This window comes from Macrotis lagotis, chromosome 3, assembly GCF_037893015.1.
Source record: "Macrotis lagotis isolate mMagLag1 chromosome 3, bilby.v1.9.chrom.fasta, whole genome shotgun sequence".
In the NCBI taxonomy this organism is placed as follows: Eukaryota; Metazoa; Chordata; class Mammalia; order Peramelemorphia; family Peramelidae; genus Macrotis; species Macrotis lagotis.
Genome location: NC_133660.1, coordinates 294644800 through 294705747, shown reverse-complemented (window position 1 = coordinate 294705747; position 60948 = coordinate 294644800). Strand labels below are relative to the sequence as shown.

At 39.1% G+C, this 60948-nt stretch overlaps 3 protein-coding genes across 3 annotated transcripts; all 3 read right to left on the bottom strand.

The window, feature by feature from the left end:
- Positions 1-288: 288 nt before the first annotated feature.
- LOC141516750 (proteoglycan 3-like) lies at positions 289-3798 on the bottom strand. Its single transcript, XM_074227737.1, has 6 exons — positions 3766-3798; positions 3244-3366; positions 1910-2163; positions 1518-1649; positions 840-951; positions 289-378 (listed from the first exon to the last, which is right to left on the bottom strand). Exons 2-6 carry the CDS (start codon positions 3302-3304, stop codon positions 320-322), a joined length of 618 nt encoding a protein of 205 aa, XP_074083838.1. The 5' UTR covers positions 3305-3366; positions 3766-3798; the 3' UTR covers positions 289-319.
- A 4114-nt stretch (positions 3799-7912) lies between these two features.
- On the bottom strand, positions 7913-11940 carry LOC141516749 (bone marrow proteoglycan-like). Its single transcript, XM_074227736.1, has 6 exons — positions 11893-11940; positions 11352-11473; positions 10379-10653; positions 9145-9276; positions 8616-8727; positions 7913-8094 (listed from the first exon to the last, which is right to left on the bottom strand). Exons 2-6 carry the CDS (start codon positions 11410-11412, stop codon positions 8036-8038), a joined length of 639 nt encoding a protein of 212 aa, XP_074083837.1. The 5' UTR covers positions 11413-11473; positions 11893-11940; the 3' UTR covers positions 7913-8035.
- Positions 11941-37918: 25978 nt separating this feature from the next.
- On the bottom strand, positions 37919-42925 carry LOC141519038 (proteoglycan 3-like). The gene is made up of 6 exons (XM_074231506.1): positions 42847-42925; positions 41811-41985; positions 40599-40852; positions 38931-39056; positions 38451-38562; positions 37919-38076 (listed from the first exon to the last, which is right to left on the bottom strand). Exons 2-6 carry the CDS (start codon positions 41869-41871, stop codon positions 38018-38020), a joined length of 612 nt encoding a protein of 203 aa, XP_074087607.1. The 5' UTR covers positions 41872-41985; positions 42847-42925; the 3' UTR covers positions 37919-38017.
- Between the last annotated feature and the right edge of the window lie 18023 nt (positions 42926-60948).

Here is a 60948-nt window from a genome sequence, read left to right as displayed (position 1 = left end):
TTCAAAGGAGAAGATATCATTATAGGATAAAAACTGGATCCTAGAGTAAAAGATCCTAGATTTGGCTACAAATTCCATTCTATATTAACAAGTCTTCTCTAGGCCTCAGTTTCTCTTTCTGAAAAAAATCTGCATAGGTTGAACTAAGTGATTTCCAATATCCCTCTCAATTCTGAATTATACGACCCAATCCTAAGTGTTGCATTTCAGGTTGTTCTAAACAGCGGTGGGGGTAGAAAGTCACAAAATCTGAATGATGACAAGACAAGAATCAAAAGGAATGGCAGGAAATCTGAGTTTATTGCAAGGGAGGCATGACTCAGTATGAACAGATAAAGGGCAATGGCCGATGGCATGAAGTCCTACGCCAGCCACTACCTGTATGGAGAGAGCAGAATGAAGATGATCGTCTTACAACTCTACCCCTGAAAGTCACAAGATGTTAATATATCAGAGCTGAAAAGACTCTCTGAAGATTGAATTTTAGATTGAAATGGACCTCAGAAACCATCTAGCCCAATTATTTCATTTTAAAGATGAGAAAACTGAGAGCCAAGGTGACAATATTCATAAGCAGAAGAACTCAGATCAAACAGAAACTTGGACAATAGTTCAGTTGTGTTCCTGCTGATCATATTCTTCTCTCCATCTTAGCCATTTTGGAACTCCACTATCTCAAATCCATTACTTTGAAAGTGAGATGATCAAAGAAGCTCAGAATATCTTCTTCCACAATTGAAAAAGGGGGATGAAGAGTATTCCAGAAGTTCAGGTAGAGCTAAAGACTTTATGATAGAACTCCTTTGCTGTCACTCCACCTTCCATGTTACCCAACTTACCATTAGTACTCAAAGCTACACAGCGGCCCCAACCAAATAGTGGTTGGCATATTGCCCAGTATGAAAAATCCCAGGCACTTCCATCAATCCAGCGAAATTTCTTGAAAAAACCCTGTAGATAGGATGGAAAGAGAGAGGTCAAAAAAGGGTGAGCTCAAAACCTCTGAGCTAAGGAAAACAAAACATGAAATCTTAGATCAGAGAACGGCATTAAAGCTCATCTTGCTCTGCTATCTACATACTACATACTGCAACCAGAAATAAAGGCATAAAAAAATAATTGCCACAAAACTAGGAAAGAATGAGACTTGAAATCAGCTGACACGGTATAATATATATTATATACTACTGGTATGCTTTCCTAAGCAAAGGCTGATAATACCCTGTAATTCTCACCTACTGCCTTATGATCTATGCATTGAGGATGTTAAGTGAATGTCAAGTTCATAAGGAGCATTTCTCTGGGAGCTTAGAGATATGATATTCTCAGATTCACCAGGATCTTTTACTAAACCCTGCTTCTCAGGAAAATTGTGAAAGGGTGTTAGAATGGATATCATCAGGGATTCTCCACAGTTAGAAAGTCAAGGATTTGGGATAAATTGGGGGGTTCGTCAGGACTCCTTTAAGAAGGGTCAAGGAAGAAACAGTCATGCACACATTTGACCTACTTCTTACCCAATTAGTGGTGTAAGCTCCAATCCAAACCCTATTTTGATTGATTCTTTTAGCTAAGTTATGAAGTTTGCAGTTGAAGGCAGAATTGTGGACGGAGACTAGATTGCCCTTGTAGAACTGCTGACAGAATCTCTGAAAAGTGGAGAAAAAAAGGGCAGAAATAGTTACAAGATGATGGCAGAATGGGGATCTCATTCAAATTGAACCTCAGAAGTTCAGATTTCAGTCCAACTTCCAAGAATTGGCACTAAAGGAATTCTCAACACAGATAAAACACATTTATTCCTCTAGTCCTACTTCAATATCCAAAGAAAAAGGTTCATACCTTTTAAGCTCTTCTCATTCTCCCAAACCCCATTTTTCTGTTTCACCTTAGTCCAGTTCCCACTCACCTGAGCTTCTGAAAATGACTTCAGTTGATTGACTAGCAGATATCTGACAGTCTTCCCCGGCACATAAGCTTCATCCTCTTTCTTGGGTTCCAGAATGTCATCTTTGGCAGATAAGACTAACTCTGTGACTTCTTCCTTCTCTTTCTCATAGGAGTTAACATCAGAGGTAAAAGCCTCTCCTCTCTCTGGCACCTTTGATCCCTCAGTCTCACCGGCCACTTCCTCTAGTGTCTCCAGATTAATAGTCTCATTTCCTGAGATAAAGACAATGGGCATAATCAATATTGGCCATAGGCTTTCATCTCCTTGCAGATACCAAGGACAGTTCCTTGACCTTTCAGGTCTTTAGAGAGGTTAGTGATCTAAAATTGTATCTCTGAGGTGATTTCTTTTTGTTTGAAGATACAAACAAATTTCATACAAGGATATAGGAACATTACTTCTGATGGACACTGCTGTACCATAACATAGAGGAGTAGAGAGGAAGGAAAGTTGCCCAAAGACATAAGAAAAGTTTCAGACCCTTTACCCCAATATGTAAGGAGCCTATCCATTTAAGATTATGGAATCTTCAATAGCAATTTGAAGAAACATACTGAGATGAATAAATCTCATATTTCTCTAAGTTTTTTTTTTTTGGTTTTCACAAGGCAATGGGGTTAAGTGACTTGCCCAAGGTCACATAGCTAGGTATTAAGTGTCTGAGGCTGGATTTGAACTCAGGTCCTCCTGACTCCAGGGCCAGTACTCCACCCACTGTGCCACCAAGCTACCCCTATTTCTCTCATCTTTATAGAAGCTTCCTCAAAATGAATCCCAAAATACTAGAGCTAATTGGTGGTACTAATATGATTAAGCCCATTTTTGAAGTAGAAAACCAAAGTTTAGCAAGGGAAAGTGACTTAGGATCCTAGGGTCATAGATTTAGAATTGGAAGAGACTTTTGAAATCATCTAGTCCAACTTTTCCATTTTATAGTTAAGGAAAATAGAAGTTAAGTGACTTGCTCAAGGTCACACAGATAATAATTGGCAATTTTAGGATTTGAACCTAGGACTTCTGATTTCAAATCCAGTGCTTATTCCATTGTACCACCCGGACTTCCTAGATGAGGAATCAGAAAAAAACTCAAATAATGTCTTGGTCAGTGATTTCATTGACCTAATTAAATGACAGTCTTTGAGATATATCCCAGGTCTGATATGAAATCTATAACATCTTACTTGCATTCTATAATTTCACCCCATAACCAAAGTTAATTAAATCATTCAGCAAGACAAATCAAGAGGAAACTAGGTTTGGTGGAGAAAAGGGGTGGGGGATGAAAAACGTACTCAAATGAAGAGAGGAACCTGTCCCCAACAGGACAAGTGACAGAACGAAGGCAAGTTTCATCACTGCTCAGTCCCTGGGATGTGGACCACGTTCTTCTCAATCTGAGACTTCTCCCAGGAATTCTAGATGGAAAAAAAAAGAATTATCTTTGTTGATGAAAATAGTGGCCTGGGAAACATGATTTGAAAAGAAAAAAAGGGAAGAAAAGATGTGTAGGGTTTCAGTGGAAAGGAAACACAATCATAATTTATATATTCACTTTTTCAGAAAAGTGAATCCCTCTTTGTTTCCCCAAGACCCTGAACTCCTCCCTAAACTGAATGAAGAGTACTGCCTCACTCTAAATATTTTTCTTGATAGAATAAGTAAGAAAATGAGGAAATGTTAGATTTACTCTGTGGGATAGGTTGGAGAGTCATGATAAATATAGAACTGAAGATATATTGAGCATTTATCTAGTCTTTTGTTTCAGGCAGGCATGGGTCTTGGATCTTTCTGCTGCTGCAAGGGGCAATACTCACCTCCCAGAAGATGTCACATCCAATTTCTTAGACACTCAGGTGACAGTGTTAGCTTGAAGCCCTTTTATCATTGATTTAGAGGAAGTGGTCAGTGGAGGGAGGGAAAAGATGTTATTGCCCCAAGTCTGAGGGATGATAAAATAATGACCAGAAGGGTTCCTCATTAACCTCTGAGGGGAGATCATCCTTTCTAGGAAGTTCAAGTAAACAGTTATGGGGGCTAGTCACAAATCTGTTATGGGAGTGTCTTAACATGAGACCCCTTATATTTTGAATAGAGCATTTCCTTTTGAGTTTTCTCCCAGGAAAAGATGGAAATAATTCATGTTTAAGAATGTTATGATTCAGGTGACTGGGGGGGAGGGGTGTTACCTGTGAAATCAGGAATATGACAGTATTACTGGTCTCTGAGGAAATGCTTAGGTCCTAAGGAACAAGAAAAGGATTTGGAAAAAGAAGGAAAATCTCTATCAGAGCCATGATAGGTTAAGAAAATGAGTTCATTGACCTGGGTCCAAGAAGTTTCTTCTTCATTGATTGGGATGCATGGTTGTCAATCATCCACGGTCTCTCAAAGGTTCTCTAGGGAATAAAAGCACAGAGCTATGCAATGGCTAACTGGCAATGACTATGAGACAGATATTTTTATGCTAAATGTGAAAATCTACATAGAATTGGAACCCCAGTCCTTGGTCTCACAAACAGGAGGCCTTAGAATTTTGGGGTGGCTTAAGATAGCACTGGTTTTTAATCTCTGCTTGGACTCAAAGAGGATGTAGGGACAGCTCTGTCCCATGCCCCTAAGGGAAAGACCTCCCTAGTCTGAGTCTCAAGGTCTTTCTTCCTAGCATGAAGTGGGGGAGGTGGTTGGCACTCAATCCTAGGTCTTGGGAGATTAGGCCGTTTGGCCACTAAGATTGGTCAATAGCCCCCACCTGTAAGATAAACCCTCAGTGGTGAGGGGGCAAAGTCTCTTATCAGGTTCTGGGGAAATAGTGGCAGTTTCCCAGTAGTATCAGAACTGGACTACTGTTTGTTCCATGTTTAGATACTTCTCTATTTGAATATGCAACCTGATTGTCTGCATTAATCACTCTGACAGTGGACCAGGTTAAGGTATGAGGAGAGCAAAAAAATACACTTAGAACTAGAAGAGTGGGGATTAGAAGAAAGTAGAAGGAAGATGGGGAGGGGAGATCTGAGTATCAGAGTTGAGGAAAGCTGATAATAGAGAAAAGAGACTAGAGAATAGGAAGTTGGAAAGGAGATGGGGAAAATTATGCTTGAGAGAGAAGAATGGATAGAAAGGAAAAAGAGGGGAAATAAATCATTCTCACAGCCCTTGGGGAGCCATCTACTATTCCCATGTGGACTTTGTCAGGTGCTCATGCCAAATTTCAGGGATAATTCTCCACCTCCTGCATTCACTAATCTCCTTGCATATCCTCAATCCACCATCCAAATAAGTCACTTCTTCAATGCCCGACCCTAGCAGTTTGCATAATCACTTCAATTCCCTCATCTCTCCTCCTCTAGCACAAAAATAGTAGACAGCAGTGTGATAGGTTGAATAACAAAGGATTAGATATCCTAGGAGATCCTCTTATCACCTTCTGGTCTTAAATCAAACCTTTCTTGGAAAACTTCTATGGTCATATCATCACCTCTGACCACAGGCTCTACTCAGATCAGTTTACTTCTCTCTGCATAGCCCCAAGCATCTGGCCCAGAACTAAATATTACTGGTTGATTGATCTGTGTAAGATCTTACAAAGATAATAGACCTACAGAGATGATTGTCATTTACAAGGAAAGTTCTTGGTTTCCAACCTGACTTTGCAAAAGAGCATGGCATCTTGGTGAAAAGAGTACTGGATTGTGAATAAGAAAATCTCCATAACCTCAGGCAAGGTACTTTCCTCTCCCTACCCCAGTTTTCTCTATTCTTAAATGGAATTAATAACACTTGCTGGACCTATTTCACAGTGCAACTGTGAAGGAAGTGCTTTCTAAACCATGCTTTAGAAATATAAGTTGTTAAAATTACATCAGCAACACCTTCTGCATTGAGATAAAGATAGAAGAAACCTCTAGAAAGTGGTCCCAGTGACTCCCCAAGTCCACTTGGCATCCAAAGTGTCCTCCATCTCTTAGAATTAGCTGAGCAAAAAAAAATATTCCCAAATCATCAGAGGAGGAACAGGAGAGGAGGAGAAAGAGGAGGATGAGGAAAAGGAATTGAGAGGAGGAGGAAAAGGAGTGAGAGGAGGAGAAGAAAAAAAGGAGGAGAGGGAGGAGAAGGAAGAGGAGAGGAGAGGAGGAGGAGGAGGAGGAGGAGGAGGAGGAGGAAAAGGAAGTGAAAGAAGGAGGAGAAAAAGAAGAAAGAGGAGGAGGAGAAGGAGAAGGAAGAGGAGGAGGAAGGAGAGGTAGATGGTTGTGGGCATGTGTGCAAGGCAGAATCAGACTTTTAAAAATACTCATTAAGCCCTAAGACAACTGGATTATTGAGGGAAGCAAAATGGTGTACACACACACACACACACACACACACACACACACACACACAATATAGGTATTATAGACTTCCATAAGTGTGAGTATCTTCAGACACTCAATATGTACGTGGCAGAGAATATGATTCTCTTCATTTGACAGTTAAGAAATCCCTAAAACCCCCTTATAGCGCTGTTAGATTTTATAAAGCAGTATCTCATGAGTTGTGCATCTGCTGTGTATTCCTTCTGCCCCATGATACTCAAAGCACTGCCGCAGTTAATCAAAGCTAAAATAACTTTTGAATAAGATGAGTTGGAACCATCATTAAAGATAATACAAACTGGATAGCATTTGTTATCTGAATGTGCTTTATCTACTTTTAAAAATCTCTAGAATTCTTGTCCTGTATATTTTCTTATTTGGTCATCATAAGCCTGTGTTATAGTCAGGCAAGTATGGCTATTTGTATTTAATGAATAAACAGTCTCAGGAAAGGGAAGGAACTGACCCAATATTATACAGCTGGTGAATGGAAGACCCACTACTCTAATCCACATGGCTGACTTGCAAATCCAAACTCCTCTTTCCATCAAGTCACTCTCATCTTTAAAAACCAATTGTTTTTAGTGACTCCTAAAATGGCTAAATCTTACCCCATTCTTGCCTTATTGGGTTGGGAAGATATGAGGAGGGGTAAATAAAGGATGTCCAGTCAGAGACTGAGTCAGAAAAATTTACAGGAATGTAATACCAAGATACCTGGGTCTGGAATCAGAGAACCAAGGTTCTAGACCTATCTATGCTCCTTACTCCATTCCTCAAATCAGCTTTCCTTTCTGGGTCCCAATGTCCTCATGTATAAAACACTAAAACTTTTTTTGTTTTTGGTGGGGAGGCAATTGGGATTAACCAATTTGCCCAAGGTCACAGAGCTAGTAAGTGTTTGGGGTTGGATTTGAATTCAGACCCTCCTGACTTCAGGACTGATTCTTAATGCACTGTGCCATCTAACTGCCCCTAAAACGTTTTAAGGTCCTTTTCAACTTTAAATTGATGACTTTATGATCCCATGCTTCTTTCTCTCTTTCCTTATCAATTTATAAATAAGAGAATTGAACTAGGTCAAAGTTTCTTAATCTAGACAGCTTCCATGATCTCAAAGGGTCTAGGAACTGTGGTGAAGAGGGAAAAATGTATCTTTTCTATAACCTCTAACTGTAACTTATCATTTCCTTCAATCATTTAAAATTATATTTTAAGCAAAGATCCCATAGGTTTCACCAGTTTGCCAAGGTGTTCCATGACCCGAAATAGAATAAGGAGCCCATCTAATTCAAGATGACCTGAAGGGTTCTTCATATGCAAATATTATAGGTGTTTGGGGCTAGTCCACAGGCCATGTTTCATGTTCTAAAGTTCTTTCCATCTCTGATCTTTAGGTCCCTTCTAGAAATTATGGAGCCAAATGAGTTGTTCATACTGGCCCTCAGTCTCTATTTGCCCCTGTCTACAGTCTTTTTTCCTTAAAAAGTGGTCCCCTACAGACCCATTTTCAATATGTGTGTGTGTAAGTATAGTGGTCCCCTACAAGTCTGTTCTGTGAATGGGTTCAAAAAAACAGCAAAAAGAGAAGTCCAGTTCTAATGTCAAGAACTCTGGTTTATTGCTGATAAAGGAGAATTGGAATTCCTGAAAGGAGAAGGAAGGGAGCTGACATCAGAGTCAGTAGAAGATTCTCTGTGGCAGCCAATGGAAAGTCTCTGGATTGGCCTGGTCAGTAAGAGCAGACATAGGGCAGCGGCCGTGTACATGGAGCTCTTCGCCAATGACCTCCTGTGAAAATAAGAGACCTTCAAAGTTCCATACTGCTCCCTTTTCCTAGTTTTCTTTCTTCCATCCCCACCTTGATGACGTTCCAAAGAGCTCCACTGCCCCATCAACCACATTCTCCATCACAGGGCACCCAAAGTAGCACAAAAACCTCTCCTCCAAAGGGAACCATTGACTTGACATTGTCTCTTGGGGCATCATTTTTTTTCAGGTTTTTGCAAGGCAAACGGGGTTAAGTGGCTTGCCCAAGGCCACACAGCTAGGTGATCATTAAGTGTCTGAGGCCGAATTTGAACTCAGGTACTCCTGACTCCATTGCGCCACCTAGTTGCCCCCTGGGGTATCTTTTATGTCCCAAGACTGCCCAGAACTTATGAGATTTCTGCTATTCTCTCCTTGACCCTAAATACTAAGATTGTGGTTTCAGGGTGCAGAGGCCAAAGGGGACCAAATGGAGAAGGCTTCTTCCTCCCTCATTACTTCTTACCGATGACATCCCTCCACTGCTTTTAGCCCCCACTCACCATTTGTGCACAAAGCCACACAGTTGCCCCCACCATTCCCAGGCTGGCCCGATGCCCAATAAGCAAAATTCCATCTGTGGCCATCAGTCCAGGTGAATTTTCTACAGGGACCCTACATGGGAAATGCAATGAACAGATAAGAGCTAGTCCACATAATGTCATGGTCCTGAGGTGGAAAAGATAGACCAGAAAATAGATTGACAATATATCCCTGCTTGTCAGGCTCACTGCTTGCCAGAGTGAGTGTAGTCCCATATACCCACTGGGTATACACAGCAAAATCAGACATTCTTCTGGATAGTTCTATAAACAGCACTTCTGCTGAACTTGTATAACCTAACACAAACCTTCAAAGCACTCCCAAGGCTCATAGCCCAATTCTGATTCTCTATGGCATAACAAGAAGACAAGATCACCAGTTATACCCCAAGACCATCCATCCTAGATTGAGACTAAAAGTTAACATGAACTCTAAATGGAGCTCCAAGGAAGAAACAGTCAGGGCAGATGCTAGGCCCTTGTCACTTACCCAGCCAGAGACATGGCCTCCGATCCAAACCTGGCCTTGGATGACACCCCGAGATGATCTATAGATTACATCATTGAAGCTGTAGCTGTGGATGGAGACCAACCTGCCCCTATAGCAGCGCTGACAGACACTCTGGAAAGATGGGATATAGAAGACTGAGAGGGAATAAGAATAAAGGGTACCATCCCTCCACATTAAAGTTATCATAACTCTTGTAAAGAGTATTGTAATGCTCTTTAGGATTTTTCATATGTCTTATAGAACATGCTCCCAACCTACCCATACAGGAGGACAACATCATCACTTATAAAATACTTTAAAATTTACAGAGTACTTTCCTTCTAATAGCCCTATGGAATCAGTTGTGCCAATACCATAGTTCTGATTGTATAAATGAGAAAAAAATGGAACTCCAAGGGGGAACTGACAGCTAGCAAGTAATAAGACCAGAACATTTTATTCAATGCAATCCATCCAATCCAATCCAATAAGTCTTCCTTAAACTACAGTATGCAAGGCAGACCTAGGCTTTCTGGGTTTCTATAGAATTTGCTTTCTCCTATGTTCTGTTAAATGCCATCTGATCAGTTAAGATAAGCTGACTGTTGTACTTTCTATAATGAACAATATGTGAGTTGTCCTGAAATGGGATTCAGGAAATCTTTATTCAACTCTTTGTACTGTCACTACACAGCTATCTGACATTGATCAAATCTAAAATTTTCTGGATTCTTAATTTTTCAATCTGCTAAATGAGGAGCTTATGGTAGATTATACCTATAATAACTCAATATGCCATCCATCTCTGACAGTGCTCAGAGGTTCTGTGGTCTCTTCTAGCTCTGATAAACTATGTTCTAAGATCCTTTACATGTCTAATGTCCTATTGTCCAAGATTCTATGCTTTTATTCAAAATATTATTGAAGTCTTTCAATCTGTGACATCTCCATTCCATATTTCCTTGACAAAGCTAACATTTTATGATTCCTTGCTTCTAATAATAGTCCCAGTCCTGTACCTCATTCCATATATTCCCACCAAAACCTTTTCTGCTGCCTCCCTTACCTTTAGTTCAATTATTTTTTACATCCTGGGGTCTTTTGGGGAGGGGGGGTCTTTTTTCCAATGAGAAATAAACTAATAAGGAAGGGGCAAGGCCCTTATTTTCCAAAACTTTCTTATAAAATTAACTTTTCCTTACACTCTTTCCCAATGATCAGTGTTTTCACTTACGTCAGCTGTAGAAAATGATTGTGGTTGTCTGACTAACAGAAAGCGGCAGGTCTTGCAACCTGGTGTGCCTGTCAAATGAATTACATCCTCTTCCTTGGGACACACAATATCATCTTCCTTGGTAGCTGGGACTGGGACTAACTCTGTGGCCTCTTCTTTCTCCCACAAAGAGCCATCTTCCCCAGAGGCCAGGATCTCCTCTTCATCTGATATCTCTTGTTCTTGAGTCAGTGTTTCTTCTTCCTTTGGTGTCTCTAACTTGAGAGCCTCATTCTCTGGAATGAAGAAAAAAGAACTAAGCAAAATTGTCCCTTCTATTCTTTTCATAGATTTCTCTCAGGAAACAATGGACAGCTACAAACCCTTCAATGCCTCTAGAAGGATTAATCATTTTGACCCTTATCTAATGAACAGAGATTGCTCTCTATTGTTGTAGGAGAAAAAACTATGCCAGTTTATAGCATGTGTGGGGAGTGAGGTGGATATTTCTCTCTATGGAAATAATAAGGTTACAAATAAAAGGGGGAAGAGAATTGAGCCTCATAAAAAAGGCTAAAAAATGTTCTGGGTCTTTCCCCCAAGATATGGAGAGCCTAGCCCTTAGAGAAGGGCCTAGAATCCTGACGGAAAGCTCAGGCACAAGATCTGAGTTGAATAATAGCTTCCCTTTCTGTAACTTTTCCTAATCATAACAATCCTGTGAGGAAGGTATTATCAGTACAATTCTTCCCCATTTATGGATGAGGAAACCAGGGTTGAGGATGAGACGGTGACTTGCCCATAGTCACAAAGATTAATGGCAGACCCAGGGCTCGGTTCCAAGTTATGGTTGTTGTGCTTTTTTTCTTTTTGCACCTACCTTGTTAGTTTTGTAATTCCAGTAAAAGAACAAGGTGAAAATCCTAAACCCACAAGAAACAAAAAAAGAATGGAAGAAGTAAATAAGAGGGAGAATGAGGTTTAAGAAACTTACTCAAATGAAAGGAGGAGACTGTACCCAGGAGGACAAATGAGAGGATCAGGCAGAATTTCATCTCTGCTCAATTTTGGTGGGACAATCTTTGTCCTCCTCTGTCCAAAGCTTCTTCAAAGAACCTTATAAAAAAAAAAAAAAGAAGAACCAAATACAATTAAAAAAATAAATTTTTGACTGTGAAACACATCCAGAAAAAGAGAGAAGGAAAAATAATGAGAAAGCCAAGGCAATTTTCAATGTCCTTGGATAGATCTGATCTTTTCCTAGAATTTCCTAGAATTCCTAGAATTCAGTCTGCCCTTCCCAGTCCCTGAAGGTTCTCCACCAATAGAATGAAGAATGAGCATAGCTCCAATCTAAATTCAGTTCCCAATAGAAAGAGCCTGATATTAGAGAAAGGATAACTTCCCCCCCAGGATGAGTTAGGTTATGGTGGTCATCTTAGTTCCAGAAATAACCTCATTGAACTTTTCCCAAGTCTCTTATTTCAGGTTAGCCACTGGGTCCCTCATCCTTCTACTTCAAGGAAAATACTTACCTTCTTAAGAAATTGGGATCAAAGTCAGCAGAGATTTTAACAGATGAGTTCCATGGGTAGTTCTTATATCAGTAATTAGTAGGAAGTGACCAAGGGGAAAGAGTTATTACCCCAGACATGTGGGAGGATAAGATAATAATCAGCAGAGTTCCTCATTACCTTTTTAAGGGAAGTATTTTCTCTTCAACTGCCTTTGAAGACTAAAAGAGTCAATCTTTGGGCTGTCCTAATGATGACTTGTCATTATTTCCCATATAATATGGTAATATCCCTTTGTTCCATGGAAGGATAGATAATCTTTTTTTTTAGATTTTTCAAGGCAATGGGTTTAAGTGGCTTGCCGAAGGCCACACGGCTAGGTAATTATTAAGTGTCTGAGGCCGGATTTGAACTCAGGTACTCCTGACTCCAGGGCCAGAGCGTTATCTGCTGCACCACCTAGCCTCCCCAATAATATGCTTTCTAGGTCTAACATCACAGACTTCTCTAACACCTGAATCTTTCCACATGGACTCTCAAGATTATCTATCCTTGGGGTGGCTAGGTTGCACAGTGAATAGAGCACCGGCCTTGGAGTCAGGAGTACCTGGGTTCAAATCCGGCCTCAGACACTTACCTAGCCGTGTGGCCTTGGGCAAGCCACTTAACCCCATTTGCCTTGCAAAATCCTTTTAAAAAAAAACAAAGAAAGTATATTATTTCTAACTCCTCAGAACAAATTTAACTCCTCAGGAATTAAAAGAAGGAATGAGGGCATGCACTTAACAAATGTGCCTTCAGTGATGAAGTATGATTCCTTTCATCAGATATCTCAGTGATAGACTAGAGTTGCAGTATTTTGAGACATGGGTAATGTCTGAATTTGTTTTGCTTAACTACTCTTATTTGTTAAGAAGGTTCTTTTTTAGGATGGAGTGGGAGAGTTGGACTAGGGAGTGGGTGGATGGTAACAGTTATGTGAAAGAAAGAAAATAGAAAAGAAGGAATATCAATGAATATTTTAAAAAATACTCAGAAGAGTATTCTAGTGTTTAGCACAGTTTCTAGAATAAATTAAGTGCTTCATTAATGTTGATTGATTGATTGAAGAGAATAGAAGGAAGTTCAGAAGCCATGCAGAAGAACAGTGTTGCCATGTTCAATTAATACATATATTTAAAACTCCTTAAAAGAATTCCATTTTATATTCAAGATTCTTTTTCTTATCTTTGCATATTAAAATTTTCATGTTTGTTGATTTTCCTAAATTCATAATGAATTATTAATAATAATAATAAATTAATAAATAAAAGAATTGGTGAGGAGTCTGCTAAAAAAAGGAATGAATCAAAGAGTGACAATTTGTATCAATCATTTTCAGATAAAGAAGATGACGCAGCTGAGTCACCTTCAGAAGGATTCTGCTTCGAATTGATCCCCATTAGCTGAACTGTCTCTCAGTCATTCATACCCTTTCCAGTCTCCCTATTGAGAAAGAGAACAGCTCTGCTGGCCATAGGATTTATGGCCATAGAAAATATGCAGAAATATTTCATCTGCAAAGCATCCAAATTCACATGAGTTCAGAGCCTCAAACCTTTGATTCAGTGGCAAGAGAGTGTCTCCTTCCAATTTTACAAATCTAAGAATGCTGTTGTGTCTTGAATTAGAAGGATTGTTTTGTATCTATGACTGATTTCCAAGAGTCACCAAGGATACTTCTATCTAAAAACTCAAAGAAAAGTTATCCTTGGCTTCACAGCTTCCCCAGCTCACCTTTCAAGGCCTCAAACCCTAAACATGGAATGTCATGTACTTTGATCAACAGTCTTAGTCAACAGATCAAGTTAAGAAAAAGAAGTTCTCTGTGATGAGAGTCACACTTCATTTTTTGTGATCCTTTGGAGATGATGGCTGGGATACTTGCCTATGAAATCATAGCTGAAATGCTCTCTACTATCTGGACAGGCACTTCCCCATCTGTAACACCATGAATCTGGTTGGGAAGGTCAGAAGACCTGTCTTCCCCCATCCCTGCCAAATATTATCTATATACTCTTAAGCAAGTCACTTAAACATACTGAGTCCCAGTTCACTGTAACATGGAGGTGCAGTTTGAATTATCTGGCCTTGAAGGTTCTTTCAAGCTCTAAATCAATCAATTCATAAAGTTCCACCAACTCTATTTCCCAAGGCAGTTTAGCACATTGTTTATATCATCCCATGTTCTTGAGTGTGTGGTGCAAGCTGAATGAGAAGCTTCCCGCAAGTGGTGCTCAGGGTCTTCATCCAAAGTCGCTGATCAAAAAATGATGTCTTCATCCCATCTTTCTTGAGTTTGGGCTGTAAGATAAATGAATGAGAAAATTCCTCCAAATAATGCCTGGCAAGAATCTCTCATCCAAAAGTGATATCTTGGGTGACTATCTGAGACACTACAGATTTTTTTACATAGGCAGTAGCTGAAGCTAGATGATATTCCTTACATTAAGGAATTTGGGGCAATGAATGAACCATTTGGCATTGTTTAGTGAAACTGAACTGTTGGAATGACCTCTTATTTCTTAGAAAGAAATTTTTTGGAAAGAAAGTAGGCCATCACTGACTTGGGGAATACCACCGATCTGCCATGAAAGCAACACTGAGGTGAACCCACTTCTTTTTTTTATTAAAAAAAAAATAAAAGGATGATTTCTTCCGTAGAAGGAGTTCCTGTGGATGACCTTTCTCTCCCATTGTAGATTAGTATCTTTTCTGCAACTTACAGTGTTAAAGATTTTCTTGGGACTCTAAGAGGTTAAGTGACATCTATAGTATGTTATTAGGGGTCCTTTAATTCAGGTCTTCTTGATACCAATTTCTTCATTCCAATGACCTACAGCATTGACTCTCAGGACCCATTATAGGAGGGGATAGCCAAACTATCATCTGAAAATTAGCCTGATATAGTGCAAAGAACACTGAATTTGATATCAGAAAGTCCTGGGTTTAAGTCATGCTACTGATAATGATTTTTTGTTTTGTTTTGTTTTGTTTTTAGTTTTTGCAAGGCAATGGGGTTTAGTGGCTTGCCCAAGGCCACACAGCTAGGTAATTATTAAGTGTCTGAGACTAGATTTGAACCCAGGTATTCATGACTCCAGGGCCGGTGCTTCATCCACTGTGCCACCTAGCCACCCCTGGGAAGCTATTTCTAAGGTTAAAAAAAAAAATTAGATTTGGAGGCAGAAGGTTCCATGAAGTCATTATCTCTCACCAGCTATATGATGTTGGCCTAGTCCATTCACTGCAGTTAGACTTAGTTTCTTATTTTCTGAAATGAAAATTATCAGAGGCACCTTTTCACGAACATGTTTTTCCCATTCAATCTCAAAGCCTTTAGACTCAACTGGGTCTCAGGCTTCAGGCTTAGTTTTTAGTTTCCTGTATTAAACTAGTCTTATGACTGCCATCTTTCTAACATATACAAGCTTCATAGAAACATCACCAGTGGAGCAACAAATTCCTTAGAGAGGTGACCTGATGGAAAATATCTTTGGGGGCAGCTAGGTGGTGCAATGGGTAGAACATGGGCCCTGGAGTCAGGAGGATCTGAGTTCAAATTCAGTCTCAGACACTTTATAATTGCCTATCTATGTGACTTTGGGCAAGTCACTTAACTCCATTTCCTTAAATTAAAAAAAATACCCTCCATAGGTCTAATTGTTTGGCCATGTAGTCAATGACCTTTCAAAGTCCTTGCCTATCTTTTGTATATTTGAAATCATTTGATCCTCATTATGTCCCTGGGAAGAAGTAAGGAAAACAGATATATATTATTCACCCATTCATTCATGCTTTCATTGTGTAAAAGGCTCTTAGCTGTAGAATATCTTTGTTTCAGTTTCCTTGTCTATCAATACTGGGATGGTCAAGGTTGTGTCTCATGCCTTGAGTGTCATTGTGAGGAAAGAACATTGTAATATTTGAATTGCAGTAAAAATCAAAGATTACATTCACTGAGCCTCATTGGCCTAATGACTCCAAGCCCTTTTCTAACTCCCATTGTCTTTTAGTTTTTTCTAATGTATAATATTCTATTTTTCCCCAATTACATATTAAAACTTTTAAACAGTTTTTTCAAAGGCTGTCCTCAACTTTTGACCAAATTTGGAGGAGATGAATAAGAATGCTTGAAAAAAAAAGTCTTCATTAACTTGAACAAGATTATGCCAGAGTTATTTAGTGAATAGCCCATTGTGTAACCTTCTCCCAATCTTTGTACTGTTTCCTTATCTCTTTAATTATTTCAGCTAGCATGCTTATTAACTCAACTTAGTTGATTAAGGGAAGAAGTAGCTTAATTCTCCTCAGCAGAATAGATGAGTTAAAGAGATCCAAGGAAAGGGAACAGGTAGGAGCTACTGACCACTCCAGAGATATTCCTCACCTCCAGTTGCTTTGAAGAGAGGCCATCTACTATAAATTAGAGAAAAAGGAGTGGATTTGGAGTTTGGTTGTCTCTAAACTTGTGGAATTTCTTTACGAATCCAAGACTGGTAAAATCTTCATATTCTACCACTGGTGGAGATTCCAATAATAAACAAATTTAGCATTCAGATTAGGAGAGGAAAGGAACCACAGAACTTCAATTAGAAAGTAGGCTATGTTGGGGCGGCTAGGTGGTGCAGTGGATAAAGCACCAGCCCTGGAGTCAGGAGTACCTGAGTTTAAATCCGGCCTCAGACACTTAATAATGACCTAGCTGTGTGGCCTTGGGCAAGCCACCTAACCCCATTGTCTTGCAAAAAAAAAAAATAGGCTATGTGATGTAGCAGAAAAGATCACAATAAAAATGTGAATAGTGAATGAATCCAAATTATCAAACGTTTTGTTCAGTTATTTCTGATTCTTCATGACTCCATTTGGGGTTTGTTTGGCCAAGATACTGCAATCGTTTGTCATTTTCTTCTGAAGTTCATTTTACAGATGAAGAAACTAAAGCAAACAGGATTAAGGGATTTGCTCAAGTCACTTAGCTAGGATCTGAGGGTAGATTTGAACTCAGGTCTTCTTAATTCCAGTAACAGTAATCTGATGGGGCAGCTAGTTGAGCAGTGGATAGAGAACTGGCTTTGGAGTATGAGGATGGGAGTTCAAAACCCAACTCAGATACTTGACACTTAGTATTATGTGATCCTGGGCAAGTCACTCAGCCCTTATTGCCTCACATCCAGGGCCATCTCCAGTCATACTGATTCATATCTGATATCTGGCCATTGGAACTAGATAGTTCTGGAGGAGAAACTGAGGCTGGTAACTAGCACAGAGTCTAGTAACTAAAAGTCAATTGATAATGCTTTATGATTGAATGAGAAATGGATGACCTAAGGGGTCACCAGTCGTGTTTTCATCTATACTGTGGATCAAATGCAAGAATTTTAGAAGATAAAGGTAAAGTTGAAATGTAAACAGCTAGTTAAGAATACGGGGTTGGAAAATGGAATTTGAATTTCTGGACCATAATTTAAAATTTAGGAATGTGATGGGTTCTTATTCAGGAATGGAATGCATCTAACAGGAGCTGGGGTTTTAGAAAAGCATCTTCCTGGATAATTGCAATCTAATTATAAAGGTTCTCAATTCTATGGTCTAACATTATTGTTAATGATGTACAAAGGAATAAATAGCATACTCATGAAATCTGCAAAAAATACCAAGTTGAAAAGGATCTCTAATGCATCGGAAGAAGGAGTTAGGATTCAGGAAGCTCTTGACAAGCAAAAGCACTGACCTAGATCTAATAAGATGAAATTCAAAAGATCAATATAAATTCTTGCATTTGGGAGCCAAAAATCACCTTCGTGAGGATAGCATGGGAAAGACAATTTTTCAATAAATTGGTTGGAAAAAATGTGTGTTTCAATGGACAGCAAACTCAACTTGAGTTAGTAGTGTGATGCACATTCAAAATAATTTACCCTACAGTTGCTCTAGGGGAAGCAATTCTGGTAGTGAGGAATTGTTAGCCTCATAGTACTCTAACCTGGTCATCCCATATCTGGAGTTTTGTATTTAGTTCTAAATCCAACAGTTTAAAAAGATACTGATAGGCTGGAGAGGAGGATAGCAACACAATGGTGGAGGGACTTGAGTCTTTGGCATTTGGAAATCACTTGAAGGAACTAGTGATATTTAGCCTGAAGAAAAGAAAACTTAAGAGAGACATAACGACTATGCTCAAGTATTTGAAGGTCTATCAAGCCGAACCACTTAGTTTCATTCTGTTTGTCAAGAGACAGAACAAGGAACAATTAATTGATGGAAATCATAAAGAGGCAGATTTCCATTTAATGTCTGGAAAGATTTCCAAAAGTGACATAAGTCTTGAATCATTGTGGCTTACCCTTCCTAGGGATCTTCTAGAAGATGCTGATGTATCATGGTGGGGACTTCATTCAGGTATAGATTGAACTAGATAGTCACAGAGGTCTTTCCCGTTTCAATCTCTGTAATTCTTTGGAAAGGGGAAGAGGGAGAAGGGAAAAAGTGGAAGGAAAGGTTAGAAAGGAAGGGAAAACAACTGATTATGAATATCTATTAAGCTAGATGTCACTGAGAATAGCCAATATATACGAATAAAATAAAATAAAATAAAATAAAAGGAGAGTAGTCCAGAAATTCAGAGAAGACAAAAATCTAAGAGGTTTGTCAACTATTAAACTCATTGTCTCAGACATTTATTCATAAATTCACACATTATGAATAACAATCAAAATAAACTTGAATATTATTACACCTATGGCCACTAAAATCAGCACCACCACCATTACTACTACTTTTACCTATACTCTTCTTTTTCTTTTGGTTAGGCAATGGGGTTAAATGACTTGTCCAAGGTCACACATCTAAGTAAATATTAAGTGTGTGTCTGAAGCTGGATATGAGCTCAGATCCTCCTGACTCCAGGGACAATGCTCTATTCGCTGCTCCAACTAGCCCTATCCGGCTCCCTTTAAGCCTGATATTTTAACACAAAGAAGTTAATTTGAATCATAGAAACTACTGAGACATGATGGAATAGACTAATGGTGAAAATATGACTGTGAAAGACGAAACATTCAAAAGAAATAGGATGGATAAAAGGAGGAGGAGAAAGAAGAAGAAGAAGAAACAATTTTGACATAGAACTATATCTACAAATATGCATATATTGGCATATCACTTATTAATTTTATCATATGAAGAAATGCAGAAGCCAGAAAAGGGAAATATGATAGAGACCATGTGGGAAAACAACATTGCAGCAGACACAGAAGGCATGTTATTATCAAAATATACTACAGACCATCTGGACAGAAATAAGACATAGATGAGGTATTTACAAAACATTCTGTAGGTACATACATCATCCTCCATGATCCTCACAGTAATCCATTAAGCTACATTATAGAATTGATTACTATTTTACAAAAAGTAATTACTATAACATAATTATAACTATTACTTGAGAATCAGTTGGATGAGTAGTTAGAGAACTAGTCTCAGCCTGACAGATCTGGGTCCAAGTTCCACCTCTGATGTAATCTGGCTATATCAATGAATTCTCAGGATTTTCAATAACTCTTTTAAGATTATAAATTGCTGAGAAGGTTCTAAGTTGTATTGGTAAACTAGGAGTCCCTATATCAATAAAATCATAGATTGAAGCTTGATTCTCTAATTATTATTTACATTTTGTTAGGGAAGGAAATGACGAGCCCAAATTCATATTGAGTAGTAAGTAAACTTGCAGTCCACCAAGTTCTTGTCTAAACCTCCACCAAGGTTATTTCCATGTTGACTACATTAAAAATAATACTAGGGGGGAAATAGTAATATGGTATTTGCAGTTAATAAGTTTGAACAATATCCTGGACAGAGTTGACCTGGGAGTTGGAAAACTTGAGTTTGAAAGCCTTTTCCGGATTGGCTGTCTGACTTGGTCAAGTTAGACTTTGTCTAATCCCCTTTCCCAATCTCTAAAAAGAGGCCTGAAAGCAAAATCTCTCCAGCTTCTTAGAATCCAAATGTTCTACGTCCTATATTCTGAGATCCTTTCTTACTCTGAGGTTATATAACTGATATCTTAATGGCCTTCTAATTCTAACAATTTCTATGTCTGTGTCTCAACATTTACTTTAATGTCTCATTATTGCAAAAGTCCATTGACTTCTGAAAGGTCAGGGTAATGGAGCTCACACTTTGCAAGTCATACCAAGCTGGAAGGTCTTTGAGTTTGGGCAGGAAAGAACTGAGTGTTTGTCATCTGAGAACCATCCTAAATTGGTAGCTCACCACCAGGTTGGAAACAGGAAAATAAATTTGGAGGTCATCATATCTCTCAATGACTGCTTAAGTCTAAGAGTGGATGGAATGGCCATAGCAATAAGATGACTGAAGGACTGAAGTATGAGACTAAGAATATTCCTAATCCAATCCCCTCTCTTCTATCTTCCCTTCCTTAAAATCTTCCATTTGGTCTTTTTTATTAAAGATTTTATTTATTTTGAGTTTTACAATTTTTCCCCAATCTTACTTCCCTCCCCCCACCCCCATCCCCACAGAAGGCAGTTTGTCAGTCTTTACATTGTTTCCATGGTAAACTTGATCCAAATTGAGTGTGATGAGAGAAAAATTATATCCCCAAGGAAGAAACATAAAGTATTAGAGAGAGCACGATCAGATAATATGATATCAGGGTTTATTTTCCTAAATTTAAGGTAATAGTCCTTGGTCTTTGTTCAAACTCCGCAGTTCTTTCTCCGGATACAGATGGCACTCTCCATTGCAGACATCCCCAAATTGTCCCTGATTGTTGCACTGATGGAATGAGTGAGTTCATCAAGGTTGATCATCACCCCCATGTTGCTGTTAGGATGGACAGTGTTTTTCTGGTTCTGCTCATCTCACTCAGCATCAGTTCATGCAAATCCCTCCAGGCTTCCCTGAAATCCTGTACCTCCTGGTTTCTAATAGAGCAATAGTGTTCCATACATATACCACAGTTTGCTAAGCCATTCCCCAATTGAAAGACATTTACTTGATTTCCAATTCTTTGCCACCACAAACAGGGCTGCTATGAATATTTTTGTAGAAATGATGTTTTTACCCTTTTTCATCATCTCTTTAGGGTATAGACTGAGGAGTGGTATGCTGGATCAAAGGGTATGCACATTTTTTTTTACAAATGATGTTTTTTATACAGTAATAAAATATTCTTGTTTAAGAGTAAACAAAATACCCCCTCCCCCCAAAAAATATAGACTTGCTTGAGCAATAAAATAAAGGGGAGTGAAAAAAATTAAAATTTAAAAAATAATAGTAATAACTGTAGGTGTGGCCAGGTGGCGCAATGGATGGAGCACCAGCCCTGGAGCCAGGAGCACCTGAGCCCGTATCTGGTCCCATACACCCAACAATCACCCAGCCATGTGACATGCAAGCCACCCCAACCCCACTGCCCTGCAAAAAACAAACAAGAAAAAGAAATAAAAAGATCCCAAATAAAATAAAATAGTAATAATAGTAGGGGTGTCTGGGTGGTGGACAGAGCACTGGCCCTTGAGCCAGGAGCACCCGGGTCCAAATCTGGCCTCAGACACCCAACGATCACCTTCCTATGTGGCCCCAGGCAGGCCACCCAGCCCCACTTGCCCTGCACCCCTCCCCAAAATAATAATAATAATAAATGTGCTTCAGTCTTTGTTCCAACACCAACAACTCTGTCGGGGGTGGATCACATTCTTTATGATAAGTCCATCACAAAAGTTACTTCCATATTTTTCCACCATTGCCATTGCTGATCGCAACTCCCTCCTTTCTTATTTCTCCACTACCATGTACTATATTTTCTCTCTCCTTTCACTCTGACTCGGCTGTAGGGTAGCTGAGTGGCACAGCAGACAGATCCCTGGTCCTGGGGCCAAGAGGCCCTGAGCCTCCCTACCACCCCTTAGGCCCAGAATCCACCTGGCCCTATGGTCCCAGACAGGCCATCTAATCCCAGCCCCTTGCAAGAAGTAAAAAAGAAAATGTGTTATATCTGACCACTCTCCCACCATGGTCCATTCTCTCCTCCATCACTCACATCACCCCCCTTCCCCCTGCTCCCCCCCCTTCTTGCTCCAAATGTCTATACCCCATTGAATATATATGCTGTCTCCTCTCCTAGGTACCTCTGATGAGAGTAAAGATTCCCCCATTCCCCCTTGCCTTCCCCCCCTTCCATATCATTGCAATAGCTCATTGTAATAAAGAAAAATCTTATTATATGAAATTTCTTGGCCTATTTCCCCTCTCCTTTTACTTTCTCCCATTACATTCCCCTTTTTTCTATTGACTCCATTTTTACACCATATTTTATCTTCAAACTCAGCTTTCTCCTGTGCTTCAACTATAAAAGCTCCCTCTACCTGCTTTATTAACTGAGAAGGTTCATATGAGTATTATCAGTGTCATTTTTCTATGCAGGAATACATGCAGTTCATCATCATTAAGTCCCTCATATTTTCCCCGTCTCCTCCAATCTCCATGCTTCACCTGAGTCCTGTATCTGAAGATCAAACCTTCTCTTTAGCTCTGGCCATTCCAACAGGAGCATTTGAAATTCCCTTGGTTCATTGAAAGTCCATCTTTTTCCCTGGAAGAGGACATTTCATTTTTTGCTGGGTAGTTGATTCTTGGTTGCATTCCAGTATGCCTTCTGGTATATTATATTATGTAATATATATTATATTATATTCCAAGCCCTACGAGCTTTTAATGTAGTTGCTGCTAAGTCCTGTGTGATCCTGACTGCAGCTCCACGATATTTGAACTGTGTCCTTCTGGCTGCTTGTAATATTTTCTCTTTGACTTGGGAGTTCTGGAACTTGGCTATAATATTCCTAGGGGTTGGTTTTTTTGGATCTCTTTCTTGGAGGGATTGGTGGATTCTCTCCATTTCTATTTTGCCTTCTGCGTCTAGGATATCAGGGCAATTTTCCAGTAGTAATTCTTTGAAAATGATATCAAGGCTCTTTTCCTGATCATGACTTTCAGGTATTCCAATAATTTTTAAATTATCTTTTCTAAATCTGTTTTCCATATCAGTTGTTTTTTCAATGAGATGTTTCACATTTTGTTCTAATTTTTCATTTTTTTTGGTTTTGAAGTAATGAGTCTGATTTCTCGTAAATTCATCAGTCTCCCTGAGTTCTATTCTTTGTCTGAAGGATTTGTTTTCCTCAGAGAGTTTTCTTATCTCTTTCTCCATCTGGCCAATTCTGCTTTTTAAAGCGTTCTTCTCCTCAATAACTTTTTGAACTGTTTTATCCATTTGACCTAAGCTGGTTTTTAGCATGCTATTTTCTTCAGCATTTTTTTGGATTTCCTTGACTAGGCTGCTGACTGCATTTTCATGTTTTTCCTGCATCTCTCTCATTTCTTTTCCCAGTTTTTCTTCTAACTCTCTCATTTGATTTTCAAAGTCTTTTTTAAGCTCTGTCATAGCCTGATCCCAATTTCTGTTTTTCTTGGAGACTTTAGATGCAGGAGCTTGTGCTTCCTCATCTTCAGAGTGAGTATATTGATCTTTCTTGGGATCATAGATAATGTATTTCTCAATGGTGTTCCTCTTTTTTTCTCTCTGCTTGCTCATTTTCCCAGCCTAAGCCTGTTTTTGGGGTGCTTCCTGAGCTTTCGGGACACTCCCACAAGGGTCTTAATGTATGAGGCTCTGTCCTCCCTCCTGGTCTGTGAATGACCATATGCGCCCCCCTCTGCCACAGGGCTGAGGTGGAGGGGGGGCCCCCTATTGTTCTATTGGGGGGGGGCCTAGACTGCGATCAGGATCTGAATGTGGTCAGAACCCCAGGGTCCTGTTCCAGGGGCAGAGCTCCAGTATCTCTTGACTCCCCTCCCTAGGTTCAATGGGCTCATGCCCTGGGGACTCCACCTGCTTATGTTTCCTGGATCTGGAACGCAGTGGCCACACTGTTTGCTGTGTGCCCTGAGGGCTGGGCTTCACATGCTCGCTCTGGCAGAGGTCCCCCACTGTTCCCCCAATTTGTGCACGTTGCTCCACCAGGGCGTAGCCCAGGAAACTCCTCCGCTGCTGTGAGCCCGGCTCCCAGAACCCTGGGGCTGCCTCCAGGAGGCTGAAGTTCTTTAGCTGTGGTGGGACACCCCCTCTGGCAGGCCGCCCCTCCAAGCCTGGGGAGCAGAGCCTTTCTGCTCTTTTCCAGGTTACCTTGAGTAGGAGAACTGCCTCACTGGGTCCCTCTGTGGGTTCTCTCTCTTGAAAATTTAGTTAGAGTCCTTAGTTTCGAAGATTTATGAGAGAGCTCTTAAGACATGATCCACTCTTGTCGCCATCTTGGCTCCACCCCTCCCCATTTGGTTTTTAAAGCACTTTACCATCTGTCAGAATCCAGGCTTCTTATGTCTTACTATTCTCACTCATTTTTATGATCCAACCACACTAGCCTATTTGCAGTCCTTTGTGAGGTGCCTAATACCTCCTAACTACTTCTTCGATTCTCACTGACTGACCCACCAAATAGCCTTTCTCCTCCCCCAGTCTCTGTCACATTTTAGGTCATTTCCTATGGGAAATGGGTTTGCAACTCAATAAAGTTCATACAATTCCTTTGGATAAGGCCAAAGTCTTCTATCAGCTCACATCTTTCTGACCATTTCTCTAGATCTCAAGGCTTCTGCTCAAGCCTTCTGGGAAATCTATGATGAAAACAGTGAGGAGGCTTATATACTTCAATGCTGGGTAATGGAACACAAATCTGATCCAGTTCTGCCAAGCCAGAAGGTCTTTGAGTTTGGGGCCTTGGACGAGCATAGGATATGTTCCGGATCTGAAGACCATCCGATCTAAGCTAGGGGTTTACTGTCTGCATGGCCATAGGACAATAATAATAATAATAATAATAATAATAATAATAATAATAATAATAAATTTCTCATGAGAAATTCAGGCTCTGAGAAATGGGAGAGGGAATGGAAATAAGGGTAATGGGTTTTGTTTAAAAATGTATGAAGAATAGGGTGGCTAGGTGGTGCAGTGGATAGAGCACTGGTCCTAAAAGCAGGAGTACCTGAGTTCAAATCTGGCCTCAAACACTTAATAATTACCTAGCTGTGTGGCCTTAGGCAAGCCACTTAACCCCATTGCCTTGCAAAAACAAAAAAAAATTGTTTTTTAAATGTAATTTGGAATAAAAATGAAATATTATTCAAAATCAAATAAAATATATAGGGATCAATCCACAGAAAATTATTAAATTCCTACTATATACTGGTTACTGTTCTGGTTCTAGAGATAAAAAGATAACAATAAAATAGTTCCTGCCTTCAGTGAGCTTTCATTCTACTGGAAGAATACAATATATTCACAGATAAGTCAGATGGGATATATATATATATGTATATGCATATACATATATATATAAATAAAAGTAAAAGGATTTTAGCAGGGTCAGGAATTAATATCTGAAGAATTTAGTCAAGGTGTCTTGAAATCCGCAACACTTGAGCCAACCTTTGATTGGATGGTTCTTGTCCTTCCTTATCGAAGAAGACCAAAATGACATCACTATGTTTGAGACAAAATGTGTCTGACTGTGGCTGATGAGCCCAATAGGATCTTGGAATGCTCTACCACAGGTCAGGCACAAATAGTTCATATAAGCTTTGAAAGGAACCAATAATTCCAAGAGCTGGAGGTGAGGAGACAGAGCATTCCAGATACAGGAGACAGGCTAAAGAAATCTGGTGTGAATGAAGAATGAACTGAAAGAAGGGATGGAATGCTACATTCAGGGAGCAGCCAGCAGCCCAGTCTGGCAAAAGTATAGAGTATGTGAAAGAAAATAATGTGCAAGCAGCTTGGAATGACAGATGGAAGGAGACTTCTGTGAAGAATTATAAATGGCAACCAGCAGAGATTATGTTTCATCCTAAAGGCAATGGAGAGTCAGGGCAATTTATTGGACAAGGGATAGAAATGGCCAGAAATGTACTATAGAAATCTCTTTTTTATATAAGAGTTGGGGATAGATGGGAGTCAGAAGAGACTGGAGGTAGAGAGACCAATCAAGAGACTATTTCGATAATTCAGCAAGCAAGTGAGAAGAGTCTGGATTAGATTGACTGTGAAGAGAAGGGGAAGATGCAGAAGATCTTGAGAAGATAGAGTGGATAAAATTTGGCAACTGATTAGATATGTGAAGAGTTCAGGTGGCTAGGAATTAGGTAACTAGAAAAAGGCTAATGTCCTCAAAGGAGATGGGGAAATTAGGAGGCTGGGGTTGACTTTGGGGGGATGTGAGTTCTATTTGGACATGTTGAATTTGAAATGTATATGGCCAAGAGTAAAGAAAAACAGGTGGAAATAGGGAATAGAAATCAGCAGAGAGATAACAGCCAAAAATGCAGGTTTGGGGGGTCATCTGCACTGAAAGAATAGATTGAAAATAGGACGTTGAATTGAATAATAAAGTGAACATTAATGACCTTGTAGAGAGCAAATTCTGTTGCTGAAGAATTTAAAGAGAGAGTGGAAGGTGGAAAAATGGGGGTAATAAACATAAATAAACTTTTCTAGAGGATGGCTATGGAATGGAGGAGAGATATGGTATGATAGCTTGAGGGATTAGTAGAGTCAAGTAAAGGCATAAAATTAGTAAACTAACCCATCTTTAACATATTTTGAGTTGTTCTTCCACTAGTTGAGATAAGGGCCTCCCAATCATCCACACTCTCCTTCCTAAGCAACATAAATTGTTGCTTGGGCTCACGAAAAAGAAATAGTGACTGAGAAAAAGATATTTTCTGTGAAAAATGAGAAAATTTGTATGTGATACATACCCCAGACATTGACCCTATTAGCATAGGTCTCATCTTCAGCTGGAGCTCTGATGTAGCTTATGATATTGGGCATTGGCTAATTATAATAGCCAAAATGACCTAGTTGTTCAAAGTTCTTAAAACACTATTGGTGTTACTGTATACAATGTTCTCTTGATTCTCGTCATTTCATTCTTTGTTATTTCATGCAAGTCTATCCATGTTTTTCTAAGATCATTGAGCTCATCATTTTTATAGTATAGTAATATTCCATCATGATAACTGTGAAGGACCTATGAGGGCAGATGCTATCTGTATTCAGAAAAAGATTTGACAAATAGAATTATGTTTTATACATAAACAAATTTGTTTCTAATGGCAACCATCTCTAGGATAAGGAGATGGGGGGTGGAGAGAAGAAAGTTATGTGATGACTTTATTATATATTTAAAATGAATAGTAATTTGTACATAATAGATTTGTAGCTTCATGTGTAATCATCTTCCAGCAACCCCCTCCCCATTTTATTATGTCATAGAAATGCTTGTTTTATCTCTTTAATTTAGAATAAACAAATAAAAATTTGAAAAATAAAGTTTATTTTATCCCACCATCCCCCATTCCCATGGACATTGACTTCAAATCCCTGCCTGGGGCCCCTGAAGCACCAGGGACAGATCTGCTTCAAGGTACCAAAGGCAATGGTCTCCCAAGATTAAGGCTTAGACCCTATTTTTGAAGCTTAGAAAGTTTTAGATCTAAATAAAGGAGACCGAAATGTTGGAACACCAGGCTTGACCAATAGCTTCTTGGCTCAAAGATAAGCCTAGTCGGTTACTGGGGCCCAAGAGAGATAGTGGCTGAGGCAGTTGCCCTGTGAAATCAGTCCCCAGGGATGCCCTGGGCCAACTGTTAAATGACTTACTTCTCCATTTGCAAACAACCATGAGAGGGGGTCAACTTCTCACACCCCTACCCACAACTTTGAGGTCTCAGAGTTTCATGGGACTGGGCAGTGCAGTCCAACACAATGTGGTTCCTTTCTATTTTTCCAGTCTTCTTATTCTTTAATTCCCCTCCTCATACTCTATGATCCAGTGACAGTGGCTCCTTGACATTTATTCCTCAAACACATACTAGCAGTGTTCTTCTTCCTCCCCTCTGATACCTGGCTTCTCTGGCTTACTTCGATACTCAGCTCAAATCTGACTTTCCTCAAGAACCTCCTCCCCTACTTCCAGTACTTTCCTTCTGAGATGACTTACCATTTATCCTCCAGAAATCTTCAAGTACACAGTTGTTTGCATTTTATTTCCCCAATTAAACAGTGAATTCCTTGAGGGCAGAAACTATAGTTTTGCCTTTATTTATATCCTTAGTACTCAACATAGTTGCTGGTACATACTTAACTCTTTTTTTTCTTTATTTCTTTTTTTTATTAAAGATTTTATTTATTTTGAGTTTTACAATTTTTCCCCTAATCTTACTTTCCTCCCCCCACCCCCCACTGCCACAGAAGGCAGTTTGTCAGTCTTTGCATTGTTTCCATGGTATACATTGATCCAAATTTAGTGTGATGAGAGAGAAATCACATCCTTAAGGAAGAAAGATAAAGTATAAGAGATAGCAAGATCAGACAATAAGATATCAGGTTTTTTTTCCCTAAATTTAAGGTAATAGTCCTTGGTCCAACTCCACAGTTGTTTCTCTGGATACACATGGTATTCTCCATTGCAGAGAGCTCCAAATTGTGCCTGATTGTTGCACTGGTGGAATGAGAGAGTCCATCAAGGTTGATTGTTGCCCCCATGTTGCTGTTAGGGTGTAGAGTGTTTTTTCTGGTTCTGCTCTTCTCACTCAGCATCAGCTCATGCAAATCCCTCCAGGCTTCCCTGAATTCCCATCCCTTCTGGTTTCTAGTAGAACAATAGTGTTCCAGGACATACATATACCACAGTTTGCTAAGCTATACCCCAATTGAAGGACATTTAATTGCTTTCCAATTCTTTGCCTCCACAAACAGGGCTGCTATGAATATTTTTGTACAAGTACTGTTTTACCCTTTTTCATCATCTCTTCAGGGTAGAGACCCAGTAGTGATATTGCTGGATCAAAGGGGATGCACATTTTTGTTGCCTCTTAGTAAATACTTGTTGATTGTTGAGATGAAGAGTAAACTTTCCCACACCCACCTCCAGTCCCCAAACACCTCTCTGTCCTATGTGTAGGTTTTCTTCATAATCATGATCATATTGGTCAAAATTGAATGAAGTACAGATAGGAGACTGGTGAAAGAGAAGATGGAAGAAAAGAATATCACAAGGAAAATACTTTGTAAATTGGAAAATCGTACAAAAAATGGAAAGTGTTTCCAAGGTAATGGGCTTGCCTTCATTGGAAGCCTTCCAGCATAAACTGAATGACCAGTTATTGGCTAGGTTATTATGAGGATTTCCTTCTTGAAGTGTGGATTGAACTAAATGGTCTTGAAAGTCCCTTCCAACTCTGAATTTCCATAATTCTATGAGTACTTAAACATAGGGGAGGAAATTTAATTTGCCCACAAATTACACAGGTAGGGGAGTCAAGATAAGCATTGCCACTCTCAGATTTTAAAACTGGGGCTAATCTAGTGTGCAAGACTCTATATTGGAACTACCTCATATTATCCTTCTTATTTGACAGATGAGGAAACAATTCCAGAGCTCCCAGATTCCCCAATTAGGTAAAAGTCCTGCTCATTAAACTGGTTTTTAAGAAATCATGGAATGACAGAGCTGGAAGGGACCTGAGTGGCCATCTAATCAAAACCATACCCCCCAAAAGTTCCTACTAAAACAGCCAAAAAGTGGTCAGCTATATTCTGCCTGAAGGCATCCATTGGCCAGGGGTGGTGGAGGGAGAACCCACTATTTCCCAAGCAGTTCTTTGACATTAGTCTCTTGTTCAATTCCCTCAGTTCAACCAGATAGTCTGTTATTCTATATGTTTAATCCTGACTGATTCTAAAACATTGTGCCCACAAGTGAAAATAATATGTAAGATGTGGTCTGATGAAGACAGAAGGCAATGGTATTATCACAACCCTATCCCTGGAAATGACTCTGGATTTATGTACTTGATCATTATTCTGTCTGGCCCTGGTCTATCTGAAGAACTGCCATAGTATCTATAAATACTGTCTTTGAAAGTAGGTTTACAGCTGTTTCATTGTTCTCATTTAATATTACTTATTATTATTAACAATAATTACTAATTATATTTTTATAGCACTTTGCAGTTTATAATAGCATTTTGCTCACTTTGGGGGGGGGGGGAGTTGCAAGACAATGTGGTTATAAGTGACTTGCCCCAAGTCACACAGGTAGATAATCAATAAGTGTCTGAGGCCCTAACCAAACTCAGATTCTCTGACTCCAGGGCTGGTGCTCTATCCACTGCACCACCTAGCTGGCCCAATCCACTTTATCTCAATTAATCCTTAAAATCCTCCAGTATTAAGCAGATGGTAAAACTGAAGCACATAGAAATACATTGTCTAGAAGCTCACATCAAGGTCTGTTGGAAAGCCAGGACTCAAACACAAGTCTCCTGACTCCAAATCCATGTTCTTTCCTTAAGAAAAATTATTTTCGATTTATGAAATAAAACAAGCATTTCCATAACATAGTGTGTTTAGAAAGAAGACTGCATGAGATTGTAAATCTCCTTGCAATTCCTTTTAAATATCCAACAGTTTCATGTTTCTTTTTCCCTTTTTCCTTCCCTCCCTGCCCCCCCACCCAAAGTTTATGTCTAAATCCATGTTCTTCCCACTAAAACATCCAATGTCACCTCTAGCCTAAAAATACACTCATCTCTCATTAGCCTCATTAGGGATGGAGAGCAGACTCTTAAAGAAGACCATCTGATCTCAATATTGCAAATAAGATAAGAGCAGGAAAGACCAAACAACTTTATGTCCTTCACAACCATACCAACCTTAACTTCCTGCAGAATTTATCTTATCTTATTTCTCTTCTGTTTCACTCCATTTGTGTTCCTTAACACAATCAAGCTGAAGAGAAAAGCTGTTTCAATCCATATCAGACTAATAGTTGAGTACATCCCAGTACCCAGGGGTCCAAGGAGTAACTATCATATTCCTGATATTTCTATAGCCATTTAAGCTTTCAAAAGGATTTTCCTCCCAACAAACCTGTGAAGTAGGTAGTATAATATTATTAGCTCCATTTCAAAGAAGAAGAAACTGAGATCAAGAGAGATTAAGTAAATTTTCCACTTATATAGCTAATAAGTCAGCATCTTCCCTCCCCCACTTCCATCACCTCTTGCTGCTCAAAGGTGATGGGAGATGAGTCAAATAGAACACAAAGTCTTTTTTTTAAATTGATATTTAATTTGATTTTTCTGGTTACATATTATGAAAGTTTTTCAACATTTGTCCATATGCATATGCGTATTTTTAAGTTATATTATATCCTTCCACTCTGCCTTCCCACCTTCCTCCCCTTAGCGGTGAAAAATTAGGTGAATATTGTACAACACAATTGTGTTAAACATGTTTACAGATTGTTCATTTCTAGTATGAGGAATTAGGATTAAGGGGAAAGAAAGAAGCCATGAGATAGGAAAGAAAGACATAAGAGAAATTTTTAAAAAAGTGAATGTGTACACCCTAACAACAAGATGGGGGGTGATGATCAACCTTGATGAACTTGCTCATTCCATCAGTGCAACAATCAGAGTCAATTTGGGACTATCTGTGATGGAGAATACCATCGGTATCCAGAGAAAGAACTGCTATATTATTGTCTGATCTTGCTATCTTTTATACTTTATGTTTTTTCCTTAAGGATATGATTTCTCTCTCATCACATTCAATTTAGATCATTGTATACCATGGAAACAATGTAAAGACTGGCAAATTGCCTTCTGAGGGGGTGGGGGCAGGGAAGTAAGCTAAGGGGGAAAATTGTAAAACTCAAAATAAATAAAATTTTTAATAAAAAAAGTGAATGTAGTGTTCATTCATACTCTGAAGGCTTTTTAAAATTTTTTTTGTTTTGTAATGTTTTTCTTCCTCTGGATGGGGATATCATTGTCCATAACCAGTCTCAGGTTGTCCAAGGTCTCTGAACTGCTGAGAGGAGCTGCATCCATCAAGACTGATCAATTTACAATGTTGTTGTTAATGTGCACAATGTTCTCTTGAGTCTAATCCCTTCACTCAGCATCAGATCCTATAATTCATTCCAAGCTTCTCGAGAATCCAATCATTTATGGTTTCTTTAAGAAAATAGGGAGGAGGGGCAGCTAGGTGGTGCAGTGGATAGAGCACCAACCTTGGAGTCAGGAGTACCTGGGTTCAAATCCAGTCTTAGACACTTAATAATTACCTAGCTGTGTGGCCTTGGGCAAGCCACTTAACCCCATTTGCCTTGCAAAAAGAAAAAAGAATAATAGGGAGGGGTGGCTACATGGCTCAGTGGATAGAGCACCAGCTCTGGAGTCAGGAGTACCTGAGTTCAAATCCAGCCTCAGACACTTAATAATTATGGAGCTGTGTGGCCTTGGGCAAGCCACTTAACACCACTGACTTGCAAAAAAAAAAAAAAACCCTAAAAAAATAAAACTAAAATTAAAGAATAATGGGGAGAAGCTAAGTAGCAAAGTGGATAGAGTGCCAGTCTTGGAGTCAGGAGATCCTGAGTTCAAATCTGGTCTCAGATACCTATTAATTACCTAGCTGTGTGACCTTGGGCAAGTCATTTGACCCCATTGCCTTGCAAAAACAAAAACAAAAAAAGGAAGAAGAATAGGCAATAAAAGGCAATAAAAATGTGAGTATCCTTAGATCCAGCAATATCACTACTGAGTCTATACCCTGAAAAGATCATGAAAAAGGGTAAAAACATCACTTGTACAAAAATATTTATAGCAGCCCTGTTTGTGGTGGCAAAGAATTGGAAATTGAGTGAATGACCATCAATTTGGCAATGACTGAACAAATTGTGGTATATGTATGTTATGGAACACTTGTTCAATTAGAAACCAGGAGGGATGGGAATTCAGAGAAGACAAGCCTGGAGGGATTTGCATGAACTGATGCTGAGAGAGATGGACAGAACCAGGGAAACACTGTACACCCTAACAGCAACATGCGGGTGATGATCAACCTTAATTGACTTGCTCATTTCATTAGTGCAATAATCAGGGACAATTTTAGGGTATCTGTGACAGAGAATACCATCTGTATCCAGAGAAAAAACTGTGGAGTTTAAACAAAGACCAACAACTATTACTTTTAATTTTAAAAAATTATCTTCTGTATTATGTAATTTTGCTGTCTCTTATATTACATTTTTCCTTAGGGATATGATTTTTCTCTCATCACATTCAACTTAGATCAATGTATGGCATGGAAACAATGTAAAGACTTTCAAACTGTCTTCTGTGGGGGCTGGGGGAAGGGGAGCTAGATTGGGGGGGACTGTAAAATTCAAAAAAATAAAAGAAAGAATAATAGCATTCCATAACATTTCATATACCATAACTTGCTAAGATATTCACTAATTGATGGGCATCCCTCAATTTCCAATTCTTTTTTATTTTTAATTTAGAATTTCATTCAGTCAGTGAAGAAATTTAATTTTTAAAAATATTTTATTTGTTTTTATGAATTTTACAATTTTCCCGCATTCCCCCCCCAGCCACCACAGAAGGAAGTCTGTTAGTCTTTACATTGTTTCCATGCTATGCAATGAACAAAATTGAATGTGTTGAGAAAGAAATCATATCCTTAAGGAAAAAATAAAATATAAGATAAAGAAAAATTACATAACAAGATAATTTTTTTATTTAATTAAAGGTAATAGTCTTTGGTCTTTGTTTAAACTCTACAATTCTTTCTTTGGAGACAGAAGGTATTCTCCATGGCAACTACTCTAAAATTGTCCCTTATTATTGCATTGATGGAATGAGCAAGTCCATTAAGATTGATCATCAACCCCATGTTGCTGTTAGGGGTGCACAGTGTTCTTCTAGCTCTGCTCTTCTCACTCAACTTCAGTTCATGCAAATCTTTCCAGGCTTCTCTGAATTCCGATACCTTCTGGTTTCTAATAGAACAATAGTAGTCCATCAGATACATATACCACAATTTGTTCAGCCATTCACCAATTGATAGATATTTACTCAGTTTCCAATTCTTTACCACCACAAAAAGAGCTGCTATGAATATTTTGGAACATGTGAGATTTTCCCCACTTTTTATGATTTCATCTCAATTTAGGCCTAGTGTTGGAATCTCTGGGTCAAAGGGTATGGATCCATTTTATTGGGCATAGTTTCATATTGCTCTCCAGAATGGTTGGATCAGTTTCAAAACTCCACCAACAATGCATTAACGATCCAATCCTCCCACAACCTCTTCAACATGGATCATTTTCCCTTTTCTGGCAACTTAGTCAATCTGAGAAGTATGAGGTGATACTTCATAGTTGTTGTAATTTGCATTTCTCTAATCAGTAATGATTTGGAGCGGTTTTGCATAATATTATATATAGGTTTAATCTCTTCATTTGAAAATTGTCTATTCATACCTTTGACCATTTATCAATTGGGGAATGACTTGTAACCTTATAAATTTGATGCGATTCTCTATATATTTTAGAAATGAGACCTTTATCAGAAGTCTTAGCTGTGAAAATTGTTTACCAGCTTTCTGTTTTCCTTCTAATTTTGGCAGCTTTGGTTTTATTAGTGCAAAAAAAATTAATTTAATATAGTCAAAATCATCCATTTTGCAATCTATAATGTACTCTATTTCTTGTTTGTTCATAAATTTCTTCCCATTCCATAAATCTGAAAGATGGTTTGTTAATTGATCTATGGTGTCGTACTTTATGTCTAAATCCTGCAACCCTTTTGCATGTGGGTCTATGTCTAGTATTTGTCATACTATTTCTCTGTTTCCCCAACAATTTTTGTCATATAATGAGTTCTTATCCCAGAAGCTAATGTCTTTGGATTTGTCAAACAGTAGATTACTGTAGCCATTTACTACTGTTTCTTTTGAACCTATACTAATCCACTTATCCATTATTCTATTTCTTAACCAGTCTAGGCAGTTTTGATGTCTGCCACTTTATGGTATAGTTTTAGAACTGGTAGAGCTAGGCCACCTTCCTTTTCATTTTCTTCATCAGTTCCTTTTATATTCTTAACTTTTTGTTGTTTCAGATGAATTTTGTTACTATTTTTCTTGTTTGGTAAAATAATTATTTGGTAGTTTGATTAGTATGACCCTAAATAAGTCATTTAATTTGGGTAGAATTGTCATTTTTATTATATTAGATCAACCTAACCAAAAGTAATTAACATTTTTTTCCAATTGTTTAAATTTGACTTTATTTGTGTGAGAAGTGCTTTGTAATTGTAGAACATAAAGTCTTAAAGAAGGTAGTAGAGGATTCAGCTGTCTCCTTCCCTCATGAAAAGTCATAAGCTTTGGAAATCTATATGTCCACCCTTATGCTACAGATTGCAAATTTATCTGATATTCAGAAAAGATGAAACAAAATTCTGCTGTTACGAGTGAAATGGGAAAACAATTTATTATAGTATTATGAAGAACAGGTTCCAAAAGATCATGGAAAAAGATAAATAAATTCCAATGGCCCAACCTTCCACAAGAAAGATGGGAAATTCTCCAGAAGGAAATTCTAAAAACACAAATCAAAAATTTAGATCATGGAAAAATGTGGAGGTTACTGAGAGAAACCAATGTGACTGCACAGGATTCTTATCTCATAAATTTAGATTTTTTTTCTCTTTTTTTTTTTTAAGGTTTTTGCAAGGCAAATGGGGTTAGTGGCTTGCCCAAGGCCACACAGCTAGGTAATTATTAAGTGTCGGAGGCCAGATTGGAACTCAGGTACTCCTGACTGCAGGGCCAGGGGTCTATCCACCACACCACCTAGCCACCCCATAAATTTAGATTTTAAGAAGGGTGAAAGCAAGTTTGGTTGATACAAGATTAAAAGCTACATAGGCATGACATTATCCTTAAAGCTAGCGTCTGGAACCCTAAACCACTGAATATGAGCCTGATAAGGAAGACTGACAACAAAAAAAAATTTGGTTTGGTTTAGTTTGGTTTTTACCCATAATGAAAAGAAATTGATTTGATAAGGGTTAATGATGAAATAACTGAACATCTGCCTGGAGAAGCAGTACAATGCAAAGAACAGGCTCTGGAGATAGAAGGTTCGGGTTCAAATTCTTCAACTGCTGTTTATTACTTGAGTTCCTTGAGTTTCCTAGAACTTAGGTCCCTTCTTTTATAAGTCAAGGAAGATGAACTAGGTAATCTCCTGATGGCCCTTTTAGCTTCATCTTCAAGAACTACTCTCCTGTCCTCTTTTCTATGCCAAGGAGAATCCATGATTCCTTTGATTGACCTCAGAGGGAAGACTAAATAGGAAAAAGTGAAAATTGCAGAGAGAGTAATTTAATGTAACTATTTGGAGAACCGTTCCAACAATGTCTACAAATTAATGTGAAACCCTGGAAGAAGGTGGCTTCCCAATAAAAGTTTCCAGTTATAGACTCAGTGGTCACTTGTCAATGATTTCATAGAATTGATTATTCTTCAGATATGGGTTGAACTAGAACAAAGAAAGTTGCTTAATCTCTAAGCCTCAGTTTTCTCAGCTGTAAAATGGGGATAATAAAAGCACCTACCTCATAAAGCTGTTGGGAGAATCAAAACAAGGTGTATGTTCACCTCCCACTTTGGGAGATTTGGAGAGGGGGGGATATCTGTGAACTTAGAACAAATTACATCTTTATTTTCACTAACTTCTAACTAAAACATAGTCTTTCTTTCAATTGTGGTTTTAAAAATAATTATCACATATCCCCCTTTTATCATTTCCTTTTCATTCTTAAGAACGAAACTCTGTGGGACCTTTCAAAATGAGTTCCTAGGTTTGGCCAGACCGTCAAAGGAATTCATATCATGAAGAAAGGTTAAGAATGGTTGACTAGGTGGATTTAGTCAATTGAAAGACTTCTCCCTAGACCTGAAGTACAAAGATTCTGTGATTCTACGAGTTTTCAGCTTGGTAGCTTATGGGGCATTAGTCTGTTCTCTCAAGTCCGAGGACATTTGAGAAGTCTGTTATTCTCTAAGTATGACTTCTGACAATGATACTCAATATTCAAAGACCCTGGTGCTAGCCAGGTGATCCTCAGTTTTGACATAACAATAATGAAAATCCTTAACATTTATATAGTGCTTTAAGATTTGCAAATATCTCATATTATCTAGAACAAGCTGTGAAGTAGGCATATTAATTACAGACTTTTACATAGAGGAAACTGAGACAGAGAAAGGTTAAATGACTTGTCCAGGGTTATTCAAGTAGTAAATATCTGAGGCAGGATTTGAATTTTAAGTCTTTATGACCCCAAGTCCAGCACTCTAAACCACTAGGCAACCCAACTGCATGCCCCTTTCATCAGATATTTTATGTAATTTGGTCCCTATTGGTTCAATAAGATACGATCTAAAAATCTTTCCTAGCTTTGACATTCTGTTTTCTATTTTCCAAGGCTCCTTCCAACTTTAGGTCCTATGAAATAAGACCACATAGCCCCCTTTTATCATCTGCTTTTAATCCTTAAGAGTAAATCTCTTTAAAAAATACTGTACACTCTAACAACAAACTTGCTCATTCCATCAGTGCAACAATCAGAGACAATTTTGGGCAGTCTGTGATGGAGAATACCATCTGCATCCAGAGAAAGAACTGTGGAGTTTGAACAAAGACTAAAGGCTATTACCTTTAATTTAGGGGGGGAAAAACCTGATATCTATTACATAATCTTGCTATCTCTTATACTCTATTTTTTTCCTTAAGGATATGATTTCTCTCTCATCACAATCAATTTGGATCAATGTATACCATGGAAACAATGTAAAGACTGGCAAAGTGCCTTCTATGGGGGAGTGCGGGGAAGGAAGCAAGATTGGGGGAAAATTGTAAAGCTCAAAATAAATAAAATCTTTAAAATGAAAAAAAGGGAAAAAAGAGTAAATCTCTTTGTGACCTTTCAAAATGTAAGAGTAAAGACTATGGGAAGAAGGGCATATGCAGGACAAAGAAGAAAGAAAACTGAATTGAACTTTAAGAAATCTGATTTATTTCAGGGAAACAAAGGGAAAGGGAAGAGATGGGCTTCAGTGTGGGTCTTGATTATATTCTTCAGTGGAATCAGCTCAGTAAGAGCAGGCAAAAGGCAGGCGACGTCTGCACGGGGCTCGGCGCCAATGACCACCTGTTAAGAAAGTTACTCCTTCACATTCTACTTCCTATCTGTGACCTCTAAGGAACTCCATTGCTCATTCATGCCCATGCCCTCATTTCATTCTTTTCCACAGTGGCTCCAGAAAAGCCTGTAGACCTCTCCCTCGGAGAGACATTTAGGAATGGGCTTCCAATGAATAAACAAACAAACCCCTTATTAGAGTTACCTCCCATATTCCTTGGATGCCCAGCAGTGTAAGATCTCCTGCCTCCATCACCCAATTGCCTGGGGACTAGGCATGGGTTATGTCATGGGGTAGGAACAGTAACAGCATAGGAGAGGGTTCCATACTATTCATTTCCCCTAATCTGCTGTATCCCCCAGGTTTCCCTGTTCTTGCTTACCTCGAGTACATAAGGCTACACATCGGCCTCCACGACGCCCAGGTTGGCCTGCTGCCAAGTAAGAAAATGTCCAACGACTTCCATCAGTCCACCAAAATGAACATGACCAATGCTATAGAGCCAATGGGAAAGGACAGGTCAGTGCAGAGACCATGAAATTGAGTTTCACACAGATCATACAGGAAAGTTAATGAACAATATCCCTGGCAGTCTCAGTCTCTGAACAACAGAGCATAATGGGTACTAGGTCAAAACAAGCACTATTCTAAACAGGCAAATACGGATAGGAATTGCCCAAGCCAAATGCAGTGTCAAAAGACATCCTTCTCTCAGCCATGCCCACCACCCACATCATTGAGGAAGCATCTTTAAGGCTTCCTTACAGTCAGTTAGATAAAGGGCTTTTTGTGATTAGGTAGCCATTTGGGAGACTTTAAAGAGAGGTCCATGCTCAGCGTTATTCTCTGTTCTCTTCTTTACCTTGGATAAGGCTCCAATCCAGATCTGACCCTGGTTGATTCCCCTAGATGCACACTGGATGCGATAGTTGGTCTGGTAGCTATGGATAGAGACTAGACGTCCCTGATAACAACGTCTGCAGATCTTCTGCAGAGATAGAAAAGAAAAAAGGAGGAAAGAAGTATGAATGGGGAATCATTCATGTTCTAAACTCTGAGGCCTCCATGACTTTTTGTATAACAGGAGGCAGAGGAGAAGGAAGAAAAAAGAGAGGAAGAGGATGAGAAAAATAATTAATATATATAGTTTTATGGTTTATAAAATGTTTTAAATACACTATTATATGATACTCTCACATAATCTTGATGTAATAATGACTCATATTCCAATTTTTCTTTAAAAAGCTTTCTTAAAGCCTGTCCCAATTCATAACTTTATCAACCATTCATGAATATGCCTGTTTTCTCACAACCCTTCCAACAATTGTCATTTTCTAATTTCACCAATCTGGTAGGTGAGGTAAAAATGCCAGAGTTGCTTTAATTTGCATTTCTCTTCCAGACAGAGAGTTAAGAGACTAAATATACAGAACAAGACATACATTTTTGGACCTGGCCAGTGTGGGAATAAATTTTTGTTGTTTTTGGTTCGATGAGAAAGGATAGAGATAAAAAATAAATGCTTATCAATTGAAAATTTTAATTAAAAATCAAATAAAATAATTTTCTATGTGGTCATGAGTAAAGTAGCTAAAATCTCAATGTCTTGGTTTTCTCATGATTAAAATTAGCATTTTGTCTATTTATTTTTTGTTTTTTCAAGGAAATGGGATTAAGTGACTTGCTCAGTGTCACACAGCTGGATGATTATTAAGTGTCTGAGACCCAATTTGACTCCAGGGTCGGTGCTCCATCCACTGTGCCACCTAGCCACCCTGAAAACAAGCATTCTAATACACATAGTACCTGCCTCACCAAAGCATCTGAAATTAAAGTGAGAGAATTTATGAAAATCACTTTGAACTCTTTAAGGCACTGTATAAATACTTATCATCATTTTCATCTTCTCACAGCAACCCTGAGAGAGAAGGAGGGTGACTTAAGTGGCACTGTCCTCATTTTTGGAAAGAGGAAATTAACTCAAGGCAATAAAGTGATTTGTCCAAGTTCACACAACTAATAAATGGTAGCGAAGGATCTCCATCTTAGATTATACCTCAGTCCAGGACACTCTCCACTCTCTGCTAATGACCAGATCCATTAAGGTATAAACTTAATGCTATTATTTCAGTAATAAATCTTGGAGTGGTAATGTGAAAAGAGCCTGGGGTGAAAATCTGGAAACCTGGCTTTCAGCCACACATATGACACTATCTGTGCTATCTCAAGGAAATTAAAAATCTCTCTAGATCTTGTTTGTTTTCTCTACAAACTGAGAGGGTTCAACTGGGTGATTTTTAAGTCCCTCCCCCAGGTTTAGCATTCTCTATTTTTTTGTTATTAGGGTTCTAAGAACATTACTGGTCCAATATGTCCCTGCCCCTTTTCTACTGCTGCACCACTCCTTTGCCAGCCTCTATCTTTATTACAGTACTTCATCATGAGAAATGCATGCAAAAAAATGATTAGTGAATTTCTTTCTTCCTCCCCCATTCCCAAAGGCCTTTGTCCCCATCTTATTTGCACCTACCTGAGCCCTTCTGAATGTCCTTGGCTTATTAACAATCAGGAATCGGCAGGTCTCACATCCTGGGGTACCCAGCCCACGGATTACATCCTCTTCCTTCGGGCAAAAGTTGTCATCATCCTCAGCAATTTCAGTCTCCTCTTCATCATCCTCTTCCTCATCCCCTCTGGCCAAGTTTTCTTCTTCCTCTGGAGGTTCTAGCTCCTGAGTCAAAGTCGCTTCTCTCTCTGATGTCTTGAGCTCAAGAGCCTCATTTTCTGGGAATAAAAAAATAGAAGTACTGGATTGAAAAACAAAAGGTCAAAGTTCTAGATTCAGTCAACAATTCATTATGTAAATATATGCAAGTCACTTCCCCTCTGGGCTCAATTTCCTCAGCAGTAAAATAAGGGAATTGGACTCAATAATGTTAAAGATCCCATTCACATCCAATATTATTGTTTTATAAAAGGCCCTTGGCCTTCAGTACCATACTTCTTCAAGAACAGGTTCCCCTGAATACTAACAGCAGTTCCTATATCTCAATGACAGGGTGCATAGTCTCATCTAAGAGGGGAACTTTGGGTCTCAATGTATCAGTGACTTTTTCCCTGGAATTCTTTATTGCCCCATATGTGATGTCTCTGTCCTTTTAATAAGTGTTCAGAGTCTGACTTCTTTTTGATACATGAAAAGAATATTGGGGGTAGGTGGGTGGAGCAGTAGATAGAGCACTGGTCCTGGAGTCAGGAGGCCCCAAGTTCAAATCTGGTCTCAGACACATAATAATTACCTAGCTGTGTGGCCTTGGGCAAGTCACTTAACCCCATTGTCATAAATAAAAATTTTTTTTAAAAGAATATTGACCTAAGAGTTACAAAGACTTAAATCCAAGTCCCAGATTACTCACTGAAGAGTTCTTTGATCCTGGCAAGTCATTTTTCTTCCCTAGATCTCAGTTTTCTCATATATAAACTGAAAAAAGTCAAACTATATGAAATACTATTTTCTTCTGGCATCCCTTTGTTCTAAATTTCTTCGCAACAGTAATATTCTATCCTTTATGTTTTAAAGTTTCTCCTAGCTTTGACATTCTAAGTCTATGGGCATCTGACCAGATCAGATCTGACTGAAAATCTGATTCAGGCTAGCAATGGTTCCTAGTGAATAGAAAGTAGGGAGGGACAAAGAGAAAAGGATGCAGTCTGGGATTTTAGGGAGTGGGAAGACACTTACTGAGATGAAAAGAAGACACTGTGCCCAACAGGAGAAGTGATAAGATGAGCCGTAGATTCATCTCAAACAATAGTTGCTCCTTCCCCTAAGATTCCTCCCTCTTCCAGAACCAAAGGTTCACAGCAAACTTCTCACAGGCAGAAATAAACACTAAGTTCCTTCCTGAAGGGAAGACCTGTAAAAGGGAGGAAATTGGTTAGAGTATGTAGAAAAGTCATCAAAGGGAAGGAGAAGGATGAGAGAAAAGAAGTCTCAATCCAGGTCCCATTGTCTAAGAGTACAAGAAATACTTTCTGAGTGAGAGGTATACTGGACAATGCTCCAGTCATCCTTGTAGAATTGGAAGACTGATAATGTAAGCCATGGAAGAAGGGAAACAGGGAGAGAGGATGGTGGCAAGTCTAGTTCCTCAGTAAGTAGCTCAAACATGGGATTTCAAAGCTTGTAAATCCAATTCCTCCTCAAAACTCTGAAGGGCGGCATGTAGCAGACCACATGCTATTGATCTGCTCCACAATTCCATGACTGGCGGGGGCTCCAAGAGTCACCTATAGTTTATAACACAAGAAGAAGCCATAAGGGAAAAAAAAGAAAATCGATGAAATGGAACACACTAGAGTTCAAATTAGAAATGTCTTTTTTGATCTCGGATTTTGCCATTTATTAACTTTGAGCAATTCACTTGACCCCTCTAATCTTATTCTCCACTTCTGTGAGACTGGGATGGCCAAGTCTTTTACAAGGACCATAAGACAACACACATGACATGCCATCTCTGCTACTATTTCCATCTTGATTCTAGTCACTAAACTCATGGAAACTCTTATCTGTAAGGTCTTAAGGAATAATTACAAAGAATAGGAAGCTTTATAGTGTGTTCCTTCTCTAAGCCATAAAACAAGAATTAGGACTTCTTCCCCTTCCCCCCCCCCAGCCCCCAAGAGAACAGCTACTCAGCAGCTCCTGAAAAAAGATAAGCATTGGTTGTAGGAAAATCCCATGCTTGCCTTTGGACTCCAAGCAAGGAGACACTCACCTGTTCAGGAAAGCGGGGTTGAAGGTCAGAGCTTTGTCATTGTGGTGAGTTTGCATGTCCTTGATGGAGTCTTATAGAGGGACCTTAGAGGAAGTAGCAATAAAGAAGAGATTGCACCAAGGTAGGCGGATAAACTGATAATAACTGACTTTCCATATCCTTTCTCCAGGGCTGCCCATCACCCAGCTGATGCCATCAGTCTCCTGACATTGGCACACACCAAGAATGATAAAGATCTCTGGAAATTTCTCATTGTGTACATTGATATTCACAACAACCCTATGAAGGGTTGCAAATATGAGTGTCCCCATTTTGCCTATGAGGAAATTGAAGACCAGGGAGATTAACTGATAAGAAGTTTGATACTAGGAGTGTCAGATTTAAATTTTAAGAACCGGGGTTAGAATTACAATACTATCATTTACTATTGGTGTGACTTTGGCATTATCATTAAATCTTTCTGAGTCTCAATTTCCTTGTCTATAAAAGTGATAGAGTTGACTTAGATGACCTCAAAGTTCTTTTTAAAGCCCTACCTACATGATTGTGTGACTTCTCTAGGATTGTATAGCTAGGGAGTGGCAAATTTTGTTGTTCAGCTGTTTCAATTGTGCCTGCCTCTTCAAGATGCCCTTGGGGTCTTCTTGGCAAAGATACTGGAGTGGTTTACCCTTTCCTTCTCCAGCTCAATCTACAATGAGTTGCACATAGCTAGGAATTACACATAGCTAGGAAGTGTCTCCCACCATATTTGAACTCAGGAAGATGAGTCTTTCTGATGCCAGGCCCTCACCTTGATCCATCATGCCACTTTCTTGCCTCAGGAGAGACAAAGCTGGAATTCAAACAGATTTTTATCCTCACTCTCACTGTAAGGCATGGCTACACAATCTCTCACCTTAAGGAGCTGATTCCATAGTTAAGAGACTAAGAGACACAGGTCACTGAGAGGACCAGTGTGGTGATAAGACACATTGTAGTGTGACTCAAGTCAGGAAAGATAGCTCAGATATGGATGATAGAAGAGAGCAGTGGGAATACCAACCCACGGATTAAGGGATTACATGAAAAAGGTGGCTAAGTCATGACGTACCCGACTCATAGGGCCTCCGTAAGGAACGGATCTGACTGAAGAGGGTATTGCATCTAGGGAAGCAATGAGAAATAAAGGTTGGTAGAGTTGAGCAGAGTAGCATTGTCTAAAGTCTTGAAAGCAAGGGAGGGAATTTTGGATTTATCTTGGCTACAAGACTAGTGTGCAACCAAGGGCAAGTCATTTCACCTTTCTAAGCCTCAGTTTGTCCATCTGGAAAACAGGAATGATGATACTTGCCCTATCTACCTCATAGACTTGGGGTTAGGAAAGTACATTTTAGGAATCATAAAGGGCTAGTTGATGAAGAGTATGGTGATGAGAATGGTGACAAGGCAGGACAAGATAGTCGTACCAGAAGTGAACAAGAATCTCTGTCACTGATGGATAAACAAAACCCAAGAATCCTAGAGCTGTAGACAGATCATCAAATTTCAGAGCTAGAAGGGACCTAGAACATAGAATATCAGTCATATCAGAATGCTGAAGAGAGAATGACAGAGCTGAGAAGCACTTCAAAATCGAATATTAGAGCTGGGAGGGGCTTTAAATTGTAGAATGTTCCTGCTGATGGGTACTAGATCATTGAACATGGAAAAGAAGAGATCTTAGAATTTATCCTCTACAATCCAGAAAGGTTTCACAATGTGGTTGTGGCAAGAACCAGGAATAGAACCCAGGTTCCTGACTCCAGGAAAAGGATTCTCTAAATTATACTAAGTAAATCTCACTTAGTTATATTAAGTGATGAGGGAAACCAATATGACCTAAAGCCAGCCAAGGATTCACTCAAATCATAAACCAACCAAATTAAAAATACAGAAAGGCACCTCCATGAGATCAAGGTTAAGGCCTAGATGTAAATTTGGAGCCAAGGTGCCTGTGCTTCTAGCAAAAGAAAATCTGCTAGATTTGGGGGAAAAATACTAGATAGCAAAGGAAGACAGAGGGAAGATGACACAAATCTCTCCAAGTAATTGGAGGATTCCTCATACCCAACTTTCTGCCTCCATCATCCTTCCTCATCATAATAATGCTTTTCCTTCATTTTCTTTTTTTTCCCCTTTTTCTTTTTTTTTTTATATTTTTGCAGGGCAAATGTGGTTAAATGGCTTGCCCAAGGCCACACAGCTAGGTGATTATTAAGTGTCTGAAGCTGGATTTGAACTCAGGTCCTCCTGACTCCAGGTCCAGTGCTCTATCCATTGCACCACCTAGCAGCCCCTTGTCCTTCATTTTCAAAGGAAGCCACGACACCAGGGAGGTGAAACCATGACAAGCACATGAATTGGATTTGAGTGAGGGGAGGCTGTGCTAAGTCACCAGCCTCACTTTCTTCTTCAGAACCATCTGTATCCAGTGACCAGATATGAATCAGGATGACTTTCTCAATTGTCACAATCCTAGTAAGGGACATGTGTCTGAGGCTGGATTCGAATCCCTGTCCTCCTGAATCCAGGGCCAGTGCTCTATCCACTGCACCACCTAGCTACCTTCTTTCTGATAGATCTTAAAAGAAGAGATTTCTCCCTAATCAGAAAACTTAGGAAAATAAATCAGGACCCCATTCTCAAAATCCTGGCCTCTGTCTGTCTGTTGGACTTGGCCAATATTCTGTAGGTGGGAGATAAACTGTTGCTGAAAAAAGGACCTACAGCCTTCCTAGAGAGCTAGTTTCATAAGAGATAACAATCTTTTCTGTTGCTAAGTGAAAACATCCCCCTTTCCACTCTTGCTGAGCTCACAGACTTCCCTATGTGGGTGCTCAACTGCAGCTGAGTGAATGTTCCACAATAATAAGGAAGATGATAATGATAATAACTATTTTTAAGGTTTGCAAAGCATTCACCAATATCATCTTATTCCATCCTCACAAGAGCTTTGGGAGATAGGTGTTAATATTTTATAGATGAGGAAACCGAGACTGAGGAGAGGTTAAGTGACTTGTATCTGAGGCAGAAACTTCCTGAATCCTAATCTAGCATTATACCTATTCCACAAACTAGGAGCCTCCCCTCACTAATTCACTTTTCATCCAACTCTCAAAAAGTATCTTCCTAAAGCACAAGTTTGACACTGTTACTTCTCTGCTCAGGAACCCACTGTGGTTCCCTATTACTTCCACAATAAAACCAAACTCGTTATTGCGTTGAAGTTTAAAATCTCACACACATTTATTATTGAACATAGTGAGCAATGCATATAAATCAAAATACAAGATCACACTCTTCAACAATAAATTTCTTTGAGTCTATAAAGAAAAAGTTTCAAAATACTAGAGTAGTGACATTTACTTCTTCTTAAGGGTAGTATGGTAAGGTGCTTGTGTATGATGTAGGGAATATATATGTATATATATATATATATATATATATATATATATATATATATATATATATATATATATATATACCTATGTGGACATAATATGTGTGTGTCACATCATGCTGACCATTCTTTATAAGCCAATGTTAGTCCTACTCCAGAGTTTCTTCTGACTTGTACCAAATCTTATTTCCAATTTCCATGAAAGTTCACTGAAGAACAGGACAATTTTGCTTCTTCCTCTGTGCAAGGAGCTCTTGGAGCATGTCATAGCATGGGCACCACAATAGAAGAATGAATATTTGATATGTGAATTCAATCACATTTAGCCTACTTTTTAAAGCTCATTGCTCATCACTACCCTTCACGTCTTCTGTTTCAGCTGACCTGGTCGAATTGCTGTTCGACAGTCTCAGCATCCTATGTCTCATCTCCACAACTTTGAACACGCTGTCCCTCATGCCTGAAATGCACACCCTCATACTGTTGAACCCAAAGAAGCGAGATGGAGACAAAGCTATGAATTTGGGGGAGTACATTTCATTACCAATGACTATGTGGCAATGACTCCTCAAAGTTCAGAGCACCGAGTGTCCAGAGAACAAGGTTATTATAGTATTTGGGGGGAGGTATTGTGAGCAAGCAGGATATAGAAGCAGAGATAGCAGTTACCTAGATTTCCTTGTCAGATGATTACAAACATATGCAAATATATGGCCTAGTATAGATCTTGCTTTATGTCTTGACATGTTTCCCAAGACAGAGGTAGTCACATATTCATGGGCTTCCCCCAGGTTCAAAGTGAGTGGAATTTACTATCTTATGGTTCCAGCTGCATCAGAGGGAAGGGGAGGCAATCTTGGGAGAAAGCAGGAATTTTACAACTACACTAAAATGATTAAGTTAACAAGAGCATTTTGTGTATCTCAGACACATTTCTGGTATATCTCATGATCACAGAGTCAAGCATTTGGGTTCTGTCAGATTATCCTCAGACTCAAAGGTGCCTAGCCAAGTTTATATTTCTGAGGAGTTTCTCAGGGCCCAGAAAGGTGTCAAGGACTCATTTTATACAGGGATTAAACAAATATTAATATTGTCCTTCAATACTAGAGTTATAGAGGCAGAGATACAAAAAGGAGTAGAGATGAAAAAGAAGGACATTCCAGGCATGAGGGATAGCCAGTGCAAAAGCAGAAGTCTGCTTTATAATAAACACTTAATAAAATGTTTGTTGAATGACGGACTACATGTAAATTAGAGTGGCTGTATGAGGAAATGAATGAAAGTCAATCTGTGGGACATTAATGCACTTCTGGTAGAGTTGGGAGCTGATCCAATCATTCTGAAGAGCAATTTGGAACTGTCCAAAGGGCAATAAAACTTTTATCCATCAATACTACTACTAGGTCTCTATCCCAAAGAGATCATAAAAAATGGGAAAATGACCCACATTTTCAAAAATATGTATAACAGCTCTTTTTATAATGACAAAGAATTGGAAATTGAGGGGATGCCCATCAACTGAGGAATGGCTGAACAAGCTGTGGTATATGAATATTATATAGTACTATTGTTTTGTAACAAATCACAAACGGGCTGATTTCAGAAAAGCGTGTGAATTAATATTGAGTGAAGTGAACAGAACCAGGAGAACATGGTACACACTCACAGCAATGTAGTGAGAGGATCAACTATGATGGATGCAACTCCTCTTAACCATTAAGTGATAAAGAGCAATCCTGAGAGACCTGTTAAGGAAAATGTCACCCACATCCACAGAAAAAACTTTGGATTCTGGATGCAGAGCAAAGCATATTGTGTTGGCTTTTTAAAACTTCTTATATGTGTTTACTTTCTTATGTTCCCCCTTCCTTAGCTCTAACTTTTCTCTCAGAACCTGACTAATATGGAAACAAGCTAAACACATTTGCATATGTACAACCTTTATCAGATTGTTTGCTACCCTGGGGTTGGGGGGTGGGAAGGGAGGGCGGGAGAAAAATGTGGAACTCAAAAACTTACAAAAGGATGAATGCCAAACACTTATTTAATAACTCACAATTTGTAAAATAGAGTGACTATCTGAGGCACTCCATGAAAGTCAGTTTGTGGGACTCTAACTACACTGTTGGTGAAGTCTGAGCTGATCCATCCACTCTGGAGAGAAATTGTGAGCTATCCCTACAAGGGCAACCAGATTTTGCATACCCTTTAATGCAGCAAAACCACTGCTAGGGCTATATCCCAAAAGATCATAAAAATAGGGGGGAAAGAATCTAAAAATTATAGCTATGGTAAATATTGGAAATTGAGGGGATACTCATCAATTAGGCAAGGCTGAAGAAGCTGCTATGTGAATGTAATGGAATACCAATGCACAATAAGAAATGACTATCAGGCAGATTACAGAAAAGCCTGAAAAGATTTGTATGAATTGATGTAAAATGAAATGGAAGAACCACAAAATATTGTACAAAGAAATCAACAGCATTGAGTGATGACCAATTATGAATGACTTGGCTTGTCTCAGTAACACAAGGATCCAAGACAAAGGACTCATGAAGGGAAATACTATCCATATCCAGAAAAAGAGTTGATGGACTCTGAATGCAGATCAAAGGATGTTTTTTCATTTATTTCATTCTTTCTCATGTTTTTTTTTCCCTTTTAATCTTTTTTCTTCTTTCAACAACTGTAACTAATATGCAAATATGTTTTATAAGATAGCATATGTATAGCCTATATCAAATTGCCCATCATTTTTAAAGGAGGGGAAGGGAAAGATGGAGAGAGAAAAAATTGGAACTCAAAATCTTGTAAAAATGAATGCTAAAAACACAGGGGTGATGATCAACCTGATGGACTTGCTCATCCCTTCAGTGCAACAACCAGGTTCAATTCTGGGCTTCATGGACTTTGAACAAAGATGAAAGACTATTATGATCAAATTAGAAAAAAAAAGTGTTATATTATAATGTAATTTTACTATCTCATACTTCATATTTTTTCCTTAAGGATATGATTTCTCTGTCATCACATTCAACTGAGATCAATGTATAACATGGAACCAATGTAAACACTAACAGAATGCCTTCTGTGGGGAGTGAGGGAGGGAAACAAGAATGGAGGAAAAATTGTAAAACTCAAAATAAATAAAATCTTTCATTTAAAAGATGAATGACAACTAACAAAAAATGAATTCTTATAATTGGAAAAAATAAAATGTTATTTTAAAAAATCAATTTGATGAGTATAGAATAAGTAAAGGGGTGTGAAGCAGCCAGGTAGTACAGTGGATAGAATGCTCTCTTCCTGAGTTCAAATCAGATCTCAGACCCTTCCTAGCTATATGACCCAGAGCAAGATATTCAGTCCTTTTTTACCTCAGTTTCCTCATCTGTCAAATCAACAGAAGAAAATGTCAATCCACTTTTATATCTTTGCCAAGAAAACTCCAACTGGACTCACAAAGAGCAGACATGACTGAAAAACAACTCATCAAAAATGGACTGTGATGTATTATAGTGCTGGAAAGTGAGTTGGGCCCAAGTGGTTAATGGATTTAAATGTCAAACAGAAGAGTTTAGATTTACCCATAGAGAGATTACAAGCAATCAATGATATTAGAGCATGATGAGCAGATAATTGATAATTGTAAGACCTTCACTTTAGGAAAATCCCTTTGCCAGCTGGGTGGAGGATGGATTGGACAGGGAAAAGATTTGAAGCTGGCAGACTAATTAGGAAGTGTTGTAATAATTCAACTGAACTAGGGTTGTGTGGGTGAGAGAAAGGGAGGTGTGAGGGCAGTCATGGAGGAGGTCTAACTAGAACCATAATTCCTTCATTGCATCTGTCAGTCTTCTCTGCATGATCTTGCCTATGTGCTTTATTCTTTGTTTTTAGTTATAGAAATTGTAGCTATCTGCATATGTATCTCTACCCTCTATTAATGTATAAATTTGAGAAGTGCTTTTCATCTTCATATCCTCAGTGGTAGCAGAACCTTGCCCAAAGTAAGCATTATGAATAGCATTCTTTCCCATAATGCTGTAAGGGTGACAGGATACTTCTTTCACCACAATTCTATTAAAGTGAAAGATGTTAGGTGAATGGTGTTGTCATTATTGACTCCATTGCACAGATTAGCACATATCTCCTCTAAAGTCCATTTCTTGTACCTCATTGTGATATGAAGATGATCCTAGATTCTAGAAGAGAGAGGCATGGCAGGTCTGCCAAGCTGGAAAGGCTGCAAGCTTTGGACCCTGAATTGAACATTTTTTTCATCCAAAGATGAGTCTGGCTAAGTTCAAACTGGTTCACAGCCAGAATAGTTGGAGAGTGATTCATTCACATACACATTGTCACTAACCTTGGTCAGCTGACTGTGTTTTAATTTGTTGAGTCATTTATCTCTTTTTGTATGTGATAGATACTTAATAAATGTTTATTGACCAACTAACTACTAAAATCATGGGTCTTTGAAGTATTGGGGTACAGGTAAAGTATTTGAGGGACTTCTTCCAATATGCATCTCTTGATTTCCTCTACCCAAGGATTCTTAATCTAGAGATTCTGTATTGTTTTTGTTTTAATGTTTTGACAATTATTGCAATAAAATCATTTCTTTTGTAATATTATGTTTGATTTCATGCATTTAAAAATATTATTCTGCTCAGTGATACTTTGGCTTCACCAGATTGCCAGGGGATCCATGGCATAAAAAAAAAATGTAAAAACCTCTATTCTACACCAAACTTTCAATAAATACCACTTGAATCAAATTTAGTTTAATTGAATAAAAGTGATAGGGGAAGGGGCAGCTAGGTGGCACAGTGGATAAAGGACCAGCCCTGGAGTCAGGAGTACCTGGATTCAAATCTGGTCTCAGACACTTAATAATTACCTAGCTGTGTGGCCTTGGGCAAGCCACTTAACCCCATTTGCCTTGCAAAAAAAAAAAACCCTAAAAAAAATAGTGATGGGGAAGAGAACAACGTAGGGCACTCCAATTAGAGAAATAGCATGGCTTCTCCTATAGTCTTAGTGAGCCTGGAGTCAGGGAAAAAAACAGAATTCCAATCCAGCTCACTAGTTCTGTGACCTTGAGCAAGTCATTTCATCTGTTTTCATCAGTTTCTCCAACTGTAAAATGAGGATAATAAGAACACCTACCTCCCAGCGTTGTTGTAAAGATAAAATAAGGTCATATTTATATGGTGCCTGGTACATAGTTGGTGTTCTGCATATGCTTATCTGCTATTATTATTTTAACTCAAAGAATGTCCACCAAGTTTCTTCTCCTTTTGCCCACAGAAACTGAGAAGATCTTTCTTTGAGATGAGGCCTCAAGCCGATAAAGTTGGTGGGTGTCTTACAAGCTATAATCTGTAAGACAGGATCTATCCCTCAAGATAGGAGATATCTCAGAAGTTGCTTGATTTTGGGAAGCAGTGTGGGGTCCTGGAAAGAATACTAAATGAACTTAGAGCAATAGAACTTGGTGTTCAAAACCTGACTTTGCCACTTCTCACCTGTCTAACCCAGAACCAGTCAGTTAACCTTTCTGGGCCTCAGTTTCTTCTTCTATAAAATCTGGGGGGCTAGACTGGTTTAACTTTGAGGTCTCTTTCAGTTTTGATCCTGTGATCTTATGGCACTGTCCAAAGGAGTACAATCAGGATAATGAGGGGACTGGAGACCAGTTCAGAAGGATAGGCTGATGACCTATGTTTAGTTTGGAAAAGCAAAAATAAGGCAGGGCATTATAGCTGCCTCCAGATATTTGAAGGACTGTCTCAAGAATTAGACTAGTCCTTCTCTTAATAAATGTTTAAGGGTTATTTGGTTAATCAACCCCACAAAGCATATTTGGGCAACTTGGGGATTCAGTGGATAGCTCACCTGATCTGAAGTCAAGAAGTCTCATCTTCCTGAATTCAAATCTGGTCTCAGACACAGCCTAGTTATGGAACTCTAGGCAAGTCACTTAACTCTTCTGCCTCAGTTTCCTCATTTGCCAAATGAGTTGGAGAAGGAAATGACAAGCAGTATCTTTTCCAAGAAAACCCTAAATGGGGTCATGAAATTCATACAACTGAAAAAAAATGATCAACAAAAGAAAACAAATTTAGTGTAATTTTTGTTTTGAGGAAAAACTTACTAGCAATTGGAAGCACCTAAAAGTGTGATGAACTGCCACAATGAGGAGTGAAAGCCTCCTTTTATTGACAGTCTTCCATTGTGGGTCAAGGACTGCTTTTTGATATCATACAAAAGATTCTTCTCCCATTCTAAAAGTTTCTGATTCTCCCTAATTTCTGAGATAGGAGAAAGTTTCCAAGAGTTCCAAATTATTTATATTATGACTGTACTCCTCTGGACAGTGCCATAAGATCACAGAACCAAAACTGGAAGAGACCTCAGAGGTCATTCAGTCTAATCCCCCAGATTTTACAGAGGAAGAAACTGAGGCCAAGAGTGGTTAACTGACTGGCTCCGGGTTACACAGGTGAGAAGTAGCAAAGTAAGGTTCTATCAAGTTCATTTAGAATTCTTTCTAGTGCCCCACAGTGCTTTCCAAGATCAAGCAACTTCTTCAACATTTCCAACTTTAGAGTCTCTCTTAAAGACTATAAATCACTCAATAAATACCAAAGTCAAACTTCAAACCAAACTATTCTATTGTGTGACACCTCCCATCATTAGGTCTTAGTTTCCTCTTCAACAAAATGAGGCACATCAAGAGCTGGAAGGGACCTGAGGAGTCATCAATCATTTACAGAACAGGAAACTGAGGCCTGAATAAAGGCAAATGAAAGTAGGAGAGTGCTTCTGATCTCCAAATCTAGGGCTCATCCCATTGTACCACATTGGGGTTGGATGAGATAACCTCTCTGCTTTCTTCTAGTTCTAAATCCATGATCTTCTCATTTTCTTACTCTAAATCTCAGTTTCTTTCACCTGACCACCCTACCACTAACCAAGTAAAAAGGGAGGCTTGAGGTCCTGATCTGACCCAAACCTGTAGAGGACAGGTCTGAGACCCACAAAAGTCAAATCAATATGCTATTACTGGTTCAAGAGAAGTTTGTGTAGGGTGCTTATCTTTGTCTTCAAGGTAGACCAGCTGACTCAGAAGATGCAAGCTAAATAGCATTGGAAATTGTGGAGCAGTCCATTAGGGGAGTGTATTTTCACCTCTGCTGGCCTCAGCACAAAGATCACCATGAAGTCATCTCTATTCAGCCTTTTGCCAGTCCCAGGTTGAAGGACTGAAGTTTCCCAGGTTGGGCCTGACAAAGCCTGGAAACTCTGGGCCAAAAAAGGGAAATCAAAACAGAATAGTAGAATTGGGCTTGAGACCTTCCTCTACAAAGGATGGACTTTCTCGATGACATGACTTGATAGGTCACCTGTACAGTGAAAATAACACTACACTAAGTCAAGAGAATTGGACCCAAATCCTAGCTCTGTTACTGATTGCCTATAGAATACTGGTCATTCAACTTCACTTCCTCATTTGTAAATCTAGAAGACCTTTGACTCTGGCTCTAGAACAAATCCCACCATATCACTTCTCTGGCTCTCCATTTTCTTATCTGTAAAAGGGGGGAGCTGGACAAAGACATCCAAGGTCTCTTCTCACTCTAAAATGTGATTTTTCCCAGGCAACTGGTCTATGTGTTATTTCCCAGACAGAACAATTCCTGTCTTTGCCCAGGTTGTGTCCCTGATATCCGGAATGTTCTCTCCCTTCAACTCTGCCTCTCAGAATCCATACTTCCCTTTAAGGCTAAGCTCAAGGGTCACCTTGTTCAAGAAATTTGTCCTGCTTCCTGCAAAAGTTCACACCTCCTCCTAGTAAATCTCCCTTCAATTGGTGCTCATCTTCATCCTAGAGGAGGGGATTGTTTTGTTTCCCCAGCATCTAGGCAGGTGATGAATCCTTCCTAAGTACATGAGAGTGGTCTGATTGAGTAAAGTGGCCCCCTGGGACATGAGGCCAGCTCTCCTGACTCCCAAGACCAGCTCTTTCCACCATGCCACTGCCCATGAGTGATCACAACATTTCTGAACTCTTTGCCTTCTCTGCCAGTTTAGTCCATAGTTCATGTCCTGCATCTCAGACCTTGAAGTTCAAAGTCCCAACTTTATGTCTGTAAGCATCTAATGCTATGCTGTCTCCAGCATGCAGAGGTGGAGTCTCCTCAGTCCAGGAGCAATTTCTTGGGCCATTTTTCAGCATGGGCTAAATCCACTAGGGTTCTGAGGAGCCAAGAGAGTGGCCCACAGGGTTTCCTTCATACTTCTACCTCTTCCCCACTCCTAAAGGAACCCTTCTTCATGAATCAGGAACACTGTATATTGGAAGGAGCCTAGGCTCTGACATTTGCTAGCTCTCCATCTAGGGACAAGTCACTAAACTAATGTGAATCTCCATCATTGCTTCTGCAAGATGGGGATAATATTTTTGAATTCACCCTGTTGTGAGAAAATAATAGGGGGCGGAACCAAGATGGCAGCAGGAGTACATTCTTTCCTAGGTACTCTCTCCAAAATATTTCAAAAACTTTAAAATTATGACTAACTAAATTTTTGAGAGACAGAACCCACAGAAAGATCCACTGAGGCAATTCTCTAGTCCAAGGTAACCTGGAAAATATTGGGAAGGCTCTGTTCCATGGAGTTGGCAGGGCAGCATTTTGCTGGAGCAAAAGTAACTTCAGCCTTCTGGGAACAGCTCTAGAATGCCTGGGAGCACTGGCTCCTAGAATGCAGAAGCAGTTTTCTTACCTACACCCCAGGGAGCACCAAGCACAACTTGGAAGATCAGCAGGGAGACCTCTGCCAGAGTGAGTGTGATGTCCAGGTCACAGTGGTACTCCTCAGCACAGCCACAGTCCTCAGCACAGCCCAGATCCCAGGAAATGGAAGCAGGCCTGTGGAGCCACCCAGTAGGGAGTCTGCAGCAGCTGAGCCCTGAGTGCTCAGCCCATGGAAGGTACGGGAGTGGAGGGAAACTGCCAAGGTCTATCCTCTCTCCTTGGGACAGGACTCTGGAGCTTTGATCACATTTAGATCCTGATCACAGTCTGGGCCACCCATGTAGTGGGTACCCTCCCCCTCACAGCCCCGTGGCAGAGGGGTGAGCTAGTGGTCTGTCAACAGACCAGGAAAGTAATCAGAGCCTCACATACTGAGGCCCTCGTAAGAGTGTCCCAATAATACTCAAAAGCTCAGGAAGCACCCCAAAACCAGGCATTAGCTTGGGAAATGAGTAAACGGGGGAAAAAAAGGAACCTGATCATAGACAATTACTTTGGTCCCATGGAGGATGAAAATACTCAATCTGAAGATGAGAAAGTCCAAGTTTCTATATCTAGAGACTCCAAGAAATATAGAAGTTGGACTCAGGTTATGACAGCACTCAAAAAAGATTTTGAAAATAAATTAAAGGAGATAGTAGAAAAACTGGGAAAAGAAATGAGAGAGATGTAGGAAATCCTTGAAAATTGTCAGCAACTCAGTCAAGGAGATCCAAAAAAATGCTGAAGAAAATAGCATGTTAAAAACCAGTTTAGCCTGGGGCCACATAGCAGGGTGATCTTTGGGTGTCTGGGGCCAGATCTGGACCCAGGTGCTCCTGGCTCAAGGGCCAATGTTCTGTCTGCCACCCAGCCACCCCTACTATTATTACTATTTTATTTTATTTTGGGTCTTTTTTTTCTTCTTTTTGGTTTTTGCAGGGCAGTGGGGATCGGATGGCTTGCATGTCACATGGCTGGGTGATTGTTGGGTTTACAAGGCTGGATATGGGCTTGGGTGCTCATGGCTCCAGGGCTGGTGCTTCATCCATTGCACCACCTGGCCATACCTACAATTATTACCATTATTTTTTTTTATTTTAATTTTTTTTCTCTCCCCTTTACTTTTTTTTGCCCAAGCAACTCTATCTATATCCATGGGGGGGGGGGGTATTTTGTTTACTTGTAAACAAGAATATTTTATTAATGTAAAAAAACATTTGTGCAAAATGAGAATAAAAAATAAATTTTAAAAAACCAGCTTAGGTCAAATGGATAAAACAGTTCAAAAAGTTATTAAGGAGAAGAATGCTTTAAAAAGCAGAATTGGCCAGATGGAAAAGGAGATAAAAAAGCTCTCTGAGAAAAACAAATCCTTCAGATGTAGAATAGAGCTTAAGGAAGTTGGTGACTTTGAGAGAAATCAAGACACAATACTTCAACACCAAAAGAATGAAAAACTAGAAGAAAATGTGAAATATCTTATTGAAAAACAACTGATCTGGGGCAGCTAGGTGGCATAGTGGATAAAGCACTGGCCTTGGAGTCAGGAGAACCTGGGTTCAAATCTGGTCTCAGACACTTAATAATTACCTAGCTGTGTGGCCTTGAGCAAGCCACTTAACCCCATTTGCCTTGCAAAAAAAAAAAAACCCAACTGATCTGGAAACAGATCTAGAAAAGATAATTTAAAAATTATTGGACTACCCGAAAGTCACAATCAGGAAAAGAACCTTGAACTCATTTTTAAAGAATTTCTACATGAAAAATTGCCCTGGTATCCTAGAAGCAGATGGTAAAACAGAAATTGAGAGAATCCACTAATCTACCCCTGAAAGAGATTAAAAAAAAAAAACAACCCCCAGGAATATTATAACCAAGTTCCAGAACTCCCAAGTCAAAGAGAAAATACTACAAGCAGCCAGAAGGATACAATTCAAATATCATGGAGCTGAAGTCAGGATTACCCAGGACTTAGCAGCATCTACATTAAGGGCTTGAAGGGCTTGGAATATAATATTCCAGAAGATAAAAGAGCTTAGAATGCAACCAAGAATCAACTACCCAGCAACTCTTCCAGAGGGAAAAATATAGACTTTCAATGAACCAGGGGAATTTCAAATGTTCCTGTTGAAACAACCAAAGCTGAACAGAAAGTTTGATCTTTGAGTACAGGACTCAGGTGAAGCATAGAGAGGGAGGATGAGAAGGGTAAAATATGAGGGATTTAATGATGAAGAACTACATGTATTCCTGCATGGAAAGATGATACTGATGATACTCATATGAACCTTCTCATTTAATAGAGCAGGTAGAAGGAGCTTTTATAGATGAGGCACAGGAGAAAGCTGAATTTGAAGATATAATATATGGTAAAAATGGAGTCAATGGGTGAAATGTAAATTTCTATTTCCATTTCTACTGGGAGTAATAGAAAGGAGATATAGAATAGGCTAAGATATTGCAAGTAGCTTTTGCAATGATATGGAAGGGGAGAAGGTGAAGGGGAATGAGGGAGCCTTCATTCTCATCAGAAATGACTCAAAAAAGAAACAGCATACAAACTCAATAGGGTATAGACATCTAGAAGAAAAAGGAGAGAAGGGGAACAGGGGGAGGGGAGGGGGTGTGGGTGATAGAGGACAGGGTAGATCATAGGAAAGGATAGTCAGATATAACATATTTCCTTTTTTACTTTTTGCAAGGTGGTGGAATTGGGTGGCCTGTCCAGGATAATAGGGCCATGTGGTTGCTGGGTCTCTGGAGTGGGATATGGGCTTGGGGCCTTTTGACCCCAGGGCCAGTGCTCTGTCCACTGCACCACTTGGCTGCCCCACAGTACAATTTTGAAGAGGGACAAAATGAAAAGAGAGAGAAAATATAATAGTTGGTAGTAGAGAAGAATGGATGGAGGGAATTACAATCAACAGCAGCATCTGTGGGAAAATATGGCAGTAACTTCTCTGATGGATTTATGATAAAGAATGTGATCCACCCAAGACAGAGCTGATGGTATCAAAACAGACTGAAAAACATTTTTTCTCTTTCTTTTACTTTATTTCTCATGAGGTTTTATTTTTTGTGGGGGAGGGGGTATTATATTTACTCTTAAAAAAGAATGTTTCAGTAATGTGTAAATAAAGAAAATTAAAAATAAATAAATAAATAAATCAAGGGAGTTAAACAGAATATATATATTTTTTAAATATATATTTAAATATAAAATTAAAGATAAAAATAATAATGGATATTTTAAAAATAAAAAAGCAAAAAATAACTTCTTCTTAAAAAAATAATAGCCTATATCAGTTCTTTCTAGATGCCTTTCTATAAAAATGTCAATATCAATTAAGGTCCACAAAGCAATTTCCCCTGAAATTCTGCATACTACTTCTACCTCTTGCATGCTCTACAATCTCAAGTAAATTGTTTCATCTCTTTAGTCCTTCTTGGGTCAAATAGGAGGTCCTTGATTTGGCATTTAAAATGAACAGTCTAGCTCTGGTCTCCCAGCTCCTCTTTCATACCTGCATTCTGTCAGCCACTGGCCTCCCTGCTCTTTCCTAGTCTTACAATCTTAATATTTCAGAATGGTCCCAGTGTCTTTGGACAGGCAATCTCCCACATCTGGAAAGAATTGCCTCCTCAGAATTCTCTTCTTGGAATCTCTGATGTTGTTGTTCATTGTTTTCAGTTGTGTCTGCCTCTCCATGACCCCATTTGGTGTTTTCTTGGCAAAGATACTGGAGAGGTGAACTGAAGCAAATAGGGTAAAGTTCTTACAGAGGGTCACAGAGCTAGAAAGTGTGAGGTCACATCAGGAAGATGAGCTTTACCTCAAAGCTCATAGAAATTGAAACCTCCAACATCAGGCTTTTTTGAGGGCCCCTCTCCAACTTCTAAAAAATATTTCCCTAGTCAATCAATTTTGGGGGGAAGAAAGGGTAGAATTGATGATTTCCTAGGTATGAGGAAACTCACCACATCTGTAACCTGGATCCTGTTGGGGAGTTGTCTGGGGCACCAAGAGGGTGAGTTGTCCAGGTCCTTCTAGAAAGACCTTCTAGAGTCTTAGACTCCTTTGGAATTTAAGTTTCAAATTGTAGTCTTCTAAACTGAAGTATATCTCTCTTTTCATGTCCCAGGGTTGTTGAATAAATACTGATGTGGCTTAATTAAATTCAAAAAGGACAGGACTAAGAGTAACAGAAACTGACTTCATCATCTTCACCATTTTGCCCAAGGCTGGGCCTTCCTGACTCTGTATTCTGATTGTATAAATGAGAAAAAAATGGAACTCCAAGGTGGCACTGACAGCTAGCAAACAATAGGACCAGAAAATTTTATTCAATGCAATCCATCCAATCCAATTCAAGTCTTCCTTAAGCTGCAGTGTTCAAGGCAAGACCTAGGCTTTCATCTCTATTATATTCTGTTAAATGCCATCTGATCAGTGAAGGTAAGCTGATTGTTGTAGTTTCTATAATGAACAATTTGGTGAATTGACCTGAAATGGGACTCAGGAAATCTTTATTCAACTCCTTGTACTGTCACTACACAGCTATCTGACAATGATCAAATCCAAAATTTTCTGGGTTCCTAATTTTCCTATCTGTGAAATAAGGAGCTTACAATAGATTATGCCATTATACCTATAACTCAATATGCCTTCAATCTCTAACAGTTCTCATGGGTTCTATGGTCTCTTCTAGCTCTGATAAACTATGTTCTAAGATCCTTTACATGCCTGATGTTCTATTCTCCAAGATTCTATGTTTCTGTTCAAACCATTATTGAAGTCTTTCAATCTGTGACATCTCCATTCCATATTTCCTTGACAAATCTAAGATTTTATGGTTCCTTGCTTCTAATGTTGGTCCTAGTCCTGCACCTCACTCAATGTACTCCTATCAAAACCTTTTCTGCTTCCTCCTTACCTTTAGTTCAGTTTGTTTGACATCCTGGGGTCTTTTTTCAACGAGAAATAAACTAATAAGGAAGGGGCAAGGCCCTTATTTTCCAAAACTTTCTTATAAAATTAACTTTTCCTTATACTCTTTCCCAATGATCAGTGTTTTCACTTATGTCAGCTGCAAAAAATGATTGTGGCTGTCTGACTATCAGAAAGCGGTAGGTCTTGCAACCTAGTGTGCCTGTCAAATGAACTATGTCCTCTTCCTTGGGGCACACGTTATCATCTTCCTTTGTAGCTGGCACAGGGACTAACTCTGTGACCTCTTCCTTCTCCCACAAGGAGCCATCTTCCCCAGAGGCCAGGATCTCCTCTTCATCTGATATCTCTTGTTCTTGAGTCAGTGTTTCTTCTTCCTTTGGTGTCTCTAACTTGAGAATCTCATTCTCTGTCTCTCATAGTCTTTTCATAGATTTCTCTCAGGAAACAATGGACAGCTCCAAAATTTTCAAATGCCTCTAGAAGGGTTAGTCATTTTTGAACCTTATCTAATGAATAGAGATTGCTCTCTATTGTTGTAGAAGATAACTATGCTAGTTTATAGCATGTGTGGAGAGTGAAGTGGATAGTTCTCCTTATAAAAATAATAGGATTGCAAATAAGAGGGAAAAAAAAAAGAATTGGGCCTCATAAAAATGCTAGAAATGTTCTGGGTCTTTCACCCTAAGATGTGGAGAGCCTAGCCCTTAGAGAAGAGCCTAGAATCCTAATAGAAAACTCAGGCACAAGATCTCAGCTGAATAATAGCTCCCCTTTCTGTAACTTTTCCTAATTATAAGGTGCTTTTCTCATAACAATCCTGTGAGTTAGGTATTATCAAAACAATTCTTCCCCATTTATGGATGATGAAACCAGACTTGAGGATGGGACATGACTTGCCCATTGTGACAAAGAAAAAT

Excerpts from the sequence above, each read along its gene's own strand:
- LOC141516749 (XM_074227736.1), bottom strand. The coding sequence starts at position 11,412 with ATGAAATTCTGCCTGATCCTCTCATTTGTCCTCCTGGGTACAGTCTCC. Across the intron at positions 9,277-10,378 it reads AATCATTTTCTACAGCTGAC|AGTGTCTGTCAGCGCTGCTA; the intron begins GTAAGTGAAAAC and ends CCATCTTTCCAG. Across the intron at positions 8,728-9,144 it reads GAGGCCATGTCTCTGGCTGG|GGTCCCTGTAGAAAATTCAC; the intron begins GTAAGTGACAAG and ends TTTCCCATGTAG.
- LOC141519038 (XM_074231506.1), bottom strand. The coding sequence starts at position 41,871 with ATGAATCTACGGCTCATCTTATCACTTCTCCTGTTGGGCACAGTGTCT. Across the intron at positions 40,853-41,810 it reads AGTGTCTTCTTTTCATCTCA|AAAATGAGGCTCTTGAGCTC; the intron begins GTAAGTGTCTTC and ends TTTTATTCCCAG. Across the intron at positions 38,077-38,450 it reads TGTAGCCTTATGTACTCGAG|GTGGTCATTGGCGCCGAGCC; the intron begins GTAAGCAAGAAC and ends CTTTCTTAACAG.
- LOC141516750 (XM_074227737.1), bottom strand. The coding sequence starts at position 3,304 with ATGAAACTTGCCTTCGTTCTGTCACTTGTCCTGTTGGGGACAGGTTCC. Across the intron at positions 952-1,517 it reads GAGCTTACACCACTAATTGG|GGTTTTTTCAAGAAATTTCG; the intron begins GTAAGAAGTAGG and ends TCCTATCTACAG. Across the intron at positions 379-839 it reads TGTAGCTTTGAGTACTAATG|GTAGTGGCTGGCGTAGGACT; the intron begins GTAAGTTGGGTA and ends CTCTCCATACAG.